Consider the following 72,089-nt stretch of genomic DNA (forward strand, 5'->3'; position numbering starts at 1 on the left):
TCCACTCGGACCATTTTGCATTCTGTTTAAAGTTTAGAACTGGAACTGGAGGAGGCAGAGGTGCCTCAAGAATCTATTTAAATGATAGATTCAATAAATAAATAAATAAATAAATAAATAAATAAATAAATAAATAAATAAATAAATCATAGATTCCATTCAGGATGCTGGTCCATTGCTAGAGAAACCTTTAGGGGGCAATATGCCCGTGACCCTTTTCCAAACACAGTGAGACTATATAGTAAATACTGGCATGTATGGAGTGTCCCCGCATATGTATTCATAACAATCTGAACACAGAAATAAGCTGTATTATACCTACACGTAAAAGTTTCCAAGTATTAATAACAGCGATTATTTGCTCTCATAGCAACAATCAGTTGGTTCTGACGGTGGTCATGTTTTATATGTGTGTCCAGGGAAGCCAGAAGAACTACTGGCTGCTTTTCATGCTGTATGTTAAATGTACATCAACATATTTGAGAACTAGTAAGTCGGAGAATCTTAAGACTTAACAGTATTTCCACCAGAGATAATTAAGCCTCAAAACCACACAAAAAATATTGCTCTGTTCTTCCGAGTCCTTGTCCTAGAAAAAGCAAAATGAATGTTAATGGAGGGTCCTCTTTGCCCTCCATGCGGCTATGGATGATTACATACTCTTCTTTCAAGACTTTTCTTACGGCTGCTCTCTCAAACTTTATATCTCAACACACTTTGCTTCTGCTGCATTTTTAGCTCCAAAAGCTCTGTCAAGCATAATTAAATCATTTAATGTTCCTGAATGTTATTTCCCTCCTTAAGAAATGTAATTTCGTGTCATTTCTTTAATTTGAACTCCTCTTAGTGTTTCTGCCCTAGATTATACCTATCTTTATGAAGTTCCTGCAGGTCCATTTCCAACACCAGGGATTTTAAGAAGTTAACCCGATGCTGCCCCCCTGCAGACAGGCAGGGCCAGACCGTCACTCCCACTAGCACAGTTTCTCTGGTATGTTGTGGGACAGACATGACTGCAGAGGCTGAGCATTACATCTCAGCCAGGTTCTCCATCCCTGCCTCCCAGGGAGAGAACAAGGTGACAATCAAGCCTTTCCTGAGGGGCTGTTTGCAGAGTTCAAATGGAAGAATGGGTTTTCTCTTTTTCATTAGCCTTGAAATTGTTCAAATCTTCTGGAAAGTCTGGAAAAGACAGCTAGAGAACTCTGATCACAGAGGCATGAGAGAATGATTGGGACTCAGAGGGGCCATGCGCAGAAACTGGAGGAGAACTTGGGAAAGGCTGCTCAGTTTGGCAACTTTACCAAAAATGGAGCGGTATCAAAAATAGTTGCTATCTTAGTCAGCTCAGGCTGCCACAGTGAAATACCACAGACTGGGCAGCTTAAACAGCAAAAATTTATTTCCTCCCTGTTCTGGAGGCTAGACATCCGAGATCAAGGTTTTGGCAGGTTTGGTTTCTCCTGAGATTCCTCTCTAGGCTCGCAGATGGCCATTTCTCACTGTGTCCCCGCTCAGCCTTCCCTGTGAGTGTGTGCATCCCAGGCCCCCTCTTCCTCTTAGAAGGGCTCAGTCAGATTGGATCCGGGCCCACAGACATGACCTCGCTTCACCTTCATTACCTCTTTAAACATTTGATCTCCAAGTACAGTCACATTCTAAGGTATCACAGGTTAGGACTGCAACATATGAATTTTAAGGGGACACAATTAAGTCCATAACAACTGCAAAGGCTCTTAAAGTGTGGCAGGAGCAGCCAACGCATGGGAAACTAATTAAATATCCCCAAGACACAAAGCACCCCACCGGGCAACATGAATAAAGGAGGGCCCATCCTCTGGACTTGAAGAATCTTATTTCTGAGCCTGAAAGGGCTACATGAAAATGTATGGGATTCACAGCCCAAGACATTATCTTCAAGAAAGAGAAAGATTCAAGAAAAGGATAATCAAACCTAAGCAACTGTTCACAGGTTGTTCCTGGTTAATCTAGCCTCAAATTCATTCTAAGCCCACCGGATAAATCTCTCTAGACCCTGAGCTTCTCAGAGGCGGGGACTTTGTGTCACACATCCCTTGTGTCTCTCATGCCCAATGAAGGACCTGACACATTGGGGGGGTTGAAGGTGGGGAGTGTATATGAGAGTTTCCTGAATGGAGACAAAGCCTTTGTTAGCAGAGCAAATGAGGAGAGTGTGGAGAGCTTCAAGTCCTGCTGATTTCATTATATTAGGTAGAACTCTCTGGTTTTTCTCTTAAGTTAGAGCTTTTCCTGCCAGAGTGGTATTTGAAATAGAATACGTGACAACCGTGAATAAAATGAAGAATTCACTTTAAAATTCAATGTATTCATTCCTAGTGTTTACTCAAAAAATATTTGCAGAACATATTAAGGCATTATAAGTTTCGGAGGGAATTAACAGCCCCTTCGGAGTATCAGTAGCCTCATGGAAAGAATCTAAATATTCCCCCCAAACTCAAAAACTCTCATCAAACTTCAACACACTGCTTCTTTTAAATTTATATCCTTTTTAGAGTACTATATAGTATGCACTTTATTTTCTTGCTTCTGTATCTTTTTACAATTGTGCCATATGGAAATTTCCACAAAGCTTCTAATTTTACCCCTATTGGTTTTATCAATTACTAGCCATTTAGTCAACTCATCCCCAGACAAATCATTGTTTCTTAAGTAATGAGCTTTAATTTTCACATATTAGTGTGGCAATAAAGGGAATCTTAGGTGTTTTAGGTGTACCATATTGACTTTTCAGTTGAAGACTTTGCTGATAAGCATCATGTGGAGCTCATGAGAGAATGAGGCCCACCCTTTTTATTTATTCATTTATTTTTAACATAAATTTTGTCCATGACCTTTTATTTCTATAATTCCATGATATCAATCTTCTTGAGAGTTTGCAAAGTGAATAGACAATATAGATGTCAAAATAAAAGTACAGGATTCCTTGACATTTGCATCAAGATCCTAGCTGATCAGAAGCCCATTCTTTAGACTCTAAGTATTTTCTTAAAAGAAAAGTTGACGTAAACCTTGGCTCTACTATCCCAAGTTTCTTTTAGTTCTCCTAAAAATTCAAAGTAATTTCACATACGTTTTTTCTTTTATCTTTACAATATCTCTCTTAGGAAAACCAATTGCTGTGCCTCTGCTTTGTGAATGGAAACAGTCAAAAGATCCTCACAGCTTTCATACAAGTCACAGTGTGCACAAAGCTGGGTTCATGCTCCAGGTCTTTGTCAACTTCAGTGGCAGAGCTGACTTTAACAGCTTAGAATGGAACCTTCTTGAAGGTGCCTGTAACCTTATAGGGCTCCTGGCATTTGGTGGACACTCAGAGAATACAACTTGATATGCAACAGATTTCAAATCAACTGAGCTTCAATAAAAATTCTCTGCAGTTGTTCAAGACCACTGTAAGAAAAGCCCTCCTATGAATATTGTTTTCGTGATAAAAAAAATTTTCAGGCATAGCCACATTTAGCAATCTGGAGAAGATAGTTGGGAGGAAGCATTCATAATCTCTGCTCTATAAGGAATAAAACAGTGACTATTATTTAAAAGATGGAAAGGACTCTCAGTGTAGACAAGTTACATGGGGCCCACCACAGGACTCTCTATGTTCAGTGCATTTTGTCAATACTATCTCTAAATGAAGTTTATTTTTAGAACCATGTGAACAGAGAACCTTAGGGTTATAAGAGGTCTTAAGGGGCATCTTATCCAGGATTCCATCCAGTACTTGAATTTCTTCCATAATATCCCCCAACTCATGGTCACTCACTCTTTGCTTAAACACTTCAAATGCTGTAAGAGGCCACTTCTTTGAACATCTCTGACTGATGTGGTATTTCCGTAAGTTCCATCATCATACAATGAACAGAAATGTCTAACTTCAAGCTATTATTCCAGTTCCACCTGGTGGGCTCCCAGAGAACTGATCTAATCCTTCTTCTACAGAATAGTACTTTTAATAGTTCATGACACACATCCTGTCTCATTTTCTCCCAGCTGAACAATCTAAGCTCCTCCAACCACCTTAATAGGACATGGATTTGATTCACTACCTCTCCTGGTGGTCATACCACTGACTGAATACATTTTAATATTAAACGTTTAGTAGAAACTTACTGACTGCTTAGTGTATGCCAAGAATTCTCTCAACATGTCCATGTCTTCTTGTGTGAAGCCAAGAACCTAAAAATCAGGCTGTAGGTATGGTCTATAGCTCTACTAATAAAAACCGAAAACTTGGTAAAGTCATTTAGTATCTTCCTGGATGATTTCTATCAGAATATCATTTCGCATTAAACTGGACACCATACTTCTATTAATATCAACAAAAACTGAAGTGGTTTTGTTTTGTTTCTATTTTTGGTTGTTGTTGATGTTTTTAGTAAGGAATAATAGTGGTCTTTGTGGTAGTAGTCCCCAAGTCTTTATGGCTTAACCTATAATAGTTTGGTTTTTTGCTCACTTCTCAGGTGACATGAAGTTACAGATCAAGAGGTAAGGGCAGGGGAAGGGCTCTCCTCAACACAGTCCTTCATGGACCCAGGCTTTGATACTTCCTAGGACCTCAGAGGGCCCCTAGTAGATCTAGCCCTAAGTCAAGGGGAAAGTGAAATTATGGAGAAGGCTTAGTGCTCTTAACTGCCTTGGCCCAGAGAGAAGAGTCTACACAGCTTCTGGGGGGCAGCTGTCTCCCATCATGGCCTTATATAGAATTCACTGTCCATTTTCACCTTAAATCTCTTACAAAAAAGCCACATGAATTGTACTGTCCTGAATTTGTGCAGTGGGTTTATTAGACTCCATAGTTGATTTGTTAAATTTTTGTCTGATTTTATTCTGACCATTTGTTTTGTTTTCAATCTTTAGTCTGTCGCAGGTATATCCCTTCCATGTTTATATCAGCTTCTTATATCTGTACTTTTCATACAATTGTTGTTATATCCTCACAGAAGGCGTTAACTGAAAAGGTAAATGACCTGGCCTGGAGCAAAGGACTATGGCACACTTAGAAACCCCTTTCCAAGATAACAGAAATGAGTGTTCTTTGTATTTAGTTATTGTTATTCTTCCAATGATGAAGCCATTTAGATGATAGACAGATGATAGATAGACATAGTCATCTTGTTAAATCTTCCTCATTCCCTGCTTGAAATCCGTCATTCAGTTATTAAATGAACAATTGTTTTTAACCTTTACTGTGGGCCTGATACCTTGCTAAGATTTTGGTACATATCTCCTTAATCCTCACAAGTACCTATAAGGTGGCTATGCTCATCTTACAGATAAAGAACCTGAAACTTAGGGAGATAAAGAAATCCAGCCAAGCTAAGTAGTTTGGAGTCAGAATTTAAACTTTGATGTCTGCCTCTGGAGCCTGCTTTCACATGTGTTTCCATGCGCTTCACTACCTTTCATACCTTAGGGGGCCTTCTTCCCTGTTCTCCTGTCTCCCGGGCCATAAGCAGATGGTTTGGGTAGGGAGAGATGGATAACCTCAATGGTACATATTTCAGTTATTCTCAGGGACCACTGTTATGTTATTATCACTTATTGTTTTCCCAAGATCCAGTGTCTTTCTTTCCTCAGCCTCAGTGATACCTCATTTCCAAAGAGAAGGTGGGGACTTCCTTCCTTCCCTTTGGCCATTCCTTCTTCATCTTCTCCTCTGCTTAGCATTGAATACTGCTATCACTTAAAGTAGGAATCTGTGTCCCATCTCATCCATGCCTGTAGCTGTATCGCCACATACATTTGGATAAATCCAAATGTACATCTAGCATTTTAGACTTTCCTCTGAGCTCCAGACCCAAATATCCTGCACTGCCTTGGCTCACCACACTCAATAGTCCAAAAGCAGACATGAGCTTCCCTGGCAAACCTGGTTTTCTCCTGAGGGTCTCTTAGCTTACTGAACAGAACCATGTGCACACTAGAATCAGAGAATCACTTCTCTGCCCATCACCATCCTGTTGTTATCTGCACACTCACTCATTTTCTCCATCTTGGCCATGTCCACCTCAATCCAGCCCTCTGTGTGATCTCTTCTGCAATAGCCTGCTGGATAGTTGGCCTACATTCAGTCTGGTCTTCTGAAAACCCACACCCCACACTGCAAACAGAGTGATCTCGCCAAAACCTAAATCGATTCACATTTTCCTCTGCTTTAAACTCCTTGATGGGCCCTCTTGTTCCCTGAGTCCTAGCCACACCAACCTTTTCTCAGCCCCACGTACATGCTATGCTCCCTCCTGCCACATGACATTTGTACATGTTGTTCCTTCTCTCCAAAGTACCCTCTCCCATGACCACCCTACTCCCTTCCCTGAAATAATCATACTCCTGCCTCACCTCAGAGCAAACACCAGTTCCCAGGGAAGACCAGGTCAATTTCTTTGTCATCTGCTCACACTTACACACCTCCCTCCCTTCTTTTATAACAGTTATCATAGTTGTCATTTACATTTATTTTGGTGATTTGTTGATTGTCTGTCTTCGTCACTAGGCTATAAGGTCCTCAGGGCAAAGCCCATGTCTCCTTTTATCTCCCATTGTATTGCCAGTACCTAACAGAGTGCCTAGCACCATTCTGTGAAATAAATGACCCAACCCATTCTGTAATCCTAATCATTTGATTCCCAGGAAACTGTCCTGATTTAATGAAAACTAGAATATCTACTTCAATATTAAATTACATCTTCATGAGAATTCATTGTGGGTAGGCCAGAGCCAAAATTTCACCTAACCACTAGAAGCATATTCATTTGTGTGCATGAAATCTACCATATTACTTCACGGCGCATGATGAAATATAAACTCTGGAGCTGGAATGTTTTCCAATACTGAGCTATTAATAATTTAACAAAATTAATTCAAAACACTTCACTCAACAGTGAAACAGAGATGAGGAGGAAATGATGCGTGTACCCCAGTCTTCCAGGGTTCAATTAAGTATGGCAAACAAGTAAAAGGGAAAAGCCGCCAACCCTTGTTTAGAGTGAAAGTCCCCATTTACAATTTAATACAAATTTTATGTTTTTCTAAAGACATTAAAGAACAAACATCAGAGACATAAATAAAAATCTTTGCTTTACACAGGTGAATGATTTAACATGGTAATAGTCATTTGTCAGGGCTCAGAAAAGGGAAAAAAATTGAAGGGATTTTTTTTTTCTTCTACATGAAGCAGGAATTGAGTCAAAGAAAAGCTTTCAGTAATTATTATTATTAGGAATAATCATCAGGACTAAAAAATGAGGCAGACAATCCACAGAGCATATAATTAGCTCCTACACAGAGGGTCCCACCATTTCCACTAGAACATCAAGAGGAAGCAAAAGACATTTATTAGAAAAACAGGTGAGCGACAAGTGGAGCAAAGATTCCTAGTCAAAATTTCACTTTGAAGATGGAGGCCAGCTGAATTTTCTATCCCACACACCAAGGGTGAAAAGGAGAGAGATGGTGAGCAAGCTGCCATAATCATTATTCAAAGGAAGAAAAGAGGAAAAGAAAAACAGGTGTCCAGCAGTCAAAATGTCACCCTTGCTAAGGAGAAGCCTTGCTTTGGAGACCAGTGGTCCCCAGGTATTAAAGCATCACGATCACATGAGGCTTGTTAAAATGCAATAACTGGGACCCACACCCAGAGGTTCTGGTTCAGTAGATCCAGGGTGGGCCCAGGAATTTGCATTTTAACATATTCACAAGTGATACGGTTGCTGTTGTTCTGAGGACCACACTTTGAAAACCATCCTTTGAAAATCACATACAAAATGTCTAATAATGAGTGCTTACACCGTGGTGAAGATTTTATGTATGTCATCTCATTTCATCTTTCTAACAACACTGTGAAAGTGGAATGAATATCCCCAACATACAGTGAGGAACCTGAGGCTAAGGCATTAAGTGACTGGCCAGCCCAGGAAGTGGAAAGGCTAATTCTAAAGCCCAGTGATCAGTCTTCTTGGCTGGAGGATTTTAAGAATCTCCCTTCAACCTGGGCACTACCAACCCAAAAAAGTCATTATTGATCATCACCCACACACCCACCCCAAAAATTAGAAATCACTAGACTGACTTTTGAAGTCTATGGCAGTGATAAGACCACAAACACACTGTTGGGTGGTTTTGGTGAAATACTATTGGTGCAGCAGTAACGTAACTGTGAAAGGATAATCAATGATGTTGCAGACAGCAACTGGATGTGTATGCCAGGCCCATCGATAAGTGAGAAGAGAAATGGAATAAGAGAATGGAAGGCTTCCAAAAGAATCGTGTTAGAGACGATCAGAGAAGCAAGGGCCTTACCACAAATGAATAACATATAGTGAAGATAACCAGAGGGCCATCATGGACTCTGGGGGGAAGTTTGCATGGGGAGAGATTAGGAGAAAGGAGTTTGAAATCAGAGATCAGGACATGAGTAACACTGCCGAGGGGAAACATCGACCCAAGCAGGAGCTGGGAACAGTAACAGAGACGTTGCAGAGGTGTGGCTCGCCCACATAAACGAATTCTTCTCATACCACCGCCACTGGCCTCTCAAGTAGCCTCCATCCTAGAGACAAGGCAGCAGTCAGGAGATGAGCTTTGAAGTATGACGGACTATACCTGGGTGACATTGGTTACACGGCTCCTCTATACCTCAATTCCTCATCTGTTTAATGGACCTGATAATTCCCACCTCCGAGGGGTGTGAGGATTAAATGAGATAATATATGTAAAGCACTTAGTACCTGGGGCATCATACCAGCTCAGAAATGTGCTGGCTGTTTTTTTATTATTGCTCGTCTTGCTTTGTCATCATCAGTGCTAATATCGTCACCCTGGAGGGAAGAACAATTATGTCAAAGGGAAAAAATATAATGGCCCAGATAATCGTCGGTGATTGGCTCACAGGTGTTCCTCCAGTTAATCAAAAGCTTGGCAGGCTGGGTCATGTGGCTCTAATGACACAGGTGCTCCTGATAGAATTAGCAAAAAAGTAAAATAAAAATAAATAAAGCAGCATTTGGTGCCCTACTTTTCTCCAGCACAGTGTTCATGTTCTCCTAATTAAATTTTTGAGTGAACTTCGTTCTGGGTTGACTCAGATGCACTATAGAATGATTCACAGCCTTGATAGAAACTTCTCTGCACCAAGTGCCAAATTCCTTGCTGTGGGTGCAATATGAGAATTCATTTATTATTTTACCCTAGCTTAATTAATTCCAGTGCCAGCTAGCTACCTGTTGATGACGTGCCCTGTTGACGATGCCCAACAAAGTTTTAAGCCCAAGAGTTTTAATAACATATTTACTGCTGGGTGGCCTGCCACTTGTGATTAAACTTCATGAGGATTTATAACCACCTCGCCCCCAACATGTCTGTGACCTTTAAGGGATGTCTGATACGAAGCAAAGGTCATGGGTTCCAAAAGTCCTTGTTCTAATAAATATGTTAGACAGCTGATCCTGGACATGCAGCTGCGTCTCATCCTTTCTCCATCCTCCCCTCACTTTTTTCAGCAATTCCCAACAAGGAGAAAAATTAACACGAATGGAATTAATGGTTTAATTTTGTCAGAGGAAAGAGAGCATTTATGACTTCTCACTGGGGGAAAAGGGCTTCTGTTTTTGCTGATGACCCACACGTGTCTGCCAAGGAGAAATATGGTGTCCAGTCTCCCATTGAACTGCCACAGGAATGGATTGGCTGTGGCTACTGGCTTGACAGGTGCAATAAATATTAATTAGTGTGCTTGGCTACAGAGGGAGTAATGATATACACTGCTCCTCTGAAGCGTTAAATTGTAGTGTTAGTCTTGATAATGCCTCATCTTCTCCATCACGGCAGGAAAACATTTTGAGTTACATGCGTCCCTATATAGGCAAAGGAATAAAGGTTTATCTGTTGTCTGGAATTTTCCAGGTGCAAAAAGTGGGGCCTAAGACTGATCGTGAGTCAGGCACCAAGTATTTTGTGTGTGTGTGTGTGTGTGTGTGTGTGTGTGTGTGTGTGAATCAGTGTTTCATACTGCACAAGCCAATTTCTATAATGTTTGCTGTTGTTAAGGGATAAAAACTGAAACATTTTGCTATTGTCAAGATATCTGATTACATTGGGAATGGATTTGAGACCTCCTTGTCTAAAACAACTGCCACAAATACACATTAAATATTAGAGGATCCGTGCTTATTTGATTACGGAGGAGTTGGTAGGTTTATGGGATGCTCCCCAGTGTTTGTGAATAAATAACTATAATAACAGCCTGGGAACAGGAGATGGCTGTATTCGGGAATTAAAGATAAAATGCTCTTAAAATTCAGCTCTGATCAGAAACAAATAAAACAAAACAAAGAAAAAAAAAACAGGCGAGGAAGCCGCAAGATAAGCAAATTAACATTAGCACTGATTCAAGGCTTGCAACAAAACACGTTTTTGAAATGGGTATGTTTAGTTGTTTACACCTGAAGTTACAGCAACACAACAGCATTTCACCAAGAAGAGAGGTTCTAATTAAATACTGATATTTTCCAAATCCTTAATTATAATGGCTTACAGTTCTGCCTGAGGGCTTCTCTAGGAGCTAATTTGCTGGAATATTACCATTTACACTTTTTCATTTGTTGAAGATCTCATTCCCTTGCGAATTGCCTTTTTTAAGTTTGTCATAACTTCATTTGCCATCCTCTTTCTGGGAATGCTTCCTACCCCCCGTATAAGAAAGACCAGCGAGAAATTTGGCAAACAAAGTTTCATTTTGGGTGGAATTCTTTCCCCTCCTGCCTGACTTAAATGTTTTGGTACCCATTTCTGTACTGCAGCTGCAAAGAAATGGTTTTTGGCAAGGGGAATGCACGTGTGTTCCTTATTCTCTCCTGGAGTCCTGGGTCCCAGCAGCACATCCTCAAGCAAACATTTCTGGAGCTACAGGGAGCACAGAGAAGCAGCGCTTGATGGGCACTGAAATATTAACTAATGATGAATTGCCCCTAATCGGCAGGCACCTGGGAACTGGGACAGGACCATTCCTGCAAAATATGCCTGCTGGGCAATCTCCCAGGACACAGCTCCTATCAGTGGGACATACCTTCCCCCACGGCCTCCACTCCTGCAACATTTACACCTGTTTACCTAGAGAAGAATAGTCCATCTTCGCCCCAGGCCCTTGGAAAAGGCTTAACTATCACCTGGATGTGGGCTCCACAATCATAGTCCTCTATATTTCCTGTCAAGCAGACCCTTAAATGCAAGGGACTGTTGTATGTAGGCAGCCGATGGGAAATAAAAACTAATACGTGACTAGTCACCTCTTGTCCCCAGCATGGAGTCAGACCCCTAGAACTTTATCCTTGGCAAGGTGGACCAAGAGGTGAGCAGGGAGGTCAATGGAATAAGAACAAAGTATATTCTCTAGCCTCAAGTGAAAATGTGCTCCCCTGCAATCCCCAGGACTACAAGAGTCTGTCCAGCTCTTAGGAAACAATTCACGAAAATGGCCAGGTTTCTAACTGTCATCAAATACAGATAATTCATGAGATCCTTGAAGAAGATTAGAATGTGGATGCCATGGCCCCATTATTGGAACTGCCTTGCTGGTATGTGTGTCCTTCCTACTTTGGAGAATTTCAGAGTCCAGTGCCCTCAACAAAAATCCAGGTACTCAGACCCATACTGGGCCCACGAAAATGAAAAGTCCATAAACTGAATATTGACAAAAGTATATCAAAACCTGAACAAGCTTTGATTCTTTGAGCCCCACAGATTCTTTAAGACTTTTTCATACATAAGTTGCCAAATCTCCTGTAGTCCTGGGCTATGACCTAATGATTGGAATCACTAAGATTCCCCGAGGCATGGTTAAGAGACTCAAACAGAAAAAACATCTAGTTAGATGCAATTATGCGTTTACCCAGAACAGAAAAGTCCCTATTGAAACCTCTAAAAATATATCTTAAATGCATGTCTAAATAAGGGGGATTTAAAATAAAAATGCTAATGGAATTTGGAACCAGACAGATCTGGGCTTAAGTAGGGATTCGCCAGGAGTTATACAGTCTCAAATCACTTGAGCCTCAATTTCCTCATCTGTAAATTGAGTATAGTGGTACTTTTCTCAAAAGGTTATCAGGAGGATCCAATGAGACTATGTTTTCTAATGTTCAGCAAAGAACTCAGTGCTAACAAATAGATGCCGTACATAGTAGTGACATGATAGTAATATTATAATTATTACCATTAAATTAGATTTCAAAATCTTCACCATGATCCGTAAGGTGAATCCATCATCAGATTCCTCCCCATGGTTGTAGAATGTGGGAGACAGAATTACAGCCCACAAGAAGAGTCCACACTCCAACCCCAGACTGAGTCTGATGAGGTATCATGCCTGTGGCTATGTTACAGTGAATGTGTTTCAGGGGTAACCAATTGACTTTAAAATAGGGAGAGGATCACGGATTATCCAGGTTGGCCCAATAGATCACATGAGCCCTTAGAGCAGAGGCAAGCAAGGCAGGCAGATTCAAACCCTGAGGAGGACTTACTCTGCTGTTGCCAGCTCGAAAATGCAAAGAGCCATGTGGATAATGTGAAAAAGAGGCTCCAGACACGAGTGAGGATTCTGACCCACAGAAACTGTGAGATAATAAACGGACGTTGTTTTAGGCTGCTAAATTTGTGGTGATTTGCTATGGTGGTAACAGAAAACTACAGCCATCTACTCCTGACCTGAACAGATTTTTCCAACCTGCCGCGCTCTTTCTACCTCAGGAATTTCGGAGGCTGCTCCCTCTTTCTCCAACTTTACACCCAACTAACACCCACTCATCCTTTTTGCATCAGCTCAAGTTTCATCTCTTCACAGAAGCAGTCCTTGGATTTCTTATCTAAAATGCTTACCGGCCCCTGCCCCCCACCACCACTTACACTTTCTGTCAAGACGCTGTTGATGGCTTCCCAAGTCTTTGTCAGAATTCGTAATTATCCTATTTGGTTTTTTTCTTGTTTATTTTACCCTACTTAACTGTAAATGCAGCATATGCCACAACTCAAAAAACCCACGACTAAATGAACGTGGGTTAATGCTTTACCTCACTAAACCCTTATGAATTATACCAAGTGAGGGAGATACTATTATTACCCCATTTTACAGATGAGGAACCTTAGAAGAGATTAACATTCCCAAGATCACACAGCTCCTACGTGACTGAACACATGAATGAACCCATTAGTTTAGGTTCTTAAATCTGAGTCTTCATGCCTCACCCACCCCCCACCCCGCCAATGTGAGTTCTACAAGTGGGAAAATATCAACACCACAGTGAGCCAACAGATGTTACTGCCTTGAATTCAGATGCGTAGAGCACGCTAACAGACACCTCAAGACTGCCTTGTGACACAGCAGCTGAGGCACAGCACGGCCCCGTGTTAGAACCCTAGGGCGGCCACAGCAAAGTGGGTGGCTTAAAGTAGCAGAAATTTATCATATCGCAGTTCTGGAGGCTGGAAGTCTGAAATCAAGGTGTCCTCAGGGCCATGTTCTCCCCAGAAGGGAGCATCCTGCCTTGTTTCTCCTTAAATTCTGGTGCTTTGCTACAATCCTTGATGGTCCTTGGCTTGTAGAGACATCACTCTAGTCTCAGCCTCCACCGTCATGTGACATGCTGCCTTTGTGTGTCCACATCCAAATCTCCTCCTTCCAGAAGGATGCCAGTCATCTGGATCAAAGGTCCACCCTGCTCCAGTATGACATCACACTTAGTGCACCAGTTACACCCGCAATGCTTCTATTTCCCTATAGTCATGCTCTCAGGGACTGGGGGTTATAGAAGAGGGATTACAATATGGGATTTGGATGTTTATCAGAAGGAAGCGTGATCTCCATGTCTGCGTGGTCCTGCCCCCCTCTCTGCTTACGCCAGGCTTCTCATCACCCAGGGAGGCCACAGCAGCTGGGGTCAGAGGCTGCTGCTGCTGCCATGCTGGCTGCGACAGGAGGGAACAATTAGGGGAAAGGCTTGTTTGTGAAAGCCCAGCTCTGACTTCTCATTACCTTCTCCCTCGCTCCCTGCCTCATCCTTGCTCTCTGCCCAGGCTCTTGGGTAGTCATTTATGGGAAAGCCTGGGACGGGCATGTGGGATGGTGAACGTGTGAGAGCACCATCTTGGACATTTGATTCATCAATTGACGTTTTTTTACAAAAGCACTTGCAGAAATCTGGTTGACTCTCTCCTTTCCTGACAGCTCTAACTGGAGACAAAAATAGAAACATGTACAGCAACCACCAAAATTAATGGAGCCACATTATTAAATGCTAAAATACCCTCTCCTAGCTCTGCAGCCAGTCACAACTCATATATGTTTTATTGTGCTAGTAAGAGACCACAGCGCAGCTTGCAGTGTGACTTTGAGGTCACTGAACACGGGGAATTCTCCAACTGTTTCGCAGCTACCACAGACCATGTGTGTGAAGCCTACATATTTGCGAGGGGTGGGGTGGGTGGGGGGGAGAATCTATGTTTTAAAATTAGCCAGTCAAAATTTTCCAATAATAGAAAAATGTAAGATGAACCCCGTGAAATATGCTCCAGGGCATCTACTACATATTGGGCCTGGAACAAAGGACCTCTGGCTTTTAGCAAAATATGTGTTATGTGCCTTGTGCATTCCAAGCATTCCAAAATAGTAATTAGATATTTTAAGTCGGTATGGCTTGGGTACTGGCAAAGAGAACAAGCCTCTGCCCTTTGCAGTGCAGTGACATGCATTCACCCAGGAGTGCCTAGATCTTCAGGGAGGTCTGAGGAGTCCAGGGAAAGGAATAGGGTGGCCACAGTAACAAAGGAGCATTCTGGGGACACAGGGTCATGGTTGTCTATCAATCGATCAACACTCTGCAAACGTATACCCCACAGCTCACCTTGAATGTAATAACCTGCAGACACAATTTACCATGGAAGATATGAATAGGGATTTCCTTTGAGGTAAGATGTGAATTCGCCCCTTTGCTATAGCTCCCCAAGGTCCTGTTTTGCCACTGATCTGTGGCATTCTTTTACTGGACCATAGCCAACTTCAACTGAGGCAGAGGATAGGTCGCTAAATAATTAGCCCCCTGCTTACTTGCAAATGGAGGGGTTTTCCCAGCCATTTCCAATGCAAGTTGCAGCATTTTTACCGGAAGCACTACTTTATCAGAAAACAAATATATTCAAAGATGTTCATATGAACAGATTTTCTGCTCGATAGATGATGCTTGCTCAGAACTTAGCTTTGGGTGTCCCCAGTAATTTCCCATTACACTCTGTGATGTAGCTGTCACAGGTCAAAACAGAGTAATGGTTAATTCCTATAGTGAAGAAAGAACAATTGGAAAATCCATAATATGTCTCTGTGTAGCTTTGAGGAAACAAAAGGATAGTTGTGAGAATAATCCATATTCCTGAATTCGTTGTCAATAATTAAAACTCACATATCACATTTAAATAAAATTTGAATTTTTGAATTGTCTTTAATAAGTGGATGATCTGGCCACCCTGGGCCTTTCCTCATTTTAACAGTCAGAATAGTCCTATTTCACCACAGTCCCCACCTACTTGACTCATTTCTGTTACCTGTCTGACCTCTGTGGGCCTTTCAATTTCTGACCCTGATTTTGTCCATCACCAACGCCAATTTCTTTCTATAAGGAAAAGCCTCTATATTGATTAAAAGTTTTCAGGACATTAACCTGAATTTTCTTAGCCTTGGTCACTGCATGTGAAATTCAATACTCAAACTATCCCAAAACATCTTCAATTGCTATTCAAGTCAGATGCATTTACTTAAACAAGCAATTAGCCTTGGCATAAAAGGCTGAAAAGAAATGAAGTTCATGAATCTGCTACTTGTTCTTCCCTAGATGATGCCATTAGTCATTGTCCAAGTGTTGATGTGTAGAAAATATCGTGCCAATTCTGGTACCAAGGAGATTGGAGATAGGAATGTCTAATGTTTCAGAAAACTCAACAGGGCAGAAGATGGAATTGGCTAAGAAATGGCAAATTTTCTAAATGTCTACTGCGCATACAATGCTCTACCAGGCAGGTTGTGGGCTTGAGGTGAGGGGTAGAGATTGAGAAAATGGACCCCCAAGTTATATCGTGTATACAGTTGACTCTTGAACGATGTGGGGGTTAGGGGTATTGACCCCGTGCACTGTTGAAAATCTACATATAACTTTTGACTTCCCCAAAGCCTAAGTACTAAAAGCCTACTGTTGACTGGAAGCTTTACAGATAACATAAAGTCAATTAACAGATATTTTGTATGTTTTACATGGCATCTATGGTGTTCTTACAATAAAGTAAGCTAGAGAAAAGAAAATGTTTCTAAAAAATTTTTTTAAAGATCTTATTTACTTGAGAGAGAGAGAGAGAAAGAAAGGGAGGGGCAGAGGGAGAGGGAGAGGCAGACACCCTGCTGAACAGGGAGCATGACTCAAGGGGCTTGATCCCAGGATGCTTCGCTGATTGAGCCACCCAGGCACCCCACTAAGAAAATCTTAAGGAAGAGGAAATACATTTACAATATTATATTGTATTTGCTCCCAAAAATCTATGTATAAGTGGACCTGCACAATTCAAACCCATGTTGTTCAAGGGCCAATTATATATTAGATATATGAATATGAATAGACATATGTAGCATACACATGTCATATATATATGACATTCTTGCCATTGGTTGAGAAATCAATGACTGGTATTTAATGTAAAAGTATGATTTAAATATTTCATAGCTTAAATTTTAATTTTTTTAAAGATGTATTTATTTATTAGAGACACAGAGAGAGAGGCAGAGACACAGGGGGAGGGAGGAGCAGGCTCCATGCAGGGAGCCCAACGTGGGACTTGATCCCAGGTCTCCAGGATCACGCCCCGGACTGAAGGCAGCGCTAAACCACTGAGCCACCAGGGCTGCCCAATATAGCCTAAATTTTAAATAAGAAAGACAAATTCACTGTGTTATCTAAAGTCTCTACAGAAGATTCATAGATTATAAAATTTATGCACAAACGTGCTAAAAAAATTCAAGAGTATTTAGTTATTTTCACCTCTCTGCATGGAAACAACCAGCATTGCCTATAGAGTATTCTCTATGAAATTTGATTCAAGTTTGTCAAAAGGGAAAAGATGGTAAAAGTCCGCACGTATTTTACCATTGTCTATGGTGAAGGAGAAAGGAAGACTGTGTAGACATGGCTTACAGGCTCCCATCTTCCTTCTTTTCTCCAAATCCCTACACTTTCCCTACCCTGGAAGGCACCCTCCCAAACCCAAGATCCAGCACCTGTCCTCCCCTTGGAAGTCATAAGCCATGAACTGGAGCTGGAGTGACTGACTGCTTCTTATCTTGGACAGAAGGCTTATCCAAATGCAAGGCTTAAAAGAAAGAAAAATTTAAAAGCAAACACTAATACTCAAGCACTTATAGAGTAAGCCTTTTCTTTCACAACTTAAGCAAGGACCTGACTGAAACAGATATTCTTGCTAAATCTTAAAGAATGTCCCCCCATCCTGCCCAAAGAGAAAACATTTTGACTCTGTTGTTTTGTAAAAGACTGGGGAGGGATGATTTGCTGTACAATTACATTTGTTGATTTATTAGATAAATATTTATTGAGTACCTACTGTGTGGTAGGTTATATGCCAGATACTGGGGTTATAAAAATGTGCCCCCTGACATAAAGGACCCAGCCCAACAGGAGTCAAACATAATAAATGCTAAAATAACAGTATACACAGTATGGAAGTATTTCAGAAAAAAAATTAATTAGCTACTGCTGCATGACAAAGCACCCCCAAACCTACACTCAAAACCCCAATCATTGATAATTCTCTCATGTCTAAGAGTGAGCTGGATGATTCTGCTGATCTTATAGCCTGACTCAATTATGCATCTGTGGTCAGATGTTGGATGTTTAGTCCAAGATAGCCTTGGCTACAACAACCTAGGCTGACTCGGTTCTGTTTCACGTGTCTCACTTTCTAATAGGATTCCCTGGACACGACCTCAGAAAAAAAAATACAGAGAATCAAGAGGGAAAGAAAGCAGAAACTGACCCATGCTTTTTTTTAAGCCTCTGCTTGAGACAAGTTTGTTACTGTCCCATTAGCCAAAGCAAGTCACATGAACAAGCCCAGTGTCAATTTGGGAAGAAACTGTCAACTAACAGAACAAAGAACGCAGACCCAGGGAGGCCATTTAATTAGGGTCATTGATGCAATCAACCTACCAGTGCGGAAAGAAGAAAGGATATGTGGGACTGTTTTCATAGGATGAATAGAATTTTACAAAGTACAGACAGGGAAAGTGATTCCAGGTGTAAGAGGAACAGAAGCACAGTCTCTCCACCATAAGGGAGAGACGGGAAGAAAGGAACCAGAAACTAGGAGACCAGTTAGAAGCTATTGCGGTTGTACAAGTAATAAATAATAGTTATTGTAATGAGGACTTAGGATAAGGTGGCAGACTCAGGGAAGGCAAGAAGAGAAGGGATTCAGAGGCATCATGAGAGCAGAATCTCCAAGAATGAATGGGTGTAAAAGTAGGAAGACAGAAGAATCAAACGTGAGCTGAGGTGTGTTGAGAATCTGAGTTGATGACAAGGCTAGGAACAGGTCATGAAACTGGAGTAAGTGTGGGGGCAAAGAGATAGGACAAGTTCTGTTTCTGTCATGTTGATTTACAGGTGTCTGCTACAGTAGTGAGATCTAGTACTCTGCCATATAGAGAAGAAAATTTTTGAAGATTAATGAACACTGCTCAGGGCGGTTGTGGTAAATTGGAAAGAGCCATGAATATGGAGCTAGAACTGCTGGAGTCCCAGCTCTTCCCCTTATTAACTGTGTAAAAACATGAGGATAAAGCAGAGAAGAAAATGGCAACACAGGGGGTTACCGATTGTTCATTTACTGATATGTTCTGAATCCCTTGTCTTTGCTTTTGCTCTAATGCAGCCTTTTCCCTCAGTCTGCATCACCTGCTCATTTATAAAAACCAGCCATGCCTACAAAATCCTAGGAGAAATAAAAAAAGATCTGTGTATCCAGAGGGACATGCATTTCACCTACAGGTTTCAGAAACCATTTGGGATTTTTTTAATATCAATGAGCTCTGTTCAGATAAGCTACTGCTGTAATTTTTTTTCTTTAAGCCTTTAAGTTACTGTAATTTAAAAAATAACCTCAGCTATTTTGCATTTATATTAAGACTTATTTTTGCATTATTATTTCATCAGGAAAAACTTGACTCAAATAACTTTTAGATATGATTTCAAAAAAAAAAAAGGTTACTGAGTTTGTAAATGTGATTAGATTGGATTTGGATGCTAAAAAGTTTTCCAGAGAAACATATGTACAATTTTATGTTGAAAGTATATAGAGAAGCAGAGAGCCATTATACCAAAACTGACTCCACAGACCACCTTCATCAGCATATCTATTACAAAAATCGAAGTTAACTCTGGAGTGAAGAGAGCACAGAATTACCAAGGAGCCTTTGGAATAATTGCATTTAGTCAGGCCAAACACATTCCTGGACAGGACTGAATTTGAGCTGGGTTTGAGGGAGTAGAGCATAAGAAAGAGAAAACAATGCAGAAGGACTAGCAAGGGAGATGACCCATCATGTGCTGTATGACCAGCAAGCATTGGCAACTGGAATGAAGAGTTGAGTTAAGGGCAGAACGCTGAGGCCATTGAAAACCCCTGAATCGGCATGTAAAGATCAAATTCATTAGAGCTTGGCCTTTATAGTTTCTCTAGACCTGTCCCTTTCCTCTCCAAGCTTCTCTCCCTACTCCAGTGAGATGTCGCCACCTCACTATCCTACCAACCCACTGTACTTCAGAACTAGAGTTGGCTTCTGCTATGATTGAGAGTATGGTTCTTGATGGTGACTCTGTGGTAGTATCACCTGTGAAGCTTTGTCAGCCCTGCTATTTGTTTTTAATATATCTGTCCTCCCTCTCCAAAAGACAGAGGACAGATATATTAAATTCCTTGGCATCAGAATGTAAGTTTAATGCAAGTGTGTGGAGAAAATGGTAAAGAAAATCAACATTTGTTTTGAGGGCGATTTTAATGAATCCCATAATGATTGACACCTCTCTACAAAAACATGATGCATAGGTCACAAAGAGAGACATGCATTTCTTCTCCTTGTGGCAGATTAATGACTTTTTGAAAGCTGCCACCTTTGAGAGGCTGTGAGAAGGATCATAGGGAGAGATTGTGTAAGAATATAAGTCAGTGATTCTCTCCCTGTCTTGTAGCATCTCTCAGAAACGCCTGCTTGGTCTGTAACTCAGCTACACTCGCTGTGGGGTTGTGCTCTAAAAAAAAGGACATTAGACTTCAGTTGTTCTCCCTTTTAAAGGGGCTAGCCTGCGAGGAGGGTGAAACAGTCCAAAGTTGGTTGCCAAATAGTCTGTGTGTAGATGTCAGCTGTTGAGAGTCATTAGGAACACAAGCTGTGAAGGTGAGAGCAAGGACAGCCCTTCTCACTGGAAAGAGGGTGTTGTCAAGGGTCCCCAAAATCACTCTCAGTTTCAACGATCCACTAGAAGGACTCACAGGACCAGAAAAACTGTTTTACTCACTATATGGTTAACTACAGTGAAGAGATACAGGTTAACATCAACAGAGAGACCAAGCACAAACTTCCAGTTGTCCTCTGCCAATGGAGTTATACAGATACACTTCATTGTCCCAGCAACAACATGTGACAACACATATAGAGTACTGCTGACCAGGGAAGTTCACTGAGCTCTAGAGTCCAGGGTTTTACTGGAAGTCTCATAGGCATGGAGTACCCTTGTGGCTGACTTTCATTACTCAGCCTCTGGGACCACCAAAGGTCAAACTGATATCTCACCGTCCAAGGCCTTCACCATAAATCACACTGGTATGGTTCAAGGCCACAGGTAAACAAAGACTCTTGTCAAGTAGAATATCCCAGAGTCTTAGAGGTTACTTCTCAGGAGCCAGTCACGAGCCATACCTTTCTTTGGAATGTGTGGGGTTTGAACATCCCAGGCCTGCTAAGTCAAACCTTAACAGCCCCAAAGGGGAACAATTCAGGAGGTCATTTTTAAGGTCATTCACTGGAAATATCCTGCTCATCTTTCCAGGAAGGGGAGCCCTGCTCTGGAGATCCCCACATTCTTTATTCTTACAGTGAAAGCCAAAGCTGAAGTCCATACATATATACCTTTGAGTTCACAATATTATGTATGTAAAGCACAATACTTTGCAACCCACACATAATAGAAGAGCATAATGTATATGAAAAAAATAAATGAAAACCTAAGTCTTTCAATATTCTATATGCTAATTAACCTTCTGCTAAACATTTCGAAAAGTCAAGAAATAATCTTCAGCCTTGAAATAGTCTTTGACTTTCAGTATTTTCTTTTTTCTTTTCTTCTTCCATACACGTGGCTATCAGATTTATTTGTTTTTAATGCACACGTCATGAAAGATTGAGCTTTTGGAAGGCCTCAAATACAAGTCAAAACATCTTAATACAATTTTTCAAGAGAGAGATTAATATAATAAAAATAAGACAATTCATTTCTTCAGATTTTACCCTGGTCTGTGAAATCTGAGGGATTTTCTTAATAAAAAATTCTGAAGACCTTTCTCTGTTTTTTGCTGCTTACTTTGAAGTGCTTACAAATTAGATCTGTGCTCTTTGATCCAGGTTGATTTCTTTGTGTTTGTGTTGAATACTTCTTCCAAAGGGCAATGGCAGCTTCTAGATATGCTAAGAATCCTATCTTTTTATGGATTGAGAGGAAAACAATCTGCAACATTCAGAGAACTGAACAAAGACTAGAAGTTTGCTTTGAACCTGGGACTCTCCCACACCGTACCTAAGCCCATGCCAAATTTGTACAGGTGTACAACACATGAACAGATGAACAAATGTGATTATAAGAGCTCTTAGGATGCACCTGAGCCCAAAATGCATTTCTCCCAAAGTGGACTTGTGCATCTGTTATGAACTTGAAGTATTTGTTTACTTGCCAACAAAAAACTATTTAAATTGCTAAGCTTGTACTCTATTAGGTCTTAAGGTTTTAAAAAGAAAAAAAGAAAGAAAGAAAAAGAATAAGATGAGATGACATGACAGGAGTGTCACCATGTGCTCAATGTCTCCCCGGGAGCACAGAGCTCAACAGAAGAGGCATAAGATTTGAGATGTCCTAACTTTCAGGATATTACAATCATCTTATCACCATCCTTTTGTTCCGAGAATGCACTGTTACTTAAGGAGAATTTCAAATTGTAAAGGTTATTTAATGTGGCTTTTGTAATAAGGTTTGTTGAAAGCAAAAGAAATATATATGTTTATTTGGAAAATAAATATGGAAAGCATGTCCCCCACTCCAGACCCTGGATGTTATTAAAGGTATTCTCTTTATGGGGTCCCTCTCCTCCTTCTCAGTCACACCCATGCCCTAGATTCTTGCTCCTCTACCCACTTGGCATTCTCTCAAATCTATTTTTCTATACACTCCTCCAATTTTTCACTCACTGAACCAATGGGTTTTAATGCCTACTCAATCAGTCCCTGCCTCCATGGAGCTTAAATTCAAGTGGGGCAAAACAGATCATTAACATAATATATATGCACATAAAGTATGAAGGTGCTAAGTGCTACAGAGAGAAATAAAACAAGGTGAAGGGGATGAGAAAGTGCCAGAGGGCTGAAACAGAACTTTCCTGTAATCCTGTTTCCCTTTGGCCTTCTTGGCTGTACTGACTCAGCTTGATTCGTTGCTGGGAGAAAGTAAATCTCTTCTCCTTTCTTCCTTGCTTTCTCACTAGCACATACAATGTGCCTATAATATCTGATACTTGTCATATTATTTATTTTAATACTCAAAACAACCTATTTGCAGAAAAGAAGCCTCAAAAATGTAACACAGTTAATTCAAGTAGCTACTTAGTAACAGAATAGGAATCTCGAACCCATGTCCTCTGAAACCAAGTGGCCTAGACTTTTGTACCTGTTACCATTCCCATTGACACCAGAAAGAAAAACTGAAGGTAGGAATATCAGGCCAGGCGGGTGGAGGACAGAAAGCCCCAGGTAAAATGGCAGAAGTATCATTCATAAGGGAATAGAAGTAAGCTGTTTCAGAGCATACAATGGGCACTCAAGAAATGCTTATTGAATGTCTGTTATGTGCCAGGTGCTAGGAGTCATCATCTATTTTGCCTACAAATAAGATGTGTTAGAGTCAGATTGATAGACAGAGGCAGGCTGAGGAATACATGTTTTAAATAAGAACAGGATATCAGATTAATAATTGTCTCTTGGATCTATTAACTTTAATGGAACCTAGAAAAAACATATTAATATACGGAAAGGAAGAAGAAATAAAGGACATAGGAAGTGTAAATAAACTAAGTTTAGAACTAAGGGCGGCATTAAGTTTTAAATCAGAGTGCTCACCATTACCTTAACAGTGAGTTCAGTGAGGTAAAGGAAGGCAATAGCATTAATCACTGTAAATTTTTCCCAAAAAACTTTAGAAGAGAGCTTGTGGGAAAGAGCTATGGTGTAATGGATCAAGCATAGAATTTAAGACTTTCCCATCCTGACTCTGTCATTTAGCAGTTTTGTGACCTTTATCTATAAAATGAAGTTAATAATCCTTACCCAGCGGGGCTGGAATTGCATAAGGTCACACATGTGAATGTGGCATCAAGTGAACATTTTCGTCAGAGCTCTTGCTACTTCAGGGGACAGAAATGCAACTCCAAAGGTTATTTACTGGCTTGTATGAATTTAAAAAATGCAGTGCTGGTGCTTTAGGTATGCCTAGAGGTAAGAACTCAACTGATGTCACCAAGAGCCCAGCTCTCTCCATCCCTTGGCCATGCTCTCATTTGTGCTAACTTTATTCTCAGGTTGGCTCTTCCCTTGGGGGAACAAGATGGCAGCTGGCAGCTCCAGACTCAAATCTTCAGTTACAGAGCTCATCTACCATAACTCAACCCCAGCTTTAATAGGGCTGTCCTTGGCCTGGCCGGGTCATGGAGCTACCTCTAAACTGTCATTATAGACAGAAATTCTTCACTTTGATTTACTTGTTTGGGGTTATATGGTTTGCTTGGGAGTCAGAGATAAAGTCAACTTCAATTGATCTACAAACCCTAAAGGAGACAAAGGCAATGTCCAGGGGAAATGCTGTTGTGAAAATGAAGAATATAAGATCATGAAACCAAACTAAACCCACCAGTGCAGAAGATCAGTTAGTATTGTTGCATCTGGATCTGCCGGGCTTGGGTGTCATGTCTCTGAATAGACCAGAAATAGAAACCAGCTCCTGCGCTAATCATGTTTTCTAAATAATGTTTCTTTTGGAGGAAAACATAATAATAATAATACTGCTTTCTCTGAGCACAGAGAGCCCACTCAAATAAATAGCCCTATGCTTCAGAAAAAAAAATCATCACTAAGTGAGAAAAATGCATTTCTTGCTTGACTCATGAGCCGGGAAGAGGATATTGGAATATTAATATTTAGTGCATGTACCTAGAAATGACCCTGTATGCATAAATATGCCTTAGCAACTCCATTTATACCTACATCAAGGAAAAAAATTAAATTATGATATACTGCTGTGAAGAAATGAAATGAAACACCAGACATATATTAAACTTAAAGAATAGAAATGAACCCACAACACAAGAAAATTTGGAATCTCACATACTCCGCTTAATATCGATTTCTGTGCGTCCCTGTTTCTATAGACTAGTTATGAACTTGGTGACATACAAAATTAATAACTTTTTACCTTTCCCTTTGTCTAAAGAACTTGATAATATGAGTCTCTCCCATCTTAGACACAGCATCTTTCTCTTCCACTCAATTCCTTCCTTGTTTCACAGCCAAGATTCTAGAAAAGGCAGACCATGCTAGCTCTTTCTACTTTCTTGCCCTTGCCCCCATTCAAGCTCATGAAAATCTAGTTTATCTTTTTTTTTCAGTAAGGAGCATTTTCCAGGTTCAACAGATCCATTCCAGTCTTTTCATTATGTAACATGTCCATAGCATTCTCTGCTTCTGGAAGCTCTCCTTCCTTGATTTCCATCTCATCAGTCTCCCTTGGTTTCCCTTCTACTTCTCTGGGTGCCTCCTTCCCTCCAGGTGCCCCTTACATATGGCTTCTCTGGGCTGGTTCTTACTCTACACATGCTCCCCTAATCCCATGTCTTCACTTGCCCCATATATGCTGACCCATCCCAATCTTTATCTCAAGCACAGACTTCTCTAGCCAAGTGCCACTAGACATCTCCACCAAATTGTCCCACACTTATGTGGACTATTTTAAAAAGAAGACCAGGAAAAGAGCCTTGTATATTGGGAAATAGCAATATATAAAAGATGTGATGGAAGATAAGAATAACTGACACAGCTCAGAAAGATATGAAAACCAAGCTATGGATGTCCAGGCAGCCAGAGCAAGAAAGATTTTTTTGAAAGGGAAAGAAGGCACCAAACTATTACATGCAAGATGGAGTAACACGAGGACTGAAGGTACCAAACTATTACATGCAAGATGGAGTAACACGAGGACTGAAGGTTATCCCTTCAAATTAACCACTAGAAGCTCCTTGGTGATCTTGACAAAAGGCATTTCGGTGGTTAGGACAACAACTAGACAGTGGTGGGTTCAGGAGTAAATAAGATGAAAGTAGAGAACATCAGCCATTCTTCTAAGAACTCCACTGAGAGAACAGAAATAGCTAAATGGAGATGAGGGGCAAGGGAGCATTTGTTTATTTGGTTGGTTGAATGGGTGGTAGTTTTTAAGCTGGGAGAGAGCTGAGACTGTTTACTAAAGGGAATAAGAACAGTATGGAATTAGAAAAGGGCAATCCAGGCATCAGAGAGAGGTGGGGGTGGTGGCTCCACTTCCCACCACCACTGTGTTCTATCAGAAACACAGCTTGGTGTTTCACTTCCAGGGCTTTCGGTAATTGTTTACTGTGCACAGGTTAAAATTTAATCCTCAGCTTGGCATTTAAATGATATCTTCAAGGTCTGATTTCATCTTTCCCATGTTACATCCCACAAGTCCTACTCAGAATGATGTTGGAGCCTTCCCTTACTTCTTTCTCTTGTCTTTTAAGACCTAGTTCAAGTTTAGTTTCCCCTTGGTTTACTCCAACTACCTCAGTTCTCAGCAGTTACTCCCTTCTATGACACTTCTGTAGGATTTATATGGTTCTTCACTTTCCCTGACTGTTGTCATGATTCACCCACTCATGTACACATTTCTGCTCCCTAATCAGTTGTCTGTCCATGTAGGGCTTTGCCCATCAACCTCCAACAGAACCCTTCACTTACATTGTGAAGCCGTTGTATTAGGAACACCAATGATAGAGAGTTCTCGGAAACATTTGCAAAGGCTGACATTGACTCTATGCAGGTCACCAGTGACCTTGTGGGAATAACTGATGGGTAGAGTGGGGAGCAGCAGGAGCTAGGTAAGACATAAGACACATAAGTCAGCAAAAGGGAATGAGCAATCCTAGAAGGGTTGAAGTCTTTTGATAAATAGTTATTGAGCGACTACTATTGAGTGAACAGAGTGTTACCCTGGATATGAAGATACAGCAGTGAAGAAAGCACATTTCTCTGCCCTCAGAGAGCTTACCGTCCGAATAGCAGATAGACATTAAACATGTAATCTTAAATGTGACAAGTGGAAAAAAAAGAAAAGATTACTAGGAGTCTATAGTGTCCCCTATGTAATCCTGGTGGCTTGAGCACAACCTGATGTGTAGTGGGTACTCCCTGTCTGATAGGAAAGAGAGAAAATAGTAAGGAGGGAGGCAGAGAAGAGAAAGAGAGAAGGATAAAAAGGAAAGAGAAAGGACATTAATTATGAATCCCAATACCTCATATGTTATTGGTGGTTGGGATAAAAACTGCAAAGTCAAAAAAAAAAAGGGGGGTCAACCCATTTGTTCACAAAACAGTTAGGTACCTACTATGGTGGGGTTATTTTCCATTTATTGGTAAGACATCAAACAAAAAGATTTAGATTGCAGCGAAAACAGAAGGAGGCCTTTGAACAAAATAACTTCTAGAATTGCTTGTTTGCTTCTCTAAAATCCTGGACCTTGGTCATCAACTCTATTTAACAGGGTCCTACACACATTAGTTTGTTGGGTGGAACTGCTGACATGAAGGTGAGTTTTTTGAAGGAACCCCAAGCGGAGCAGATAAATTGTAGCCACTCACTAACTACGGATTTCCTGTTTGTGAGACACAGCGGTATACTTCTCTCTCTAAAAAAGACCAGAATTTGGGATATTTCATGGATATCCAAATCCTGAGAGAAGAAAGAATGATAAGTGAGAGATACCTCCAATGGAGCAGCTGCTGGTAAACAGTCAGCTACCATATCAACATGTGAAACTGCATCATGTGTCACATTATTTGTCATTTTAATGCAGTCATATAACCACCAGATTACAAAGTTAAATTTATGTAAATCATGTTTTGGAAATTACTGGAGCAGACTGTGGGGGCTGTTTGTACTCAATCTGCTAATGAAAGGACCCATCTCACTAACAGAAAATCAAATGAAGGAAATATTTTGCTGCACTTCCTTTGGTCTATTTTGAAGATGTAAAGGATTCTGTTAAGAATGTTTTCCCCCAAAGGCTTTAATTTGGAAGAGATGGGGGGTGGAGAGAGAAGTCTGTGTTCATCCATTGTTAAACAGGCCACCTTGGGAGCTGGGGAATGTTCCCTTTGGTTTATGGTCTATTCGGCAAGGCTGGTGGTTTTTCTGCTCCCAACTGATTAATCTATCAAACCCCCAATGTTTTCAAGGAACCACAGACTACTCAGGCAATCGTTATGAGAATGATGTCCCTGCATTATGAATCTAACATTCATTTTCGTAGATGGCAGCATGACTAATGATGATGCTTCGCATTTCTATAACAATTTACAGTTTCCAGACCACTTTCACATTGATCATCTCATTTGATTCTCACGACAATCCTGTGGGGTCTGGAGGGGAGGAATTATTGTTCTTATATTCCAAATGAGGAAGAGAACCCGAGACTCAGAGGGGATGTCACCTACCAGTCGAGTAAACTGTGAAGTCATAACTGTAACGTACACCTTTTGATACTGATTTTAGTGTTCTTTCCATAGACAATTTCCCAAAACAGTTTCTGAAGAACCATGGTCTTGAGAGTCATGCTGTGAAAACAAAACTATTTCTGAGCATATATACATTTCAACTACATATCTATATATCTATATATATATATATATAGATATATATACACATACATATTACAATACACAGTAATGTGTGTACTAGACACAGATTGTATCACTTGTATCAGCTGATGTTCACCGCAGGAGACAGAAACCACTCTAGTATTTCAAGCAGAAGAGGAATTTCATACAAGAAATTCAGTGATTACAAAATCTTTGGAAGGACAGGAGGAACAGAAGTCAGGGGCTGCCGCAGACTACTCAGCTCAAGAGCCCACATGCGATGTTGCCACAATATGGACGTCTGGAAGCTGTGATTGTCACACAACTGAGCCGAAACTGCCTACAAATAATCACAGCCTTGTGACCTTTCTTCCCAGCATCAACAGCAGGAAGATGGCCTACCTCTCACACTCACTTTCCAAACTTCATAGGAATGCCCATGACAAGCAGAACCAAATTCTCATTGAGAATGTTAGTTGCAAGGCAGTCTGAAAAAGTCATTTTCCGAATGGGGCTGGGGGGTCTCTATCATACCCCTTTTAAAAATGTATGGTGCTCATTAACATGGTGAGGCTATATAAAAAAAAAAATCCTGCAGTAAAGGAAACTATTAAACTTTAATCTTGCTAAACTCAGCTTTTCCCCCGAATTACTTGGCCACGGAGCCCTTTATCCACAGCCCTGCATTAAGCAGAACACAGTCTGGAGAGGTGGTGCTGCAGCCACAGTTTCACCAACATGTCAGGTGAGCAACCCATCAACAAGAGCCGGGCCGGCGTGTGTGGCAGGCGTCCGGTGGGCCCAGGCAGCTGAACGGGCCGATTCCCACCCACAAGACAAACAGATCCATCAGAATCCCTTTCCTTGAAGTGATTACAGTGCAGTTGAAGAAAACACCCATAAGGCCCAACTCCTAGAAACTTAAGATGCTAGAATTCATGCTAAGTAGGAACGGAGTTAAGACTACAAAGGGCTGTAGATGGAAATCATGGTCCATCACTTGAGGGTCAAATACAGCCAACAATGCATTATTAAGAAAATATTTACCCACCTACTTGAGAGAGAGAGCAAGTGAAAGCAGGGAGAGGTAGAGGGAGAGGGAGAGCAGATTTCCCACTGAGCGCAGAGGCCAAGGCCATGACTCAAGGACCTGCGACCACAACCTGAGCCAAAACCAGGTGTGGGGGTGCCTGGCTGACTCAGTCAGTTACAAATCTGCCTTGGGCTCCGTCATAATCCCAGCGTCCTGGGATGAGCCCTGCATAGGGCTCCCTGGTCAGCGAGGAGTCTGCTTCTCCCTCTCCGTCTGCCCCCCTCCACTCATGCTCTGTCTTTCAAATGAATAAATAACATCTTTTTAAAAAACCAACAACCAAGAGTGGAAGCTCAACTGACTGAGCCACCCAGACAGCCCGGGTAATGCATATTTTTTAAAGTACCCAAGTATTGTTGGGTGAGCCAACCACTGCCTGTTAACAGACCCACCACCCTCTATTGTCTGCCATCTGCCCAAATCACAAAATTCTGTTTCTCTCTGGCACATGTGGGCATTTAAGTTTGACACACACAGGTGAACACATGCAGGTGAGAGGACTGTGGATTAGGTGGGGTCTGGACTGAACTCTGAAGGCAAAGTGGGACAACACCCTCCACAGTACTTCTCCTGGACTTCTGTGACAATATTCCTTACCTATGTGAGTACGCGCAGTACGGTTAGCAAGTAGGCCCAGAATCAGCCACAGAGACCTCCCTGAGAGCTCTGAAACATGCCTCCTTGTAGTGGAGAAATTTCAGATGAGAAAACCATACATGAGGCAGGCCTCAATGTGATTAAGGGGAGACAATGCATGCTCCCCTAAAGCGAAGAGGGCTTAGAAGGGGAACCCAGGATATCCCTTCTCATTCATCATGGAGAGAGAGAACACAGGACATATAATGGCTATTGTATCTCACTGTTCTAGTGGGACTTCTACTATGAATAAAGCAATCTTTTCTTCATCCAGATGCCATTTTTATGCAGCTTATGTAAAATACTTAAAACACAATTCCTCATGTACCCAGATTTGGAAATCTTATCCTGTAATAATTTGGGGTTTTTTCTCACCTTACATCCCCATCCACCCACTTTCTTCCATTGACGAAACCTAATATTTGCCACCCATTTTTTTATGCTTTCAAAAGAAATGCATTTTTAGAAAGCTTTTAAAAGCCCTAAGGAACATTAATTAGGGAACATAAAAATGAAGGTTTTTTTTTTTTTTTAAAGAGAGTAGCATTACTCAGGGCCATAAGAACTATCTTCGGGAAACTAAAGAGAAATTGTGAATGAAAAACCCTTCAATTACAATCTTTTTGTACGATGTTGTTAACATTATTTTCAAGGAGATCACTGTGGAATAAGAAACTGCTCACTGTAAATGTCGTAATCTAGATGGTTTTATACCATAATCACTAGTGAAGTGACAACTATTTCAGAACCAACCATGCCATCCATTGTCTCTGAAATGGAGTTAGTGTGTATTCTGAACACAAACAAGCAAAACACCCCACATATTCATTCATCACCACCTTCCTGGAAGTTAATTAATATTGCTTTCCCTCTAATAGCAAACACACACACGTCAATAGTAAAAGGTGTCTCCAAGGGACTCAGAAAGGGAAGGGAAGACTTGGGCCTGGGATGTGGAGCTCTGGCTTCCAGAGCCTATGTGGAATGAGTCAAAACCAAGACCCAACAGATGTCAGCTCATTGTTCATTCAGTAATTATTTATTGAGAACCTACTATGCATCAGGCACTGAGGTAGGCACTGGTATACAACTGTGTATAAAAGAGATGTGTGCCTGCCATCTTGGAGCTTACAATCTAGTGGGCAAGTTGGACAATCAAATGAAGTGAACAATCAAATGAGAATGGTGGGGGGAACAGAATTTTACCAAGAAAGGGCCCTGGGACAATCTCTTCCAGGAACTAACATGCACACTAAGATCTAAAGGACTGAACTTCCTGAGGAGAAGCTATAGTGAGGGCCAATGCACTGCAGTGGGAAAGATCGGCATGTTTTATGTCCTAAAATGAGGCCACAGTGAGCAAAGCAGATAAAAAAGGGAAGTGACAAAGCCAGAGGGAGGACTTATGATACAGAGCCCTGGTTCCGTTTTTGGGAGGAATGGGAAGCCACTAAAAGGCTTTATATTAGTCAGCTCAGGCTGCCTTAATAAAATACCATACACCGGGTGCCTTAAGCAACAGAAATTTATTTCTCACAGTATGGGACTGGAAAGTCTAAGATCAAGATGCAGGTCAATTTGATTCCTGGTGAGAGCCTTCTTCCAGGCTTGGAGATGGCTACCTTCTCACATTGTGCTCACAAGTCCTTTTCTCATTGTGTGTACATGGAGAGGGAACAAACTCTCTAGTGTCTCTTCTTATAAGGACATTAATCCTATCAGATCAAAACCCACCCCTTATCTAATCTTAATTACTTCCATAAAGACCCCATCTCCAAATGCAGTCACCTTGGGAGTTAGGGCTTCAAAATATGAATTTGGAGGAGACACAAACATTCAGTCCATAACAAATTTAAAACAGAGAAATAACATCATCTGATCACCTAATTTGATTTTTTAAAGGTACTTTGACTACTATGTGGAGTGTGGCTCATTAAGAAGGGAGAAGAAACAGGGACCAGGAGTCCTGAACAGAGAGAACAATGGCGGTGGTAGTGTGTGGGAACAAGAAGGCAAAAGAATTGATTAATCAGACATTAAAAAAAAAAATCTTGCTTAACATTTCTGAAAAACTAATAAGCTGTGGGGTAAGAAGGAAAATTAGAGCAGAAAGTAACTTAGGTTATCCACTTTTAAATGACTTTTAAAAACAATACCAGTAAGTGATTTAAGGAGAGAGACAACCTGTGTGGGTCCCCATATGGTAATGCTGCAGAATTGTTTTGATCATTAGCCTGCTTTCTTGTATTATCATTATGATACATAGTCATGAGGAAATCTAGGAAGGTTGCGGGGTTCAGCTAAGATTGGCAATTAAACATACAAATGTTTATTGAAACATGTACAAGGTTCCTATCGCTGCGTAACAAATTTCCACACAATTAGCAGCTTAAAACAACACAGCTTTATTATCGCACCATTTCTGGTAGATCATAAGTCCAGGCATGGCTCAGCTGGGGTCTTTGCTTAGAGTCTCATAAGGTTGAAACCAAGGTGTCAGTTGGACTGGATACTTTTCTAGAGCTCAGGGTTCTAATTCACACTCCCATGGTTATTGGCAGAATTCAGTTCTCCGTGGTCACATGGAGGCCCTCCTGTTTTGCTGGTTGCCAGCAAGGGACCACTTGCATCTCCTAGAAGCCACCTAGAGCCCTCCTTTTAAAGGTTCACCAAATTAAGTCAGGACTACCTGATAATCTCCCTTTTGCTTAACTCAACTAATTAGGGACCTTGAGTGCATCTGCAAAACCCTTTCTACCATTTAACATAACATAGTCATAGGAGTGACAGCTCATCATAGTCACGGTAACTACAGGATAGACATCCTTTTACCTTATAGGTATAACTTCATCGCAGTACACAGTCTTCAATGACAGCATTCCTAATATCTCTCAATATCCTGGCCACAACAACTCCACGTGCCTTGGGTATTCCAACTGTCACACAGTCCTACCTCCTTTATCAGAAAGAGCAGATGTCTTCTACCATCTAGCCCCAGCTATGCTGCAAGTTCTACCTCTCTGACATGACTTCCAAACTCATACATCTGTGTGTCACTCCTAGAGCTAACCCTGAAATTTCCACACCCTGCTGTTCATTTCCATATTCTATAAATGTTTGTTGATCACCTGCTTGCTATATACCAGCTGGAAATACAAAAGTGACCAATCTGCTCTGATGGAGCTTACAGTCCAGTGGGGAGAGGCAGGAAATAATCGGATAAATAAATAACAACCAAAAACACAAGATAAAGTTAGATAATAGTAAGTGCTGGAAGAAAAATAAATAACGTAAAAAGGTTGGCAGTAACAGGAGAGAGAAGGTCTCTTGAGGGAGATGACATTTGAACTAAAACCTGAATGCTGAGAGGTAGCCAACTTGGGGACAGCTGGTAGAGACAAGAAAGGACAGGGTACAGGAAAGCATTCCTGGCAGAGATAGGAGAGGCTGCAGTGAACTTGGCAGTGGAGTAAAGGAAAGGAGTCATGACTGCAGCACAATGAATGAGGCAGAGAGTGGAGTGAGGATGTCACAGCACAGGACAGAGGACAGATCAGGACAGATCTTCTAGGCCATAGAAAGATGACAAATTTTAGTTCCTCAATTATATCAAAATTATATCAAAGTTATCTCAAGCATCATCTGCCCACAAATTATTCTTGTTAAATTTCCCATGTCTGCCAAAACAGATTTTGCCTCCATTCTGCCTATCACTTGGCTCAAAATTTAGGATTTAACTTGACTTCTTATGCCCCTTTGTCCTTTATATTCAGTCAATCATCTCGATTCTCCTGTTAACCTTTCATCTCCTCATCCTTTTCAGTCCTAATACAACCACTCTTTATAGACTTTTGCCACCTCATGCTTGGACTATTGCAATAACACCCCAACTAGTCTTATAATTTCTCTTTCTCTTTGTACCAACCCACCAAACATGATTACCATGATTATTGCCTTAAATCATCATATTCATGATGTTACTCTCCTGTTTACAAGCTTCCAATGGATGTCTACAATGTAAAGGATCAAGACCACAGTACTTGATAGGAGATGGAAATTCAAGGCCCTAAGCCCCTCTATAACTTAAATGTAAATTCATACCCATACCTTCTCTCTCCATATTTCCTTTTTGTTTCTCTTCCAAACACAGTTTGCTTACTTTCTCCTTCTTGTCTTTGCTCATACTGTTCTGTTTGGCCCATCTTTACGAATCCAAAGTCAATTCTAGAGAATTCAGATTAGTATTCAGCTATATCCTCCCTCTCAGTCTCTATAAGAGCAGTTTTCCGGGGTCCTGACATCCTGTCAGGGGGATCTGGGAGGTCCTCCTTTTCCAACTACAGAGCTGGTGAGGCCAGATTTCCTCCACATACTTCAACCAAAGCAACATATCATAGCAGATGGACTACAGAGGCAGAGAGTAAACCAGATATTAAGGAGGTTTGCAAAAATATAAACCAATGTCATTCTTCCCATTAAAGGTTTTCTTTGAAAATGCCAAATAAAAACAAAACTGGCCTTAGGTAAGGAGAGACTTTATTCAGAAAGACTATTACAACTGTGGAAATGGTTTGACCTCAGGACCTGCAACTGTCTCAACACCACATGGAAAGAGGCTGTTCTTATGTAGGGAGGGGTAAGCAGGGACTTTGTGGGGGAGGAAGGCAAGCTGATGGAGTGAGAAGGTGATAAAATTGGGACAAAAAGAAATGTTTCCTTTTGTAGTTAGCCAGTCTCAGAATAAGCTATTAAGGGGAAGACTATGGTCTTCACCTTAGTGCACTAGTGCATGCTCAAATGTGCGGCAAGCCAAAACTTAGGGTCCTGTAGGGAAGAGAGAAACCTAATCAAAATTTGGTCAAGCTGAAATTCAGTAGATAAGTAAGGGGTGATTGTCAGTGTTTGGTCAAAAAATATGGTTATTTCTCTCATGAAAATAAATTTATGTTCATGTGTAATGGGTTTATTTTTTAATGAGTGAATACATATTTTAATGTCTCATTTTTGTATTAAATGTCAATTTTTAAGGTAAATATCAATAGATATAACTCATATAAACAAAAGCTCTTTGGGATCCTCAGTAATTTTAAGAGTATTAAGGAGAACCTACAGCCATAATGTTCAAGGACCTCTACTCTAAATCACTCATGACTGTGCCCATTAATCAAAGAACAATGATAGGATTTAGAGATCTTGTGGTTCAATCCTTCCATGTTATACATGGATTGACTTAGGGAGGCTATGTGACTTGCTCAAGACCACAGTTAATCAAAAGCACAAATGAGATGAAATACTGACCTCCTGATTCCTAATCTTATGTGGACCCTATACTGCTATTTAGTAGTGGCAAATTCATTTTTCAGATGTGTGTCTATGTTCTACCCAACTTTGGAAGGACATCATCCTTGCACTTCTTTCATATTTCAGAGCACCTGGCACACACCCCTAATAACTGCATGATAGGTGGTCAAAATTCTTGTTGGGTGAATGGATACAAGATAGAAGGGAGGGATGGAGAGGCAGTGGAAGGAAGGAGGGAAGGAAGGAAGAAGGAAGGAAGGAAGGAAGGAAGGAAGGAAGGAAGGAAGGAAGGAAGGAGGGAAGGAAGGAAGGAAGTGGAGGGAGGGAGGAAGGAGAACCTTTCACAGATCCACTGGCCTTGAAACCATTGAAGTCTTCCAACACCCACACCTATACCATTCCTATATACATTAATCTCCTAGTCATTATTTCCAGACTCTTGGGGCCACAGAAATATGATTTAAGAAAAACTCCCCAAATCTTCCTGAATAGTTTACTCTACAGCCTAAGAGATCCAAAGGAAGGCCCAAAGGAAGTAGCTGGCTTCTCACCATCGTGATGTGCACAACCATCTGTAGGCCATAGCAGGAAACTCGCTGATGCTTTACTCTGTCCCACTTTGTTGCCCACACACCACGTGACTTCACAGTCCTGAGTCCTGCAGAGGTTCAGTTGGAAAAGGGAGATGGAGGAGTGTATCAAAAAACAAAAGCACCTTCAGTCAGGGGGTGAGTTATAGAGGAAGCCAGGGTCAGGAGAACAGATGGTAACTGCTAGAACAGCTTGCTTCAAAAAAGCAAAAGAAACGAAGAAAGCCATCGATCTTCTAAGAAAAAGGAAAGAAAAGCTAAAAAAGAAATAATAATTTGGGGGAAATCATTTAGCAAAAGAAAACCATCCCTTCTTTATTTTAAGGAACACAGTCTTGCATAGGCTATCGTCAGACATTGTTCTGTGATCCCAGGAAAGTTCTGCAGACCTCAGCTCTTGAAATTAGAATGTGAAGGTGGGAGTCTGTGGGTGGAGTGGTATTAGCTTGGATCCAATTGTGGACCACATCATGACCACTAATGAGGGCTTCAGGGCATAACCATAGTGTGTAGGAGGTGAGCCAATGGTCATTTGTTTTCCTCAGTCAAGTCTATGCCAGCTTGATTTAGCTGGAGATTAATTAAATCCTGCTCAGGGTGCTGAGAAACTCTACCTAATGCTTGCAGATCTATCCCATTCCTCCACCACCCTCACTCAATTCACACAGGATTCCAAAAGCTATCTCAAACCCACATAGGTGTTCATCTTCCATTGTCACCTGGGGTCCAAGCTGTCACTGCTGTTCTTTGCATCAGTTAGGACCAGTCATGAAAACAAAGCCCAAGCTTTGATTCGAGGAAATTTAAATCTAGGGGGCAATTATAAAGGTGATGCAACCCAGAGATTAGCAAGAGCAGGGAGCCATTGTTACCTCCAAGACTGAAGGAACTCAGGAAGAGATGGCACTGCTACCATGTAAGAACTTGGGAAACCAGGGAGAAAGAGGAACCATGGGGGAAGTGCCCTGAACGATCAATAGGACTATCCAATGGGTCTGTCCAGGGGAGCTGTCCAGGATCAGCTGACACCACAAAGGACCAAAATTGCTAGGAATGCCCCACAAAGCAGGGAGAGACAAGAGGAACTATCCTGGCTGCTCCCTTCGTCCACTCTGCAATCCCTCTCCCTCCAGCTCTGTAATCTCCCTCTACTGTGTCATGGTGGTTCAGTCCATCCAAAAGCAAGTTAGCCAGAGAGTTTGGGAAATATACTTTGTTTTGCATGGGAAGGATGAAGGACAGATTTCAGAACAAATAGGCAAATGAGCACATTCACCATCCCCGTGGAAATCCCCTCCCAACTGGTCTTCTGGCACTTATCCTTGCCTTTCTCCCATCTTTTCTCTACATTGAGATCTCTATAAATTGATTTTTATCACTTCTACCCTTCAGCGGCTTTCTATTGCTTGCAGAAACTCCCTACCATGGCCTACAGGGCCCTGTGTGGTGCTGCCTCTGCCAATCTTCCCGGCCGCATTTCAAGCCACTTTCCCTCTCAATCACCAAGCTCCAACCCCAAGTGCCATCTTTTAGTCCCTGCAGGGCCTTCACACCTGTCCTTCCATCTGTCTGGAAATATTTATCCCCCCTGCTTTGACTAAATCCTCCTCATCCTATAGGTCTCAGCTTAAATGTCATTTCTTCAGAGAGGCTTTGCCAAGCTTTCCCCATTTCAATGAGATGCAACATTTGTGGTCTTAATCAATCCCTGCACTTTTTCTTCATGGCATTTCACATAATTTATAAGTATATATTTACTTATATCTCTGGTGTTTTTTCTTTTTAATATCTGCTCTCCACCTGTCTAGAAACCCAATAGGGAGGTATCTTACTGAGCACTGTCCCTGGGACAACTGCTGCATTTAGGGCCGTGCCTGGCACAGGTGGGGCTGAATGCAGAGGGAATGCTATGATGGGAACATGTTATTTAATTCAGACGTTTTTCCAAGATCCATCCAGTCTCCGTTCTGACTCTTCATTTAGAAACCCAGGAACTAACCACCTCTGAATAAATTCTCCCCGATGGTAAATAGATTCACAAACCTGTTGTTGCTTAAATTGAGCTTCAAGGATACATTTTTTGACTTCTGTGTTTAGAAGGACAAAAAGTTCATTGTGTCCTTTGGAGAATAACTCTTGCTGAGAAAACAAGAGAATTCTGAGGCCTTCAGTTACCTTTTCATGACAACATGTGAAAAAGCTTCTCCCTTTTTATTTCCAGTCAACATTAATGTGTCCTTATTTTTGTGTGTGTGGCTGTGACTGTCACGCTTTGTAATGTTCATTTAATAATGTAAGGATATCACAGTATGTTTATATTACTCACAAAAGACCATACCATTCTTTCTGGATGTGTAGCATATTTTTTAAAAAGCTCTTTTAAGCAGGTTTTGTTTTTCATGCAGGAAAGGCTACTGGTATAATACAAGTCAAGGACACATCTATGGTTGTAACCATGGCCCCTCCTTGTGGCAAAACACAGGCAATGACTCCAAATGCCATCTCTATTTTTTCCTCTCCATCTAATCTTTACCAGCAAACCAATAAAGGAGTGTGATACCCAGGCAATCTTTGTCTGGCATTTTAGCCATGGCTTTGTCCACATTCCTCAAAGTTTCCCTACCACCCTTCCCAAAATATTTCCTTAATGGGCCAGCCCTCAAGTCTTTTCAGTTCCATCTCATTATTTTTCATCCTACCATGCTCAATGTGTTATTAATAACAACAAAAAAATTAAGTATGGTGTGCACACTAATCTAAAATTTTGAGTTGGCAATTAGTTGGAGCGAAATGCAATTAGATGTTTTCCTTCAAGTCCTAATTTACATGCTGGAAAACATGGGCAAGCTTCGCAAGTAATTGCAAAAATAAGCCCTGCTTTCTGTGTTTGTGTGTAAATATAAAGCTTCCCAGCACACCTGCCTTTGCCTAAATAGAATAGAGTCCCAGGGGTCTTCTTGCTTTATGATCACTGAGATATACAGCAGAAAAGAAACTGATCAGCCTTTAGGTAAAAATGTGTTTTCTCTCCAATGCAGAAGCTCATCGTTAATTGGCATTGACTTTACCCATGGAGAGCTGGGATGTATAAACTAAGTCTGACAGATCTTCATGTAACCCCATGAGGTGAATTAAGGCTCTTCAGAGCTCTGGCACCCCTTTTTGTGCACTTAGAGTAATAGCTAACACAGTTCAATCCATTAAACATTCCAGGAGCATCTACCCTATGCATGACTGTTAGGACCCTGGAGGATACAAATTGAATGCGATAGTGTTGATATCTTCAAGAGGTTACTGTCTAGTAGAAGAGATAAGGCACAGCCACAAACACCGTCATGGGATGGGCTTCACAGGAGGTTGGGTATGGTGTCCTAAGGCAGTAATGCCCATGGCAGCAGCACATCAGAGCTCCTTGAGGAATGATGAGGAAAAAGTGAGGGTGTCTTAGATACCTTGTCAGTGTGCCCCAAGAGAGAACCTTCTTTCAGCTCAGATCCCAATCAAGAAGCTCCTGTTATGTACGATATAAGGGTATGGAGTGGGGACTTCCCACCTCTACAGAAAAACAAAGTATGGAAAGGGGAAAAGTAGGGTAATTTTGCAGAACATAAGAGCAAATGAAAAAACCAAGGACAATAGGTTTTCTGTAAATAGTATTAAGGGCTCTGATAGAAGAAAGAAACAGTTTCATGCAGATGAGGAATCAAAACAATAAGGAACACACAGAAGAAATCCAAGAGCCAGAAGAACTTGGATGATAGGAAAAGGAGGAAAAAATATCCACTGAGGACCAGAAACCTTTCTGTTGGGCACACTACTGAGCAGTTTATCAATCCCTTAGTGAGGAGGAAATTGGCCAATATCAGAATCCCCCTATATTTAATGTATAATTTGTTATTGATAAATAATTTTGCCTGCTAACTCCACATGCTGTCATTCCATAACATGAGTTCGGTTATCATTTACTTATTTATATGCCATAGTGTTGCAAAAATGATTTGATGCACATCTTTATTACCTCCATTAAGTCCTAAGATAAAGGTCCCCTTTTAGATAGTATCATATGACAGAACATGAGAGACTCCTAACTCTGGGAAATGAACTAGGGGTAATGGAAGGGGAGGTGGGCGGGGGGATGGAGTGACTGGGTGACGGGCACTGAGGGGGGGCACTTAACCGGATGAGCACTGGGTGTTACACTATATGTTGGCAAATCAAACTCCAATAAAAAAATACAAAAAATGTAAATGAAATTGAAAAAAAATAGTATCATATGCACAGAAATGTAAACTAGGTGGCCCCACCCAACTGCAGTGATTAAGACTCTACTGCTCTGAGCTTGTAAAACCAAACAAGTGGCCCACTACACTGAATTTTGCAGAGTGTCAAGAAGTTGTGCCTCAGTGTGCTAGAGATTACGAAAATGCAAAGTGTTGCCAAATGTTGTGCTCAAGATATAAACAAAGAAAAGAAACCATTCCAACCATTCCAATGGGAGGAACCAGGGAGAGCCTCCCTGGGGGAGCAGCACTTGAAAGATAGGCATGAAGGTGGGAAGAGAGGAATTCCTGACGTGGAGAAAGACATATCCAAAGGATGGAGATAGGAAGTTACATGGATGCATGCACAGTAGACAAGAAGAAAACAGAGAACAGCTTCCTCATTAATGTCCCCCTTTTTTAAAAAGTCTTTGTTCTTTTTACATAGGGAATACTCAGGAGATGGAAGGTAGCACTGTACCTATTTCCCTAGGACAGATAATGAGATGCTAATGGAACCAGCCTCACAGTAGATAGTGACGGTCCCCCCACCCACCCACCTGCATAGAGTTACAGGTTATGAAAGGATTTCAGGGAGAATATTCTTCTTGTAAAATATCTTGTAACCCCCTCTTGTAATCATTTCACCTTAAATTTCTCTAATGGGAGCCCAGTCTCTCATTTTGCAGGTGGAAATAGTGCTTTAAAAGCAAATACTCTTGGAAGAGGCTCCAGAATGGCCGTCATTCCCATGGAATATAGATGACATCATTGTCTGTTGCATGTGGCCGGTTTAGCTAGAAGGGGAAGGGGGAGACAATATAATGCAACTGCCCGAAAAGTCCAGGCTCAAGGTAGGAAACAAGTAGAGAGGAAGGGGCCCAGAAGAAGGTCAGCAGTAAAAATGATGAGCATGGCCAACTCTGTACTCATATGGGAAACAGTTCCAGGTGCAGAGATGTCCCCCAGACACCTGACTGGGGAGGGCGAGGAAAGTCACTGCATGTTGGTGTAAGCCTCTAATAATCACAAGCTTTCCTATAAAACCGGGCACAAAGCTGTTCATCCATACACCTCAAAATCACTTCTGTGTTCTTTGGTTTCAATAGAATCTTTTTATTCTATAGGGAAGACCAAAGCTGTGGACTGCTGATGAATTATTTAAAGAAGAACCCCATTTTTAAAACATGGGCTGATTTTTAATTTTCTTTCTTTAATATTCAGTGGGAATGTGTGCTAAGGTTTGGAGGAGAGAGAACCACCACAGAAATAAGGAAAATGAAGGCCGCTGCACAGGAGGGGCCTCGAAGCAGGAGTGGCACGATCAAAGTGGGGCTTCCTTTTCGTGGGAGAGGGAATGTAGGTTGATAAAACCAAGAGCTGCTTTTGTAAAGGGAGCATCACTAAACGGACAGGGGAGCGTGGGCGCTGTCAACTACAGTGCCACACTCTGCAGGAGATGTAAGGAGGGATCACAGGTGATTAGAAGTGTTTTGAGCTAACTGACTCTCCCAGGTAAGGTTAAGCTTAGCAAGAAGACCCCTGCCAGACTATCGCTCCAGCTTTGATCTGCGCTCAGTAAGCAGCTGGCATTGTGACCCTTTATCAAAAGCATGCGTGAGTGGATGAAAAGATAAAGTGGAAGACGGTAGATAGGAAGTATCCAGGTGTCCACGGTTAATTGCATTAAGCCTCACTTGTCCATCTGTGCATCGGCATGGGGTCCTTTTTTATTTTGTATACAGGCATCATCAGCACCGAGCAAAGGCCAGGGAGGTCTCCACTTCCTTCATCAGTGATCTGGAGATTTACTTGTTTCCAGACATCAACTGTATTGTCACATGTTACATTGTCACCACATTCTCTTATGTTCCCTGCTGGGAATACCTTTTAATAATGACCCACTCTTCTAATAGGATGCATCCTGTTTGTTTTAAGTTCATTCAAATCAACAAGTAGGTAAGAAATGCAAGAGCCTGGATCAGAGTAATGGTTCAAAAAAAAAAAAAAAAACAAAGAGATACTTCCAAGAAAAAATAAGGGAGTTAAAATCCACAGGAGTTAGTTATTAATTGGATTTGGCTGAGGACTAGGGGACTGTGAATTGGGTGACTAAAAAGAGGATGGTGCCACCAACCGAGGTGGAAAGTAGACTACCTGCTGAGCTCACAGTGCCTAGGGGACACCATTTTAATAAAGAAAGGTCAAGCTCTGCTATGGCAACAAACAACCCCCAAATTTCAGTGGCTTAACAAACTTTTATTCCTGGCTCATATTACAGCCAAGTGCAGTTTGGGCAGCTCTCCTAGGAAGCTCTCCTTCAAGGAGTGACTCTGGAATCCAGACTCCTCTCCTATTATGACGCTGCCATCTTGGAGAACGTTTCTTCCAGCCACGAAGACAGAAGACAGAGATGTATGGAAATGATGCCTATCATCTCCACTCACATCAGACCAGGGGCTAGTGCTCATTTAGTTGATCTCACACTAAATAAAGAAGAAGAAAGCAACGATAGTCTAACTGTGTGCCCAGGAAGAGGAGCCGGGTTGGATAAGCAACTAGCCTGTCTCTGCCACAGACATCCAAGTGACAATAGAGTACGTCGCTGCATATACCAGTCTAGGATTCAGGGAGAGGGACATGAGACTGAGCTAGAAATGTAGATTTGGACATGGTCAGGTACTTAAACCTAGAAAAAGCTATGAGACCAACCAATGAGAGTATATATCATGAGAAAGAAAATCTGAAGAACACCGAGTTTTAAAGAGCCAGAGAAGGAAGAGGCACAGAGAAAGAGAAAGTAGGGAAAGTCACAGGTATAAGGTGAGGAACATAGAAAGTAGTAAATGATTTTCTTCTCGTAATGAAGAGATGCACTCAGCCTTCTTTGAAGGGAAGCTGGGTGATAGCAAAATGATCATATTTGCAGAGCCAGAGAGGTTAGGTCATTCTCATGGAGAATTTTTATTCCTTCTTGGTAATAGAGGAGCGCTAGAATCTCCAGTTTATAAGTGGGGAACCTGAGGCTGAGAGAAGTAAGTTGCCCCCATTACACATCCAGATCACACATGAAACTCAGGTACAGGCAAAAAGAAACATAAGTTCAGAAAGATCAGGATCCCTACTCCAAGATGATGCTGCCAAGCTTCCCTCATTTATTCAGTAAATATATAACGGATGCTTCAGAGACATTGTCCCTGCTCTGATGGAGCATTTTTCCAAGCACAGAGGTCTTCACCCTCCAACACCCAGGCTGGGGAGCTATTTGGAGCTACATTCCCCTCAATACATACCTCTTCAGCTAGGCTCTAAAGTGGGAAAAATTTCAAGTCTGAATTTGATGGGCCTTCAATATACTTGAAAAGGTGCTTTTCCATTTTTGAGAAGGTGATTCCCTCATCTTTGTTAGCTGAGTAGTTTAGTAATTAGCTTCTTTATCATTTTGTCAAAATGGAGCAAGAAGAGCTAAACAAAGCTAGACATCAGTGACCCATATTCCATCAATATGAACAAAACGGATAAGGTGACCCAATTTTCAAATCCGTTCCAAGGTAAAGAGCTCAATCTTTTCACACACACACATACACACACACACACAAAGTATTCTTCTTTTACATCTATTCATCAACTTGCATAGTATAATATTCTTTTTATAATAAACCATAGAATTTAATATATTCTATGAGATCATGGACATGATCATATAATGCAAACTATCAGGGGAAAACTACAATATTATGATGAACTTAACTGGTTTACTATTTTACTTTTTAATTTCAACTTAAGTGCACTCTTTATTCCCCTATAATTATCAGTAAAATTAAATTCTCCTTTCCAATTAGAGTAAAATCTAAATGTTTAGCTGTTGAGCCTCTCTGAGCTCTCTATAAATCTCCTTTAACAGGTAAAATAAAAGCCATATCTGGCACCCTATCAGTCTCCAACAGTGTTATTACACATTGTACATAATAAAAAGATGGTGACTTTTTTTTTTAATTTTTAAACCCCAACTATAGAAAAGATGTCTTGCTAATGAAATTTTTCCCTATTACTACTAATGAACCTCTAAAGCCAAGTCTTTCCACTGTTACACCCCCGAGGCCTAGTCTAGTATCTGGGACATAGTACCTATTCAATATTTAGTTACTAAGTGATTTGAATAGATAAAATCATTTTATTTACTAAGGATACAGTAAAACATACAAGGTTCCTGCTATCAAGAAGCTTATGTTTTTGTGGTGAGTGATGGGAAATGTAAACAAATAAATAAAATAATTTATTCTGGCATAGCTACTAGTATACTCCTGATTTTTTTTTTAAAGTCCATATTTATACCATTGAAGGTCATCTCTTTAACCAAATGAACAACTTCTGGAAGAATAAGCATGGTATGATAGATGTGGGCATACCACCAGCCAGTTCTGTCTACTAATGCTTAGTGATCCAGCTTGACCAGCCTTGCATTCCATCCCTGTAAGAAACAGATGATCCAAACCACTCAGCTCCAGCCAAGTAACTACTGAAATAGCCTGGGGACACTTAGTGTTGCCTGTCTTTCACACAAGGCTGAAGAATCCACCAGAACAAAGCTTAATTTCAATTATTCTATAGGATAAAAACTCAAGACTGATGTTATCTAGGTGTATAGATGTAAAATTGTAATGGTTCACCTAAGAACATTGTTCTGGGTCAGCTGTGTGCATGCCTATCTGAAATGTCTTGCACACATAGTTTTAACTTGTCGCCATCTGATTAAACACAGTAGCCCTCGGCAACATTGAAAATCAAGACAAGTCTGTCTGTGATGCCTCGCCTCCTCTTTCTGTACCCTGCTATATTATGCTCACATACTCACTGTATCGGAAAGGATTTTTGCAGGAAAATGGAAACCACTCTAAGTATTTCAAGTAAACTGTATTGAAATTCAGAGAACTAGGTGTTTTTAAAATCCTCAGAAGGGTTTGAAGAATGGTTAGCAATGAGATCAACTAGAACACCAGAGAAAATGATTTGGGGGGTAAGGGGAAGGTTCAGGTTTAGACATTTAATTTTCAAATAGAGCCTGAATTAAGTAGCCCTTGTTTCCTCCAAGAACAAAAATTGCCTATCAAAAAGCTTCTGTTAAAGATCTTAACCCTTTCAAGAAATTGTGACCTCAAAAGTAAATTTCTAAAATGGTACATAAGCAAAGTCTATTCCATGGAAATAAATATTTACTCTAAAAACATCATTTGGAATTGGAAAATAAGGAAGTAAAGCTAATGTCCAGCATTTAAGGGGACTGCTATAAAAGATAGAGCCTTCCAAAGATCAAAGATAATATAATAATTAATTCCAGCCTTTGTCTTTTGTTATAATAGTGTAGGTTTAGGTACTTTGGGGTTATCCCATCCCCTCTTACCTTTTCTAAGCCCTAGGAGTCTATAGGTTGTTTATGGACCACAATTAGCAATGTTACTCATTACAGTAGCCCTAGATCTAACAGTCAACCTTCTCACATTCAAGAATTTGACAGTCATTCAAGGCAATGTATCCAGAATCACTTTATACTTTAAAAATAAAATTAAACTTGGAAGGGGAAAATTTTGACTGTAATAAAGTTTAGAGTTTATGTGCTTCTAGAACCAAAACCTGTTCTATTTCTCTATTTTTGTTTGTAATAAGTACTGATGGTTTCCAATTCTCTTTGAAGCTCTGCCCATGCTGGTATTCCCAGCCATTACAGGCACCTGTGGCAGTCCTTTGCTTCTTCAGAGCTGCACAAAGAATCTGCTCCCTCTTCACATGGTGCTTGGCCCTGACTGGCTAAGACCATGAGCATCTACCTAGCTATAGAAGCAAAGCATCCTTGGGGGCTTTGATACTCTGCATCTTTGTTTGTGCCAAAAATTTTTAAAAAGATATCTTACTCTCCTGACTATTTATTGTCCCCCAAAAGGACTGGTAGCTCATTACGCAGAAGATTGGTTTTATACCTACCACCTGGTTTTTCTGTTTTCCTTGCTTTATCAATATTTGTATACAAAATGGTTCAGTCCTTTGCTACTTCAATATATTCTGGATCAGTGTCCAAAGAACAGGGACATAGTGGACCATCCCTCTAACACAACAGTACTCTGAGTTTTTAATCCAGGTCCTCCTTTCACAGAGGAAAAGACCCCATGACCTTCCTATCCTTAGCATCTCCACAGAAGAACAATGAGAATGAAGAATTAGAGCAGAACTAAACGACATTTAACATAATAATAACACAGTGATTTTCCAAAAGGACCAGTCAAAGCAAAACCTTTTAAAAAGCAGCCACCGGATGCTGTGACTCATCCCAGACCACACCAGTGAGGCACTGATAACAATGTATCTTGGCTACCAGTTCAGAAATTTTACCCACATGTAAATATGTAAGACCAGAGTTTTATGATAATGGTAAACATCATGTAATGAATAGAGTTGTTATGACTTTGAACAACAGAAACAAATACTGGGTACCTTCAACACAAATTATCCAGAGAGAGGAAGAGAGGGAATTCACTGAAAGGGAAATGACAGAGAAATCAATGTGTTTGGAAAGAACCGGAACTGGGCAAACCTCTTGACACTTTGATCTTGGACTTCCAGCCTCCAGAACTATAAGAAATACATGTCTATAGTTTAAGCCTGTGGTATTTTGTTATGGTAGCCCTAGCAGATTAATATAGTCTAGAGATTTTTTTTAATAAAGTCTAGAGATTCGTGTAACATTTTTATGTAAAAACTGAGGAGAAGTCAAACTTCTTTTGATCGTGTCATGGCCCCATGTGCTCCAGGTGGTTTCAGACTGTGCCTTGGAGACCTGCTCCAAGAAGGCATGTTCAGCCAAGTTGACTTTCTCTTGGCAACTGTTCCAAAGTTGCTTTCATTTAAACCACAACACATCTTATAAACTAAAAAAGATGAACTGTCAACAATTATCACCAGAGTCATTTTCCTCAAAGATGCTCCCAGTCTGAATGAACCTTTCACTGCCCAAGTATAAAATATGCCCTAATTTAATTCTATTTGGCAAACAAGTACCATATGCTATTGTTTGTGCTGCACTAAATTAGCCTCTGATAACACAGAGAAAAAATGAGATCCAGTCCCTGACTTCAAGGAACTCAGAATGTAATGGAGGAGACAATGTGAAAAAATAATTAAAGTTCACTGTAATAATATTTATATAAGGTGTTACAGAACCATGTTTTTCAAAATAGAGTATTATTATTCTATAAGGGTACAAAAAATGATGCCAGAAAATACCCAAATTCATAGTGTACATATGGTTTGTTATCCCACAACTTCAATTGTAGTTGAAAGCTTGGAGATTAAAATTGTTATTTAACTCATGATAGATAAATATTATTTTTATAATTGAGTCTACGATGCAAAATTCAAGTTGGGATAGCAGACCCTGCAATCTACCATCCATCACTTCACCTTGCTATTGAAGCTTTTGTGGGTAGATATTTGTGAAAAACATTCAAAGGGACCCAAAGCCTTCACTCCTTCCTCCCCCAGCTTCTCTGTATAAATTGATAATGCAAATTTTTATGCTTTTTAATCTTTGTGGAATTAATGAGTGTAATACTATGTTGACTCTTTATGTTACCCTCAAGAGATTTTTTTTCTGTTATTCAATGTACCTTGAAAGAAGAAAAAAAGTCCCCCTGCCCTACTACATCTAGGTCCCCAAAAGAATATTAAGAATACATATACATATGAACATTCAAATCCTATTGAAAATTTACAAAATCTTCTTTGCAGAGTTTAGTTTTTAACAGAGAAAAAAAGTCTTCTCACTATAAGAGATATCTTTTGTATTTATAAGGTTATATACCTAATAAGCATCTTAGCTACTGAGATAAAATTAATTTAGCTAGCATCTAAATGCATTTAGCTACCTTCCCAGGTCAAAGACAAGTAAAACATTATTTAAAAGGAAGCAACTGGGCAGCCCATGTGGCTTAGCAGTTTGGCGCTGCCTTCAGCCCAGGGTGTGATCCTAGAGACCCGCGATCAAGTCCCACGTTGGGCTCCCTGCATTGAGCCTGCTTCTCCCTCTCCCTGTGTCTCTGCCTGTCTCTCTCTCTCTCCCCTCTGTGTATTCTCATAAATAAATAAATGAATAAATAAAATCTTAAAAAAAAAAAAAAAAAGAACCCAGAGGGTGAAGGGAAAAGTATAAAAAATAATAATAAATAAATAAATAAATAAATAAATAAATAAATAAATAAATAATAAAAGGAAACGACTAACATTTCTGAGTCTGAAAGTCTGTCAATAGACAGGTATTTATTAAATAGTAATTGGGTACAGAGGCCAGTTCCAAGAACAGTGGAGAAATAAGAAAAGCAATATAAGATCTGGGCCCAGCCCTATAAGAGGTTCTTGTGGAAAAACAAAACCCACACTCTGCTTCTTACAGTTTCTAATGGCAAAATTCTTTTTAAGTTCAACGGCAGATCATGTCTTTGACTCTAGATGGAAAGCAGGTTAATGGAGTTTCAAAAAACCAGTCAAGATAAACCTAGTAAACCAACAAGGTGACAGATGACATGATCTCAACCCCTAGCTTCTCTCTGCACAGAGTTTCATTAACTAATTTAAGGGAAGATATGTATCACAACAGTTTATATTTACAGTTAACAGTTTATATTTTTATAAACTGCACACTTTTTACTAAATAAACCAGCAAATTATTCCAAGAATTCTCCTTTGTTTGTGGATTTAAGAGCAATGAGAGTAACTTCTATCTTTACATTATTCTTATTTGTGGCTCTTGTTTTCTTCTTTGTTACTTCCTTAGCTTGCTTTACTGGCATCATCAAACATCATTTTCTTCCTGCAGTTCCGCTCTAGAAATACCAGAGGAAGTGAAAACACAAAGGATAAACATAAGCCGGGTGACTGGGTGATGGGCACTGAGGGGGCACTTGGTGGGATGAGCACTGGGTGTTATGCTATATGTTGGCAAATTGAACTCCAATTAAAAAAGAAAGAGGAAAAAGAAAAACATAAGTTAAAAATGTGAGAGTCTTCTTAAAAATGAACTCAATACTTTTGAGTACCAATAAGCCACATGACACAGGCAGGCAATGATGAACTTTTTGCTATGGTATACACTGGTAACCATAAATTGATCCTTTTCTTTTTAATGCATGTTACGTTGTTCATTTCATATGGACATAAGTGATGTTGTAGATTATAAGATTATACCAAGATACAACTATGGGACTGGGCAAGATGAAGAAGCACACAAAGAGAAGAGAAATAAGAAATGAGCCATGATTTGAGACTGGATGCTTATATTGGAGCTCGTATGTTCTTACAACATAATGAGTCATGAAAGATTCTCCTGAGAGGCAAGACATGTTTGGAGGGGGAATATTATAATCTTGAGCAAACAATAAACTGTGATGTGGCAAATTTCCTTCCTCATCTATATTTTAGGTCATTTTTGTACAATGTGAGAATAAATTTAGTGGATTCTATCTAGGGGTACCCTTACTAGTGCACCCACAAACCACAACTTGTCACAAGTGTAGAAGGAACATCAGATATCTATTGTACAGATTGTAAACTTTCTTTCAGAATTCACTGTCTTTCCCTAAAAGGATCCACATCCTCGCTATTACTGGGAGCACTTACAACAACAGTATCAACTATCTAGATTTGATCCTTGACTTTCCCAAGATTACTAGTAATCTTGGGAAGGTTACTTAACCTCATAGGGTTTTTTTTTTTTGTGAAGATTAAATATGATGTGGTATGTAATGCACTTAACATACAGTAACTGCTCAATAAATGTTACAGAAAAAGACAAGGAGTGAGAGGGAGCTGATGACAGATAGATGATAGATTATAGATAGATGATAGATAGATAGATAGATAGATAGATAGATAGATAGATAGATATAGATAGAAGAGAGAGAGTGCTTTTATTTAGTGTTTATTTTCAAAATAATGGTTTATATTACATAGAGTCACAAAGATGTTGCTACATGTGTGAAGTCACAGTCTAAATTTAGACATTTTAATTTAAAACCTTAGGGGTGTTGGTTAATTTCATAATTATGCCTGAAAATCCTATTGAGTAGAAATTCTGATTGTCTTAACTGTGTTCTTAGATTAGGGCAACCTCATTCTACAGTAGTTGAAACTTACAATTTGAAATCAGCATCTTTCATTGTGTTGAGTATTTATTTTTCAAATCAAATTCACTTCCTTTTAGGTAGATTTTAGTAGCAATAGAAGACAAAGTCTCAGTGTATTAACACTGCCAGGAATAAATAACCTGTGTACAATTTAGAGCAAAATAACCTAGATAAAAACTTTTGCTTCAGTTATTACAGTATAACCAGTACCAGATTTGCTTCCTGCAAAAGACAATATTCTACAACTGGGCAAAGTGTATAAAGTGGCTGTTTTAAGACATTGAAAAGAAGGAAACACGCAACGTGAGGCTGAGTGGAGATTGGCAATCTCACTGAGCCGAGGAAGCAATGAGAAGAGTTCCAGGTGGCTAAAGTGACCGAAATTGGTAGGGCTACCTAATGGAAAGAGGAAGCCACACAGATAAAGTGAGGCTCCCAAATAAGGTGAGGATTCATTGTAGGCTCTTGGCCCAGAATTTATATTTTACCATCTATCTGAGCATTCTTTAGCCCAGTCAGGTTGACACATAAAATTCACCATCATAGCCATCCGCCGTGACTCCTCTACTCAGAGATAAACCTAGTCCATGTCAGGAAATCATCCAGGGTCTACAGAGGCCAACAGTTTAGAAGCCCCTCCAAGGTTTCACCTTATATACTCAGCAATCTTGTAACCTCCATTTTAGAGACAAGGGAACTGAGGCTGAGAGAGACTGATAGGGCTTTCAGCACAATCATAACTCTGCTGGTTCTGCTTCAGGACTCTTCATGACACCACAGCTTTGGGTTGAGGAAAACAATGAGATTAGCCACCTGAGCTGGTAAAGGAGAAGGAGTCTTGGGGTGGATGATGACAATGCAACCATGAGCAGTTACTGGAATTCCCTATGTGAACTGTCGGGGGAAAGAGAGTAGATGTGGTATTTCAGACATAGGATGGGAACCTGCATCTGGAACCACCACGTCTCTTTTCTTTTAAAGTTCATTTAAATTTTCCTACTCACTAACAACAGAAGTAATATGTGTTAATTTTTTAACTTGCATAAATTGAGGAAAATTTTACAATATTCTATTAAATGCCAGGATCATCCTAAGCCAGAGCAAGGTATGTGAAAGTTCACCATATCTGGCTGAGTTTTAAAGATTTCAAGAGCATGTTCCTTGGGACTTGCTTGGTTATGCACTACCCATGCTTATCTAATATACTTGTGTAATTATTATACGAATTATTGATTTTGCAGGATTCATATTCTCTGCAATTTTTCATTGATTAGTCCAGGGTTGATTTTATTGAAGGCTAAACAAGGACCTCCAGGAATTGAAAAAGCACAAAAATGAATGCAATTCTGGATTTCATTGTATCTATTGAGCCTGATGTGGTAACTTTTCTAGCATTTGTGAGCTGAAATTCCTAAGTACCAGCAGAAGGTTAGGAAGCTTCTGGCAATTTTAAGAAAGATTTTTAAGTTCAATAATAAAAGTTTATTGAAAGCACCTCTGATTTTCTTGTCCTGCCCTTTTTTATGGGGTTGGTTGTTTTGCTAAATTAGGTTTGAGGTTCACTCGCTTTGTTATAGCACCACGTTAATGAGGTCAAGATGTCAGGCTCCATCTCTATAGTGACAAACTGTGCCCCTAACCTCCGGGAGTTTCCCTGGTAGATGAAAGCAGGGAGGATATTTCCACAAAACTGGAAAAACAACATTATGGCCTGAGCACTGAGACAGGCATTACTTTCATTTATACAAAATAGCAAATTGTTCCCCTCCATTAAAAAAGAAAACCCAAAGGAAATTATTAGTGTCATAGAAGAAATGAAGTTGCAAAAAAAAAGAAGGTCCAAAAATGATTAATAGAGAACCATACCCATAATTTAAAAGATGGAAATTTTCAGCCATTTGGCTTGAGATGCCCCAGTGATTACTCGGCATAAATGTGCTAAACAGTCCAGGTTGCACATCAAGTAATTAAAATCTGATTAATTCTTATCGGGTTAGCAAAGGGTGCTGCTTTTTACCCCCAAAACAAATTGGCAGTGCACCTGAACATTAAATTTAATTTGTCATTTTGCACATTTGACTGCCTCTATTATAATATACTTAAAAGCACATTTGCCGCTCTGTCCTTTTTTGACATCAGTTCTTTCTACACTATGTACATTAGGTAAATACGAAAATGTAGATAGGACAAAGTACTTTTAAAATTCTCTCATTTAAGAACATCACAATGAGCTAATTGTAATTCAAGATATCAACATTGCTTCTTGGCAGTCACTACCAGAAAAAAAATAATAAAATGTGAATGAACAAATAACTGTTTAAACAGCAATACTTCTGATAATTAGCAGATATATGGAGAGGTAAATATGGGGGGGGGATTTGAAAAGGGAAAAATGGGATTTAAATTTAAATAGGATTTTTTAATGTTTCCCCCATTGTGCAAAAGTCCATCTTTAATTCATATTACAGTGAGTAATTTGTAATGCTGTGTCAAAATAGATATGCAAAAAGGATATGCATTTGAATTTTAAATCTGATCCCTAAGTTTGAATTTAATATAGCGCCCTGAGTCCTGTATGTAGAAGAGGAACTTTGAATCTGTTTTGAATGTCACAAGGATCAGCAATCATGCATAGTGTTATCATTGTTCATTATCTACCATGACTTGTGAAAGGAACATGAAATAGCATTAATCATTATTTTCTACTACTAATAATATACTTTCAATGCAAATTTCACCATTTTCTAAATATCTGGCAGGAGGAACTTCTCCTTCATTGCACCTACAAACCACCCCTTCTTTATTCTTGATTTGCGGCTAGAGGCTTTGGTGACTGATTTTTGTGATAAAATTCATCCCCCCACCCACAAGGAAAGATTTAGACCTTCTGACATTAAAGAAAATTTGAACTCTTGATCCCAAGCCCAAATATCTGGAATCATAAAATCATTGAACCTCAAGAGACCCAGCCCTCATTTGTCAGAGACAGCAAAAAAGGCCCTTTCGGTAGACTGACTTGTCCAGGGTCACCTGGTTCATTAGAGGCAGATAGGGAAATAGAAGCCAGAGCTCCTGACTTCTTCCCTATGTACAAAATGAGCAGAATAACATCACCTTTAGAAGCAAATGCTTTGGTATCAAACAGATGTAGGTTTGAATCCTGATTCTGCCAATTATTGTTTTAATTTCTACATGTCACATCATTGTGAGGATTCAAATGATATAATGCACAAAATGTACTTAGCCCTAGGGCTGGCAAAAAAAAAAAAAGTAAATGTTCAATAAATATTAACAATGGGTGTTATTTTTTAAAATATTTTATTTATTTATTCATGATAGACAGAGAGAGAGAGACAGAAACACAGGCAGAGGGAGAAGCAGGCTCCACGCCGGGATCGTGATGCAGGACTCGATCCCGGGACCCAGGATCGCGCCCAGGGCCAAAGGCAGGCGCCAAACCGCTGAGTCACCCAGGGATCCCCAATGGATGTTATTATTAACTCATGTTGCCTTAAACAAGAACCTTTTTCCAGATAAATAATTTAATGTCTCCCATTCTCCTCCCGATATAAGTATGTGTGTATTCATATATATATATATATATATATATATATATATATATATATACATATATATGTATATATATATATATATGCCTGATGGTGGACTAGGACCTTGCTGACTTACCTCTTGAATGCTGGTGATAATAAAACAAGTTCCATGTGAGATGTGAGGAAAGCTGCCATAGCATGACAACAGTTTTCAGTTCCCTGCATTGATAGAGCAGCTTATAAACCACAATGGAATGTATTATTGTGTTTCAACACTAAACAACCTTGTGTGATAGGCATAGAAGACACTCTTATATCCATTTAATAGTGAAACAAATGGAGACTTAGGTAAGAAATGATTTGCCTAAAGGTTATACCGTCAGTAAGGATGAAGCTTGGGTCAGGACCAATGCTCTGCCTCTGATATCTGCCTTTGGATGCTTGCATTATCTACCATCAATCAAAAAAGCCAACATCACTTAATGCAAGTGAGATCAATGTGTTTTCTACTGCCTAAAATGATCCTGGTGATCTTATTTGTCTGCCCATCCAACTCCCAGCATAAACCTATCCCCTGCAACACAACTGGAAAATAAACAAACAGGGTGATGAGATAAGGGACAGGAGCTGGTGGTCTTTACTCAATCCAGAGTTGCGTGTGTGTATATATATGTGCATGTGCACACAAGTGTGAGTAGTCAAGGGAAAAGGAGAGGAGACAGGGAGAGAGAAAGATTGACTGGAAGTCTAATTGCTTAACTGGATACGTTCAGCTTGTCAGTACCGGGACAAGAGCACGAGAGCCCTAAATACAGTTAAGCAGCTGTAGGCTAAAAGTCAGAAATGGAATAGAAGGGGGTCACTGTGGTAGGTACCATCTAGAAGGGGCCCTAAACCCTTGTTAGGGATGCAGATGAGTGTATCCACCAGAGCTCTGCCCAGTGAGAACACAGTATGTGAGTGAAATTTGAGAAGGTTTTGGGAGGTGGGACTCCACAAGGGTCTTCCTCCAGTGCTACTGTATTAATACAAACTTTGGGGTTTAAATAAGATGGCCATATAATTTATCCTCTCAATCAGGACATTTCTGAAAGTGAAATAGGGCACTATTTATAATTCACTGAGACAACAGGTATAAACCAGGGCTGTCCCAAACAAACCAAGGCATATGCTAACCCTTGTTTCAGATGTTGGAAATTAAATCAAACTAGCTCAATCAAAAGGGCATTTATTGGTGCCAATTTTTGAAAAGTCCAGTGGTAAGTCTGACTTCAAGGATGCCAGGACCCAGTGATTTCAAGATTCAGCCTCTCTCTCTCTCTCTCTCTCTCTCTCCATTTCCTATCTCACAGTGACCCTAGCATCTGCAGGCTTACATCATGCATTCTAGCAACATCAGCTTTTCCTTCCCAACGCTCTACTAAGTGCCGGGTCAGGGTTTCATTGGTCCACTTGGATCACAAGCCCATGCTTCATCCAGTTGCTATGGCCATGAGGAAATGGAAGATTGATAGGTCAAATCCAGACCATAAATCCACCTCTGGAATTGGGGTAGGGGGTGAGAGAGAAGAGTCATCTACTCAAATCACACGGACCAAGCTCAGGTAAGAGATGACTCTGCAACAGAAAAGCAAGGCATAAATTTACAAGAGGGAGGATTCTACTGGGCAGTACTTTTGTTTGGCTAATAATAATAGACAACATTTTTTTTTGTAGGATCCCTATGCGCTAGGACTCATGTTAATTGTGCCATATGGATTATCCACTTCTATAAACTAAATACTATTATTATAGACATAACTGCGGTACATAGAAATTAAGCAACTTGCACAAAGTAACAAACCAGGACATAAAGAAGCCAAGATTGAAGGCTAGGCAGTTGGATTCCAGAGTCCACACTCTTAGCTCTTACCCAGGGTGCCATGCCTTACAGACATTGGGTTATGTCTTAGAACAAGAAAGAAAATGTTCAGAGCTACCACCAGTGGCCCTCTACTTTCAACATTTTCATAACTCTAAATAAATGTTGAACATTTATTTGATATTGCTAATGTGAAGCTATGCTCAAAAATGCTCCTGCCCAGAGCCTTCCATGACACTTGTACGTTTTGGTCCAACTCTGAGTGGATTAGAAGAAAAAACCTAATACTGACACACAAACAGACACATAGATCAATGGAACAGAATAGAGAACCCAGAAATGGACCCTCAACTCTATGGTCACTTAATCTTCAACAAAGCAGGAAAGAATATGCAATTGAAAAAAAAAAGAATCTCTTCAATAAATGGTATTGAGAAAATTGGACAGCCACGTGCAGAAGAATGAAACTGGACCACTTTCTTACACTAAAATAAAACTCAAAATGGATAATATACCTAAATGTGAGACAGGAATCCATCAATATCCTAGAGGAGAAAAAAGGCAGAAACCTCTTTGACCTTGGCTACAGCAACTTTTTGCTAGACCCATCTTCAAAGGCAAGGGAAAAAGAAGCAAAAATGAACTATTTGGACTTCATCAAGATAAAAAAAAGCTTTTGCACAGCAAAGAAAATAGTCAACAGAACTAAAAGGTAACCTATGGAATGGGAAAAGATATTTGCAAATGTCTTATCAGGTAAAGGGCTAGTATCCATACTATTCTATAAAGAATTTATCAAACTCAATACTACAAAATTTAAAAATCCTCTCAAGAAATGGGCAGAAGACATGAACAAACATTTCTCCAAAGAAGACATACAAATGACACATGAAAAAAGGCTCAACATCACTCAGTATCAGGGAAATACAAATCAAAACTGCAGTGAGATACCACCTCACACCAGTCAGAATGGCTAAAATTAACAAGTCAGGAAACAACAGATGTTGGCAAGGATGCAGAGAAAGGGGAACTCTCTTTCAGTATTGGTGGGAATGCAAACTGGTGCAGCCACTCTGGAAAACAGTGTGGAGGTTCCTCAAAAAGTTAAAAATATAGCTATCCTATGACCCAGCAATTGCACTAATAGATATTTATCCAAAGGACACAAACATAGTGATTTAAAGAGGTGCCTGCACCCCAATGTTTATAACGGCAATAGTCAAACTATAGAAAGACCTCAGATGTCCATCAACAGATGAATGAATAAAGAAGATGTGGTGTATATATACATTACTCAGCCATCAAAAAGAATGAAGTCTTGCCATTTGTCACAACATGGTTGGAACCAGAGGGAATTATGCTAAGCAAAAACAGTCAAACAGAGAAAGATATCATATGATTTCACTCATATATGGAATTTAAGAAACAAAACAGATGAATATAGAGGAAGGGAAGGAAAAATAAAATAAGATGAAATCAGAGAGGGAAACAAACCATAAGAGATTCTTTTTTTATATATAAATTTATTTTTTATTGGTGTCCAATTTACCATCCTATAGAATAACACCCAGTGCTCATCCCGTCAAGTGCCCACCTCAGTGCCCGTCACCCAGTCACCCCCACCCCCTGCCCACCTCCCCTTCCACCACCCCTAGTTCGTTTCCCAGAGTTTGGAGTCTTTCATGTTCTGTCTCCCTTTCTGATATTTCCCACTTGTTTTTTCTCCTTTCCCCTTTATGCCCTTTCACTATTTTTTATATTCCCCCAAATGAATGAGACCATATAATGTTTCTCCTTCTCTGATTGACTTATTTCACTCAGCATAATACCCTCCAGTTCCATCCACGTCGAAGCAAATGGTGGGTATTTGTCGTTTCTAATGGCTGAGTAATATTCCATTGTATACATAAACCACAGCTTCTTTATCCGTTCATCTTTCGATGGACACTGAGGCTCCTTCCACAGTTTGGCTATTGTGGACATTGCTGCTAGAAACATCGGGGTGCAGGTGTCCTGGCATTTCATTGCATCTGTATCTTTGGGGTAAATCCCCAACAGTGCAATCACTGGGTGTAGGGCAGGTCTATTTTTAACTCTTTGAGGAACTTCCACACAGTTTTCCAGAGTGGCTGTACCAGTTCACATTCCCACCAACAGTGCAAGAAGATTCCCCTTTCTCCGCATCCTCTCCAACATTTGTGGTTTCCTGCCTTGTTAATTTTCACCATTCTCACTGGTGTGAGGTGGTATCTCATTGTGGTTTTGATTTGTATTTCCCTGATGGCAAGTGATGCGGAGCATTTTCTCGTGTGCTTGTTGACCATGTCTATGTCTTCCTCTGTGAGATTTCTGTTCATGTCTTTTGCCCATTTCATGATTGGATGGTTTTTTTCTTTGCTGTTGAGTTTAATAAGTTCTTTATAGATCTTGGAAACTAGCCCTTTATCTGTTACGTCATTTGCAAATATCTTCTCCCATTCTGTAGGTTGTCTTTTAGTTTTGTTGACTGTATCCTTTGCTGTGCAGAAGCTTCTTAATCACAGGAAATAAACTGAGGGTCACTGGAAGGAAGGTGGGGAGTGGGGTAACTGGGTGACAGGCATTAAGGAGGGCAGTTGATGTAGTGAGCACTGGGTGTTATATATAACTGATGAGTCACTAAATTCTACCTCTGAAACTAATAACTAATAATACACTATATGTTAATTAAATTGAATTTAAATAAAAATTTAAATTTAAAAAGAAGAAAGAACCTAAGAGCTCCTGGGTGGCTCAGTAGGTTCAGCATCTGACTCTTGATTTCAGCTCAGGTCATGATCTCACATAATGGGATCCAGCTCCACACTCAGTGGGGAGTCTGCTTGAGATTATCTGGGCCCCCATCCCCTCCCCCCACTTGTGTGTGCTTGTGTGCTCTCTCCTCAAATAAATAAATCAATCTGAAGGAAGAAGAAGAAGAAGAAGAAGAAGAAGAAGAAGAAGGAGGAGGAGGAGGAGGAGGAGGAGGAGGAGGAGGAGAAGAAGGAGAAGGAGAAGGAGAAGAAGAAGAAAACTAGAACTAGTCAAGAAAAGCATCCTCTCTATTGATTTATGGCCCCAAAGTCCTGATACAAATTACCTCAGTACCTGACAGAGTCCCAAGGCCCTGCGGTCAGCCAGCTTCTTGGAATAAGGGAAACTGGAAGCAGCTTTATCTGTCTGGTTTCATCTGAATCTCTAGAATCCCAGGAGGAAAGTCACTCAACACAACTGAGAAGGTATGTTCCAAAGGCAGGTCCAAATAATTCAAAAAGCCTTCTATTGACAAACAACAACAAAAATGTGACCTCAAAGAACGGGGTTTGGTGGGGGGTGGACGTGGGGGATGAGGGAGGGATATCCTCATAGACTACTTTTTTATAGCAAAGAATTTCTAATTATAGTTATGCAAAAGGCACTTGAAAGATTCCAGAAATAATTTGCTTGTGTTGATGTGGAGCATTATTTGGCAACTTTTAATGCAAGTGTATTTAAATATATTTGGGCATGTTTACTTACACATTCCCAAATTAGACCTGAATAACTAGCTGATAGATATATAGAACAAAACAGCTTATTTGTATCAGAAAAATTGTTCAACCCATCTATCTTCCTTTATAACTGAGCCTCCATAGCCTTGATTTATTGGTATGTGGTTCAGGAAATTTGTCCCACATAGAGTTACAGGGAATCACTTTCATTTGTATGCTAACTGCTTTTGATTTTTTTTTTTTTTTAGCATTGTCAGTAGCCTTGATGATTGATTTTCATTCTAGCTAAACCAGTTGGTATTATACATATTCCCCAGTAGGAAAGAGATTAGCTTAGCAGACAGTATACTTCGTGGCATAAAGAAAGTTCTGGTTCATTCCATTGACTTTTGAAAGTTTCCAAGGAATATGCCACATGAGCAAAGCTTCTGGACTTTTAAAGGAAATATTACAACAACAGAAAAAAACCTAATTCTTTATTGAAATGATAGATATACTTACATAAAGGTACACACAATAGCCACACAATTACTCAAGAATTTAGGCTTGGGGGTCAAGACTCTGGGATTTGAATCCTGGTACCATCACTTACCAGTTATGTGACCCTAAGCAAATATATAACCTCTATAAATCTCTGTTTTCACACCCAAAAGTCAGAGCCACTAATGAACAATGTTAAGTTGTTTAAGGAATAAATAAAACAATGCCTGTGTAACATATTTAGCATGGTTCTTGGCTCATAAGAAACCCTCAGTAAATACTAGTTGTCAATTGTTAAAGCTGCAAAGGAAACAAACACAAAGGTATCTCTCTGGCCACCAAACACCTCAGAATATAAAGGGAATGGAATGTAGAATCACCCAAACAAGATAGACAATTTCCATTTAGTCCTTTGTGATTTCTCTGGACACAGGCTAGAATTTATTCTGTTGACTATGTTCAACACACATTTGTCACAGTAACCCAGTCAAGGAAGGAGGTGGGGGTGGGATCATTATTCCAAGCTCCTTTCAATTGATACAGTAGTCAATTTTTATTCATTTCAGAGATCACCTTCCTGACCCATATTATATCATACCCTGACCATGTAAACTAGGCCTTGTGTTCTACGCATTGTCTTTCTGTCTGTATTTTTTGTCATCAATAATACCCCTAATTCTCCCACAAAAGACTGGTTACTACTTGTAATTTGGCAAAATCTGACAGTGGGCCTCACATTATACCTGAGGCTGGAGCTAGAGAAAGCATTTCCCATCCTTGTCCTCCAGACTCCCCAGGGAAAATGGAAATTCAGGTTTATGGTATGTAATAGACATTGTGGTTTCTGTCCACTTATCCATGCTCTTTTCCTTGAGGAAAACCATTGGAGTTCTTTTGGGGAAGTCCCTCTAGCCCATTGCAAACAGTTATGAGGAGGCTTTCAATCAAGTCCCCTACCTCTCTGGACATAAAACCTGTACTAGTTTCCTAAAGGTATTGAAACAAATTACCGCAAACTTGGTGGCTTAAAACAAGAAAAACTTATTCTTTTATAGTTTAGGCAGACCTAGTCCAAAATCAAGCTATCAGTAGGGTTGGTTCTTTCTGGGGAGTCTTGAGAGAGAAATTGTTGTCCCATGCCTCTCTTGCAACTTATGGTAATTGCTGACAAACCTTGGTATTCCTAAGTTTGTAGACACATCACTCCGACATCTGCCTCCACAGCACATTACTTCTTTCTCTGTGTGTCCATGTCTCCTTCTTTTCTGCCTCATATAAGACCACTCTCATTAGATGCAAAGTTCACTCCTTTCCTATATGGCCTCATCTCTACCCTACCTTAATTACATCTGCAAAGACCCTTATTCCAAATAAGGTCACACATTCTGAGGTCCTGACTGAACCTATTCCATGACATAGGCCAACCCAACTCTCTTTTCCTGGAAAATCAAAAGATTTGAAACTATTTGTAAGATGTTTATTACACCAGCAGAATCCTAAAGAGATTGCCCCCTACTAGTCCCTATTACCTACCTCCCAGAAACTTGCCTAATCCCCTATGTTGCATGGCTGAGCTATTCCAAGTCTCCTTCCTTCTGCTCATTACCCGACATCCTATCAATCAATTCCCATGTAGTTTAGCCAGGTAGAATCAGGTCTCGCTACTAGAAACCAAAAGAGTCTAAATCTGAGACTGCAACATCTAAACCACCTAAGTCCTGCAATGTAGAAATAAGAGCAATGGGATGTCAAGGCCTGTTTTTTTACACTTTCCACTAACTAAGTATTCCTTTGGTCATAACTCCTCCACTCATATAGTTTAGATTTTATTTTGGGGAGCTTTACCTGTTCTTCATAGTAATTTTCTAGAAGTTTATGTGTAGGTGATAGTTCTTGGCATCCTTCCAAATCCTGAAAATGCTGACAGAGTGACTAAGCTAAGAAGTTATCTTGTAATCCTAGGGCAGACTAATTAAATCCTACACATTGACATTTTTGGCCAAAAAAAAATGATAACTGCACTAATTAGCCTGTTAGAAAAATATTCATATTTCATTGTGCCAAATGAGAGGGGATTCCTTATAATTGTTCCTACAGGATTGCAAGCGACTGCTATGGACATGATTTAATTGCAGGAAACGTCATTACCTTCCAAGTCCCATCACCCACTTAAGTACCACAGAAGTTCCCACTTGAACCTGAGGAAGAATCAGAGCTGGATGGGCTTTCCAGAATCATGGCTCATTACCAGTGTGCTCCAAAGTTTTTAGGAATATAATGAGTCTTTGAAAGTAAAATGAATGTGGCCTCTGACCTCCTAATGGATCCCACCCTGCCTCAGGACACAAGGAAGCCAAAATGCAAACAAACTAGTACAAAGAGTGAACAATAAAAACATTGTAAACTTTGGAAGACACCAAGGAAGTTGTATTGCCTGTTTATGAAGAACATTTGGAGCTTTTGGTAAAGTATTTATTTAAATAAAATCCCTAAGGATCTACTAAATGCCAGGCAGTGAAATTAAAATATCAGTATATGGCAGAGAGGTCAAAATAGAATTAATAACATGGAGGCAAATTACTCAATTTAACACAATTTAACCAATCTTTGGGGATGCCTACCATGTGCTAGGCACTGTAGTAGACCCAGCAGGGGATACAAACATGAACAAAAAAGAGGCTCTGGCCCCCATAGAGTTTCTAATCCAGTAAGGAAGGTAAGAGAAGAACACAAATTCCAGAAATACTAGGGGGGGGGGGGGAGTAAATTCTGTAAGAAAACAACAAATAAAAATGCTAGCAAAAAAACAAAAAAGGATTTCATCGGTTACAAAGATTAGGGAAGGTCTTCATAGGAGTAAGTAAAAATAGGGATAGTCTCTGACTGACACATATGTAAAAAAGATTAAACAGATGGAGAGCTAACCCAAGCAAAATCATACAGATAGGAAAACCCACGGTGTATTCAGAGGACAGAAATTAGTTTATTTTCCCTAATATATAGGTCTCGGTCAAAAAGGAGACATGGTTGGAAAAGAAGATTGGAGCTACCCCAGGGAGGGCCTCAGAGTACAAGGTCTTTTTGATTCATGGAGGGCAAGGAGGAGCCACTGAAAGTTTCTGCAAGACAGCAGTCTGTTCAGAACTGGTTTAGAAAGATTAATCTGCAGGCAAGGTACATGATAAATGAAAGAGAGATCAATCAGTTGAGAATTTGACTCTGTTTTAATCAGAAGAGTTGGAAAGAAAACAGGAAGGGCGGAGGGAGGACACACGTGCAAGAGAGAAGACAATGTCCACACCCAGAGCAGAAGTTCCAAACCCTAGCTGCACAGTACAGTCTCATGAGAACTTTGTTAAAAATACCAAAAGCCAGATTTACCCCCCAAACCAATCAAATCAGAACCTCTGTGGTGGGGCCAGGCATTGGAATGCTTGAGAATTCACCAGTAGTCCAATATGCAGGCTGCGCTGACCCTCACATCAAGGTGTAGTCTAGGAACCAGCAGGCCCAGCATCACCCAGGATCGTGTTGGAAATGCAGATCCTCTGGGCACCCCACTCAGAATACACATGCAAGATGCCCAGGTGGGGGCCCGGGCATGTCAGACAGGCACAAGCAAGTGCTTCTGGGGCAGGCCCTGAGATGCTGCCATTAAAACCAGCACCCAAGTAAAGCCAAACCAGTCCACAGACCACACCTGAGAACATATTAGCAATGCCAACTCTGTGCATGGCCAGGCCGCTGGCTGGGGCTTCTACTGTGTCCCTGTGGTCCATTTTCCTCTTCTTCGCTCCACTTCCTAGTGTCAGACCTCATCCCCACCTCTGCACACCTGTCAGCAGCTTCACAGATCTCAAGAACAACTCCAGGAAAACAGTTTGGCTGTTCCTCAAAGAGCTAAACAGAACTACCATTTGACCCAGCAATTCCACTCCTGGGGATACACCCAAAAGAATTAAAAGCAGACTCTGACCCCTTGATGCTGATGTTCTTGCAGCATTATTCACAATCAGCAAAAAGAAAAGGTAGAAACAATCCAAATGTCCATTGACAGATATATATCTGTGAGTGGAACACCTGCACTTTTGCTGGACCAACAGACCTCATTAATCTGGAGTCCCGTCCGCCCCACCTGCCAGGGGCTTCGTTTTCCCCACTCACACTGTTCACACTGTTTTCAGAAGTGTGTTTAAACTATTCAGGGCTAGGAGTCCTCCTCTTTTCCTGTATAAATGTTTGTTCAGAAAAGGCAAGTGCAGTCTAAGCCATTGAAGTTCTCCACTGTCCAGCCAGAGAAAAACACAGGTTCCCCAGCCTCAACTGTACAGGTTCCATGTGTTTCCAGATTCTCCTGCTGTGTAAGACAGGCTAATCAAGAACACTACTGAATAGTTTCCTTTTTGTTTTCCTTGATAACCTATTAAAACAAAGCATCTATTAGTGTCTAATCTAATAATGTAAAATGAGGGGTGCCTGGGCAGCTCAGTGATTTAAGCATCAGGTCGTGATCTCAGGATGGTGGGATCGTGTCCTACATCTGGCTTTGCGCTGGGTGTGGAGCCTCCTTAAGATATTCTCTCTCTCTCTCTACCCCTTTGCCCCTCCCCACCACTCCACCCTCCTCTTTCTCCTCCTCCAAAAAAATAAAAATAATGTAAAATGATTCTGTATCCACGTAAATAAGATAATATATTGCAAAAAGGTATTTAAAACCTAAAAAAAAATACAATGGAGTATTATTTAACCTTAAAAACAAAGAAATTCTGACCCATGTTACAACATGGATGAACCTTGAAAACATTACGCTGTGTGAAATGACCCAGACACAAAAAGGTAAATATTGTAGGAGTCCACCTATATGAAATACCCAAAATAGGCAAACTCACAGAGACAAAAAGTAGATTAGAGGTTATCAAAGGCTAATGGAGGAGAGAATGGAGAGTGATTGCATAAGGGTTACAGTTTCTGTTTGGGGTGATGAAAAAGTTTTGGGAATAGTGGTGATGGTTGCATAACGCTATAAATGGGATTAATGACACTGAATTATACACTGAAAATGGTTAAAGTGGTGAATTTTATGTTATATGGGGATTTTTTCTACAACTAAAAAGAAGACAAACTTCATCCCTACCATTTACCTGGGGATTCTGAGCCTCCTGCTCCTGGTTCCGGACTCTACGCCTTACTTCTGGACTGCTCCCATCCTCCCAAATGGTAAACTCTCTGGTCTCCAACCTAAACTCACAATGACACCAAAGAGACAGAGTCTGTATTGTACCTTGATACCTCAAATCAAAACATCTGGCTTTTAGCCCCAGTCTCCAGGTACTTGGGTTGTCACATTCCCTTCAGCTTATTGTGAGACCACCATTCTCTCTGCGAGGCATGCTGCACTGTCCGTTCTACCCTCAAAACAATTCCAAATCAATCCAAGCTCTTCATTCCACCTTCCCAGAGGGTAATCAGAACACTCCAAATCCTAGCTTTTGTGATTTTTGTCAAATAGACCCGCATTCAGTAAACTAACTCCTAAGGGAAGGAAACAAAAATTCTATTTCAAACATTAGAGCACTTTTAATACCTAGAACCCATGAGACCTAAAATGACCAATATGAAGGCAGTGAAAAAATGAGTCTTCCCAAGCACATTCTCTCCTTGAAACTGAGAGGATCCAGCTTGATGTTTGGTACAATGACAAATTGTTCTGGGCAGATTTTCCAGCGTAATCCAATATCCCTGAGTCCCTCTACACAAATTGCCTACCGTGGTGACTTAATTTCATGTTTTTAGTTTTAAGGAGAAGGGATTTGGATAAATGTTCTAATGCAGTAATTAGCAGTTACATTAATAGCATTGATTTCCCATTATGTTGTCCCATTATTCTAATTATATTTCTCTTTAAACAATTTTTCAGACTGTAATATTCTACTTAGATGAGCCTAATACCCTGAATAACCTCCCATCTCCATTGTTCACCAAAATTGATCATGAGTCCCATGCTATTTAACCTCACATCACACTTTAAAAAAAAAAAAATCAGTCTAAAGAGCTCTGGGTAAATACTCTCTCTTGAGAAATTTCCTCCAGGACCCAGAACCAACATTGCAATAATCAGAGCAGGTGGTCATTTGGCAGGGCTCTCTACACAAAGCTCCTTGACATCCCATTAATATGCCTGAAATCCTACCTTTGAAGAGCCCTTTTAGAGAATCTTTGGGGTTTTCTTTAGTATTCAATAATTGCTGAAAAGAATAAGCCATATCAAGCAACAACTTGGGGAAAATACCATTTATCAAGAGCATTTAAGATTAGAGTGAACAGTCACATGCCACTTACTCTACTTTATGTTTATGGCCACTATTCTAAGTGCCTTACATATATTACCTCATTTACTTCCCCAAACCTCTGGGTGGTAGATAATGTCATGATTCTTATTTTGCAGATGAGGAAACTGAAGCTCATCCAAGACCATCTAGCAGATAAGGAATACAGCCAGGATTCAAACACAAACAGGCTGGCTTCAGGATCTGTGCTCCTAACATCTGCTATTCTACTCTTTGATATGATTATTATTCAGTCATCTCATGAGGCAGAGATTTTATACCTGCTTGGACAGATGAAGAAGCTAATCATCAGAGAGGTTCAATAATTTACCCAAAGGTTAACAGTAAGTGCCCCAGTTATAAGGTAAACTCAGGATTGTCTGACTCCAGAGACTTGCTCTTTCCCTGCCAAGAATATAACACAACATCCAACTAGGATGGCTATTTAAGAGCAAGATCTAGACAACTGAGAAATGAGAAATAATGATATTTCATCATTAGGCCACATAGTCTACTCAGGGTAAAAGTGGTAGAAAGAAATGGCAAGTCTACTAGCTAATTGACAATCCTATTTGTTCCTCTTCCTAGGCACACACTGCATTTCTCAACATCCTCTGTTGTCAATGGGATCAAGTGACTGAGTTTTGGCCAGTGGAATATGGACAGAAAATCTTGTAGCACCATCCTACCTTTTCTCTCACACCCTGGCTGCATGGAGAGGCTCCAAGAACCTAGAGGGAGGAGGAGCCTTAATAGTGAAGAAGCCTGGGTTCCTGACTGACCGTGTGGAAGGCTGCCCAACTAGGAATAGACCCAAAAGATTGTGGCAGCAAGGAGTAAACTTGTATTATTTAAGCCACGGAGATTTCAATTTCATCTCTTCTAACAACTGGTGTCAAAGTAACTAATAAGATATAGAAGCTGAATGCTGTTGTCAAAATCTTAAAATGTATGTTCTTGATTTACAATTGGGTTTGGGATAGAAGAGAAAAAAAAACAACTCAATTTGCAAAGCTAGAGGTCATGTGATATGTATCCATGGAACATTTGGTAAAATTGTGCATGAAGTAACTTGGAAGTCAGCTTACATGCCTACTGACTTTCACTACAAATGAAATAGGCTGCCATTGGAGTTTTTGAGAGCAGCGTAACAGAATCTGACCTTAGTTGGTGGATCACTCTGTCTGCCGTGTGGAAAACAAACTGAGAATCAAGAATAGGAGCAGGATAATCAGTCAGGAGCTACTTCCACTGACCAAACACAAAGAGTGCATTCTTGGGATGAAGGCTCTCCTCCTACAGCCCAATGATGCTTGGTTCTCCTGAAGAAAGTTTCTGAGCTGCCAGGCCAGAAAGAACCACTGAGAACACTATTGTTCCAGTCAATGACTAATTTCAAAAAATAAATTAAATATGAATAAAGAACATGTATCATGGTATTCAAATTCTTTCTTTGTTAAGATTTTTTCTCATACTTCCTTAACATTGTATTTACGTTAAGAAGAAATTCTGCAGACGCCCAATCTACTGTAGGGGTCCTTAAATACCTAATATTTTGCCTGTAGAATTGTGACTTCTTTAACTCTCGGATGCACAAAAATATAAATATTCCTTAAAAGCCTGCCAACCACAACAGGGAGTGAGAGATTTACAGTTGACCTTGAGTTCATTTCTACCACCAAAACTCCCCAGAGTATTAGCATGATGTCCATAAAGCCAGGTAGTAGGAAAAACTACCTTTAATAATGGAAGTTCAATACCTCTCTTTCCCAGCCCTCACACAGGCTCAGAAAACATGTTCCTACATGGACACTGTACATTTATTTTTCAGTCACAAAGGCTGAATCGAGTTTATTGTCTCTCTGCCTGTGGTTGTTATCACATACTAGTAAAATTCTATAAAGATTCACAGGCCAAATTCCGATTCATCCAGTAGTTAGAACCACAGTGCCACATGCAACCACCACATGCACTGGATTCTGCTTAACTGCCTAAGCCAGAGGGGTGGACTAATTTGTTCACAACTTGTTTCCGATCCATGTCATTATCGATATTTACATCTTAGAAGTTCAGGTTCTTATGGTAGGAGTTGCTTGAAATTTTTTAAAAAAACTAGAATGGATGGCCCAGGAGCCACAGTTTTCCTCAAATGGAAAGAGGAAGAAGAGTCTGCCAAGTCAGTATTCAGATGCTGCTCACACTCACCAATGATGACATGATCCCTTGAAGGTACTGAGAAGCAAAAGGCAAAATGGGACACCCACTGTTTTCCTGTTTGCTGAGCATCATTCAAAGGTAGAGTCAGTCATTGTTGAAATAACTTAAACTGTGGAGAAAATATCAAAATAAGCCTATTACGCTGGGACCCAACCATTACAGCCAAGGAAATAATACAATAAATCCTTTGAAATGAAGAAATATAGCAAGAGGTACTTGAAAACGGAGAGGTGTTTTGTCACCAAATTGCAGCATTAATAGCGCTTTGATGCTCCTTGCTAAACTGTATATTTCTACACTCAAAATGAATATTAGGAAAATCATACTTATTTTATACAACTCATTAGCGAAAAGGAGGAAAATAAGATGATGTTTTAAAACCACAAATCTCCTTCATAACCAACTATGAATCTGCAGATATTGGAAGAGGGAAGCAAATTGAAAGGGAAAGAGTAATTCTAAACTGTGTTACAATCTTGGGTGTAAATGAACTATTATCTCATCAGTAGAGGATGAGTCCTATTTGGAATATGATGCTGACGGCTGGCAATAGTCCCTTCCTGATAATGAAATGAAACTAGGGATCACAGAAGAAGTTATTTCTTTTCGCATTATCAGCAGGATTCTGATGTCATTTCTATATATCTGTGGTATTTTTTTAGCCAATCTTTCTTCCCTATAGATACACCCATTTATCTCAACTAATGAAATACCACTTGAATTTACTCTAATAAATACAACACATTCAAAGTATCAGAAGGAAATTGGCTACTTACAGGCACACTGCTCGCCAGGTAAGCTCTAGCTAATCACCTGCACCATTTCGAAACTCATAAATGCTTGCCTGGTGTTCTAGATGTCTGTTTACCCAATCTCATTTTAATTTGTTAAAGGATGTTGAAGTCATGACTCAGCCATAACATGGCAGCATTTGAGTATTAAACAAAAATGCAAATCTAGCAGCACACCCTAATGAGATGTAGCAAGCTCATTTTTCTTTATATCATTTCTAATTCAGTCTTGTTGGTATAGGAGAGCATTTGTGTGGCACATGGTCATGTTTAAACTTTATCACTCCTAAACTACTCCCACATTATTAGTGAACTTAAGGACTAATTCTGAAATCTGCTGGCTCAGAGACCAGATGTAAACACTTGGGAAAATATATTTTTTCCACATGACCACTGCACTGAAAAGGGAGAAATGTCTATGCCTGTGCTGTTCTAAAACTCCTTGCTCTGTCTGTGTACAAAAGTGACAGCTAGGTTTCAGAGTTCTCAGTGTCTTCAGACATATGCAATGAGTCTTTCTCATCTGTCTTAAGTTTTCATTGTAAATAATGCATAATTCTGTCATTAACCAGCAGGTGGAAGACCTCCCCAGGGGAACATAGTTGTCTTAATTTGGATCTTGGATAGCAGTAGTGTTTGGGAGGTGATCTCAGGAAACACCATGAGCAAATGAGGAGAGCAGGAGAGGAAGGAAGGAAGGAAGGAAGGAAGGAAGGAAGGAAGGAAGGAAGGGTGGAAGGAAGGATGGATGGAAGGAAGGAAGGATGGATGGATGGAAGGAAGGTAAAAGGTAGTTTAATGAGGGATTACTCTGTGGCCAACTGGGACTTTGTCCCATAGGGGACTCTGAGAGATTGTGGAGAAAACACCTCAGAACTGCTAAAGGGCAAGGAAACAAGATATTCATTTTTCTAAACCTCAGTGGTTGAGAACTGAGGGTTGCTCCTCATTAGCTCCTTAGTGCCTCCAGCCTGCCCTGTGTTCTAACTGAACACACGTCAGGAGCCAGAGAACGCCCTACGGCAGAGAGATGCACGAAACCACCAGTAGGTAAAAGAACTTCTATGCTGGTGGCATCCAAGAGAAGCAAGGAATATGCCCAGGGACTGCCAGGAAAGGTTTTCATGCTCTGAAGCAGGATGATGACAGACTTGGCTTGAATCCTTGTTCCTTTACTCATGGTGTGACTTAGGTACATTACTCAAGATCTCTGAAGCTCGCTTTTCTATAAAAGGAGGTCTCTGACGCTGATGTCTCAGGGTTATACTAGGGATCCAGTGTAATGAAGTGATACCTAATGTAAACTCCCAGCATGGGCCTCGGCACACAGTAGGTGCTCGAGAAATACTAATTATGATGATTATAAGCTTTATTAATTACGATGCACAATAAATATCCTCCCAACTGCTATACCTCTTCACAGAGTGGAAGAAACTCCAGCCACAGAGCGGGGTATACAGCAGAGAAATGAGTTCTCATTGAAACTCCTCATCTGAACTCACCTGTTACACCTGAAAGGAAAAAGATCATGCCATGAAGTCTGTGGGCTTCAGAGATCCATGTTATCTGAGGGACATGCTGACTCTGATTTCTATTAACCTTAACCCTGAGACCTACTCTTGCCCCTTTCCCTTGAGCAATGTTCTGATCCTCTTGGGCTAATGGTCCCACCAGACTGAATCACACCAGTCACCTTCGTCCCAACCCCTCGACCGTCATTCCTGCCAGGTGAAAGAGACATAACAGTAGCTGTCATCAGGTAGCTTTAACTGTTCATTTAACAAAAGAAATAGAGCTCCTAAGTCCTAGCAAATGTCTGTTGATTTTGTATAATACCTAGCCTTTCCTATTGTTTCCCCTCTCTATTAAAAGAAAATTATAGAAAAAAAACAAGTTCATGCTCCCAAGGTTACTCTAGCAAAGCAATGTCTCCCAAAATCTGGGTTCTATTACCATTTGCAATGTCAGTAAAGCCCTCATCTCCATAGACCCGTGGGAGATATGGCCCTTTCTCCTCATTGAATACATGGCTAAATGTCCCTAAACTAGTCCTCCTAATTCTGTACTCACAAATCAATGACCCTGCGAAGAATCAGAAATGAGATCAATGTGTCATCTTTTATCCCTGTGAGCCCTACTCCTGCCAGTTCAGAGAAACCATAGGTTGCAGAAGGAGAGAAAGAGGGCAAGGAAGAGAGAATCATATCGTCTATGAGTTTGCTGTATTATACACTTACTTGCATTGGAGTCAATCATCTTTCCATTACATCTGGTACATGAATAGTACACTTACTTATGCATATTATTTTACATAGGAAAGCCAAGGTGAAAGAATTATTTGTATGGCCCTCAACTTTACAAAGGGAAATGGAATGGTTAATGAAAACCTACCCACTTGGTGAACTTTCATATCTCATTCTGATGTGGCCGCATGTGTGAATGGCAGGCTGCATTATAAATAGTTGGTGCTCTGGCCTGATGCTGCAGCATCTAATGAATTGTTGCCTCCATAAACTTTTTATGTGTTGCACTGTAGAAGTGAACCAATTAAAAAGTTTTGCCAATTTGAATCTTCCACATAAAATATCTTTTGCAAGGAGATAAATGTCTTTGATGCCTTTGACTGCTTGGTGAGCTAAAACTTTATTCAAATTGGCTTTGTAATATCTTTAAATATACATTCCTGTGATGCTTTGCACTTATATTTGTACTAAATGAGTATTTGGACATCATTAAACAAGAACACTTGCTGAACTTTTTTGCTTTCCCTTTTGTAAAACAAAATTTCAGGACATACTTTTTCATTTGTTTGGGGCCTCCTTTTTATTAAATTTGTTTGTATCTCTAACTATCCCATTCTGACCTCTCTGGCATCATTGTGGAGAAATGCTTTGAGAAAAAGCTGATAGTTATGTTTCTGGAAGCCAAAGTTCTCCTTGCAAATTAAAATTACATTCCACTTTGCTGAACACTAAGAAA

The sequence above is a fragment of the Vulpes vulpes genome, chromosome 10 (assembly GCF_048418805.1).
Source record: "Vulpes vulpes isolate BD-2025 chromosome 10, VulVul3, whole genome shotgun sequence".
In the NCBI taxonomy this organism is placed as follows: domain Eukaryota; kingdom Metazoa; phylum Chordata; class Mammalia; order Carnivora; family Canidae; genus Vulpes; species Vulpes vulpes.